Here is a 60948-nt window from a genome sequence, read left to right as displayed (position 1 = left end):
GAAACACAGGAGAAATGGGTCTTTCCCTACTCAAAGTGATGAGAGAGACTTGGCATGTTAGGAAAGAAGAAAGAACATTTCAAAGAACAAAAACAGGGATAAATACAAAGTATTTTTTTCATTTTGATTTTTCTATACTGTTTGATGATTGAAGCAAAAACTACAACATTGTCTAATATGGTTTTCAGTGTAAGTGGAGGAAATTTTAAAACAAATAAGAGAAGTTAGAGGGACTTAAAGAGACACCAGCAGACTGGAGGTAAGTGGTATATGTATAATGCAATACCCAGGCAACCACTAATCAACTATACAAAGAAGAGAATTTCAGACTCAAAAACAACAGTTTGCCCATTTTTCTCTACTTTCTAGCTGTGTGACTATAATTAAATACTTAACTGCTCTGTAAAATGAAGCTAATATTCATTTTGAATGAATCAGTTAATGTAAATTAACTAGAATTACAGCAATTATTTCAAATATTGCTTTTTCTTGGGTCTGACTATAAGCCCTGTCTTCCTAATCCATTCACTTTTGCTAGTTTAAATAAATACTTAAAATAGTCTTAAACTAGGGCATGTAAAAAAGTTCTGATCACAGTGACAGGTATATACCATGTGCTCAAGAAATTAAAGTCACAATTATTTATTTATAAATAAAGACGGTTGGCTTTTTCTTTAAAAAAAAAAAAAAGTGGCATTCCAATGCAGGATGGAGTCTCCTCGAGGTGGTGGACGGTATCAGACATGTGGCTACGTGAGGCCAGAGGGTAGCCTAGGTGGCAGGTCTTTTTAGACCTGCCCACACAGAGCGCTTCATTCCCTGTGAAGCCTTCATTTCTTCCCAGTCCAGTTTGATGTCTGGAACATCATATTCCGGCTCTGGATCTTCTCTCAAGGCCCCCTGTGGGGAGGCAACCACGATGGGCAGAGGGCCACATTCCTTCCGGAATTCCACAACATGGAGACTCTTCTTATCAGCCCGCTTCTGATGGGTTTCCTGAGCAGGACCAAATTGAGAACACCAGGTTAGATCTATGAGGTACCGCTGTAACTTAGAGCAGGAACTTCCATGAGCCAGAGAGAAGTCGGCAGTGAACACACTATCACTCAGGGGACTCAAATAGCATTTCAGTGGCTTCCAGGTAATGTACTTTGTGGCTAAAGTATAGTGACACCTCAGTGCCATCACCCTATCAGCCCTGGAATAAGGGCCTTGACCTCTGGTCTTGCCTTCTAAACACTCCCAACTTGGGCCTCACCAAGCACCTAGATCATGCAGAAAGAGAAGATGTTAAGGATCCCCAGGTATTTGGTCAGCACCAGACCGGGGAAGAAAACAACCTGTTTACTTGAACAAAAAAATTTGTAAGGGCAAAAAAGAAGAACCTAGAGATTACAAATGACTTAAAAGACATAGTAAAACTTATAATTTATTGAGCTTTTCTGCAATATCATTCAAATAAGTTGTGTAAAAAAATCTTTTTCAATCTGACAGGTGGAGACATTTCTATGCACACTGACTGGATATCTGGTGATTCTGAATTACTGGTAATTTTTAGGCATGATAATAGTGTTATGGGGTATTGTTTAATCCTTATCTTTTAGATAAATATTGAAATATTTATGAATAAAATAAAATGGTATTGAGATTTAGTTCAAAATAGTTGGAGCTGGAAGGGTGGCACTGAGAAACAAGGCTGGCCACAAGCTCTAACTACTTGATGAGAGGGCCAAGGGGTTCACTCCATTAGTTGGTCATGAACGTCTGTACCTCGGCAAATAAATCTACTCTATGCTTTATTGATAGTACATTAAAATACCTGATATGAAACAATCTTTGTTTCCAGACTTGATGACCACCTTGTACTATACTATTGGAAACTAGAATAAAGATGAGTTGTTTCATAAAAACAAATTGATTTAAATTGGTGTGTATTATAATCAATGGCATGTTGCTTAACTTGATGGCCTGATTTTCTTTTTGAGTGGTACATTAAATAACACCACTTTTTTACTGCTAATGTCATTTAGAATAATTGATACATGGTAATTACATCAGAAGATTCAAAATACTAGCCTAAAAATGAAAATATCATAAAAGAGCAAGTCTACTTGATTATAAATATGACTTGTCTAAAACCAATGTTTTTGTTACATTAGTTAAAACTCTAACATTGCAAATGGATTTAGAAGTGCTTTTGAAAGATGTTTTAGGTAGTACACACACACACACACACACACACACACACACACACACACTCCTGTTCAAAAAAGATCTTTTAACCAAAACTTTTTCTTTAATTTCTTACTTTAAACAGAGAGATGTAAAATCATTCCATGGAACATTTTCTTCAAAAACAACCAACACATTTTTTCAAAAAAACCGCATTCTCAAAATGCTGGGAAGTCTATAAAAGTCCTCAACAATGGAGGTCAAATCTTATAAATGGAGCCTCAAAACCAGCTGTCCTCTGCTTGTCCAGCTCTGCTGATGTCTATCAGCAGCCAGGGGCAGGCTGAGGTGGGATGGATGTGCACTCACAGGCCCTCTTCCCTGGTGGAGAGTGGAGTGACAGGAACCCATCCCACCAGGGAGCCATCCCATTGAGACTGAAAGGACAAGCTGAGCAGCAGCCAGGGCCCCCGTCGTGCAGAGAAATAACCTGGCGTATTAATGTCCATAGTTTCTACTAACTCAAGGTGTCTGTCTGAACTACCTGGGCAGATAACATGAAAACTGCTTCTGCACAAGATAGTTCTCCAGAGTGGAGACACCTTAGAGACTTGACTCTAGTCCCAGTTGAAAGAACTAAATTAGGAAATGAAATTTCTCTTTTTACTTTAGAGGAGTTTTAGAACAAGCATGTATTCTTTTAAGACACAGGTTGTAACTACTGGCTTTTAGGAATACTTAATTTGGAAACTTCAAAAGCTAATGAAGTATTTTTAAAAGTGATTTTTCATTTACTGACTCTTCAATTGAATTAGCTTGCCTGCAGAAGCCATAAATAACAAAGAATCCCTGAATCCTGAGGTGACTCCAGGAGAGTAACTCCAGAAGGCCCATAAGACATCATGGTCTTGAGGCACACAGCTGACATACAGACTAGAACTTCTGTCTCAAGGCTCGGGGAAGGATTACCTGGCTGGAGAGCCCATAGAAGAGGCCCCGGGTGAGGTTGAGCATATTGATGGACCCCGAGACCTTGGCGTACAAGTCTTTGATGCCAATGAGCCGGCAGATGGTGATGATGGCCCGGTGACAGCGGAGGCCGTAGCCTAGAAAAGGGGAAAAAAACTGGTCAAACACCAACTTACTCAGCTGCAATGCAGATGGTCGGTCACCCTCTGGCTTCACACAACTGATTCAGGGTCAGGAGACCCTGGCTGCATTCTGGTCTCGCCAGCTCCCAGGGTGCCTTTGACAACTTACTTGACTTTCATGGTGGCACTTATTTAAATTGAAAGTTTAATGGTTAAAGAAATAATGGACATATAAATTTCTTGAACACGTGGGCAAAATACAGGATTGTTATGAGGTTAACAGATGCCTGGAAGCACTCAGTGCCCACATCCATGCTGACCGAGGACAGAGGACACATGTACTCTCACCTCCCCGACTGTTCAGTGGTCCTAAGCAGGGATGTCTACTTCCTCCTCCTGGGAAAAAACCCTCTTTTGGTTTCAGTTATGTACTGTCTCCTGGATTTTCTCCTAAAAATTGGCCCATCCTTCTCACCTCCTTGCTGACCTCTCAACATTGGATGGTCTCCTCTCTAACCACGGGCCATACTGTGGTCTAACCTGTCATCCCTTCTCCAGGAAGAGCTTTCAAAACACCAAATACATCACTGCCCATTAAAAGCCCTGTACTTCCCACTGGAATAAAATGATGAATTCCATATTCTACAAAGCCCTCCTTGACCACACCTCTCAAAAATCTCATCTAAAGACACCACCATCCCCGGGGCTGACTTTCCACCTCAGGGACTGTGCTCCAGGTGTTTTCTTGGCCTGCCCTCCTTGCATGGCTCCTTCTCACTTTCAAAGTCTCCCTCCAATGCATCCTCCTCAGAGGCTTTCTTAGGCCATGCTTTCAGAGGCAGCATCCCTCTTCTGTCCCCTGCTGCTTTCCAGTAGCCTGATTGCTACTTTCAGGCACTTGGCAGAACTTGCTTATCTGATGTTTCCCCTGAAGTAGAATGGGAAGCTAGGATACTGTTTGTATTCTGCCTAGAGTTTAGATCAGTAATTGGCAAATGCAGGTAGCACTGAGGGAGAGACAAAAGTCCCAAGTTTAAACCCTAACACTTTGATTAGCCAGACATAAAACTCAGCACATACCAACCTGCTCCAAGACAGAACATCTACCCAGAAGCTAAACACTGTTGGCTTTCTAGTTTCTAATTTTTTATGGTAATATATTCATGTAAAAACTGTTTTTAGATATAAGTACATAACAGTGTCACCCAGAACTGTCCCTTCTACTTGATGAAGTCAACTAATTCACTATGATCTGGCTATGCCAGCTCATTCAAGAACCAGACATTTTAGAGAACAGTTAAACAAGGTCATTTGCTGTTCTTTGGCTGCCGTCATACATCCAAAGAATGTATGTCCACGTGTGAACAACACATGCACACACAGATGTCTGCTGATACATGGACATGTGGAGAGAGGGGCACCTGCAAGGGGGGTGCAAGGCAGATCTTTGGAAGGGTCTGGGAGGCAGATTGTACCCTGTCACTGCTCACTGGAAAACTCTGACACCCCCTCCCTGTGATAACTACTTAGCAGAGCTGGCGGTGAACTCCCAGAGAAGGCAGTTACTCTGCACAGCACCCGAAGCACACAAGACACTCCAGAGAGTAGCCTGTGCTTTGCACATGTACAGACATCCATTTAGTAGGGGTCACAGTCTTACGGTTTTTGACTATACATTGATTGTGAAGATTTTCAGGCAGGCACTGTGCCCAAAAAGTACGTGTGTAATGAAATTTAAAGGGGTGTGTGTGTGTGTTTTATGGGAAATGCACTGCAGTGCTCTGTGAGAAACTAAATACTATCCTGTGACCAAGGTAGAAGCAGCCACGGTTAAACAAGTCTGGGAAGGCTGCATTCTTAGCCCCTCTGGGAGCTGCACACTGCACAGTAGTGCACTAAGACTGCAAATGTTCAAAAACACACACAGCATCTTTCTGACTTCCCTTAATCCAGTTTTCCTGCTCAATGTTCTTTTTAGAATAACACCTTTCATAGCTCCTCATGGGAAAAATTGCTGCACAGGCACATCTTTCAGGAAATGATGTCTGTAATGTATTGTACTGCTTTAACTTCAAAATCAGAATATTTAACCCCAATGCATAGGTAAGGAATGCATTTAACAATCAGAAATCTGAAAAAGGCAGCTTTCATTAGAAAACAGGGAAGATTACAAAAAGGTAACTTGTGCAATTAAAATTGTAGCAATTTTTCAAAGGTTATTCAGAAATATGCAAGCCTTAGATACAACTTAAAACTTTCTCACAGATGAAGTTTTGAAGATATGATTGATTCTAGTAACATATTTTACGAGCATGTCCAATGTGTTATTTCAAAATATAATCAGTACAATAATATTTTTAGGGTTTATATATATAAATATATATATATTTCCCTCCCATACTAAGACTTTGAAATCTGGTATGTATTTGACACCTACAGCACATCTGAGTAGTACCATTTCAGAGCTCAACAGCAACAGTGACTGGGCAGGTCTGAACCTTGATGTTTTAAGTGTTCAAATCAATGCTGCTTCTAATAACAAAATATTTTTATCAAGTATATGATTTATTATGATTACTACATTTGATTCTTTTTTCTTGATTTACTTCTAAGCCATAGCTCTAGCAGAATTGTACTGGAAACTTTGCCATAAAAATTTTTAATATATTGCTTTTATTCCTGTGCCTAACTTTCTAAGATATATCAAATTATATAAAGCCACTGTATTCCACTCTGCATTCCAGAGTGCAGGTCAACAACCAGCTCCCAGAGGTTATTCAGTCAGTACTTGACAATGACAGTAAGTTACTGGAGCTGAATAAGCTATCAGAGCAGAACCAGCTGAGAGAGTTAATGAATTGTCTAGGAAGAACTAATATCCTTCCAAACTCAATCACTCACTGGGCTGTTTTTTTCTGTTCACAATGTGCTGTGACCAAGTAACCTGTAGTTAATTCTAGAGCATGCTTGTACTCAGAGGAAACTGGGTAGATAGACTTCCTTGCTTTTACTTCCCCGAGAGCCTCTGTCTTCTTAAATTTAACTTGGGCCTTTCCATTTTGGTGTTTTCAAAGTAAGTTCAAATAAAGTTGAGCCAAAATAGAGGACAAGATAGAATAATTATAATTTGTCTGCTTTATCTTCAACAAATTATCAGAGTTTTTTAGTTACCTCTGGGTTGTTTCTTCATCTTGATATGTGTCCTTTTAAACGTTAAAGAAATGTCATGGAATACTGGAGGGTAAAAATATAAACATAAGAAGGATTAGGTGTGTGCTTTAAGGTCCTTGCAAATATCACAAAGCAACTAATACCTCCCAAGAAGCCCACATACACCAAGGATGCGTGACAAAGTCTGACTTCACTCCTTACAACCTTCTCAGGAGAGAAAGTTTGTTTCGACATTTTACACATTCATTGATAAGAAAGTAGTAACAAGCAGAGTATCACAAAGATACTCAGAGACACACTGCCAAACATACTGAAACAAAATCCTGCAAATTTTAAAAGAAAGCTCACCACTCACTTGTATGGTCTTCGTATCGTTCTATATAATGCAAATAGTGAACTGCTTTGTTCTTTGCCTGTAAGAAGAAAAATACTTTCCTTAACTCTATTGTTGGGATTTATGTTTTCTCAATGATTTCAAAAAATACCTTTCACAAGCTATTTTATTATGAAAAGCTTCAAACTTTAACAAAAACTTCAGTAGTCTTCTAAAAGCTAAGGATTAAATTTGCAATATCATAACCAAAATAACATTACCACACCTGAAATACTTAACACTAATTCCTTAGTAGTTTTGAATTTTCTGCCAGTGTTTTCAAACTTTCTGAGTGTGCTCAGAACTCTGGTAAGCAATCAGAAATCTGACAAAAATGATGCCAAAAAATATAGGTATTGATGAAACTGCTTCTGGTGACATAAGTAATCTTTGACCGCAAGGCTTATGGGATGGTTCTTATTTTTTTTTTTTAATTTTCTTTTTTTTAAAGATTTGTTTATTTATTTACACAAGCACTGGGTACAGTCAGAAGTGCAGGAGGGTGAGAGAACTCACCAGAGCCAGAGCAGGGAGCAGAACAGGCAGAAGGACCGAAGTACACAGCTGAGGGGAGCAGTGGGCACAGCAGGAGAGGTCTGCGCGCCATGTGAGACCCTCGCCAGGGGCCGGGGAGCAAACCGGCGCTGCAGAGGCTGCAGGCAGCCTCGCAGCCCAGCGCTCAACCGCTCAACTGCTGCGCCAGCGGGGAGGCCCCTGGTTCTCTATTTTATTATTTAAAATGTTTCGTGGTTCCCATGGTGTCTAGCATATAACCTATTGATCCTTTACTCTCAACAAAGGAAAAATGTACATACTTTCCTAAAAGCATCCATCCGTTCTGTGGCTTTCCCAATGGCAAAACCTTTAAAAGAAAAAGCAAAATTAAGAAAAGGGGCACAAACTGACACATAATATTTTTCACCATATTTCAAGTTTCAGCTTCTACAGTATTCGACAGCATCCCATTTTTCTTCTGTCCACAGGAAACTTGCTATCCAAAACAGAATGACAAAGCTTAAGGCTACAGGGATTTACTTGATGTGTTTGAGGTACTTTGGAAGTACTACATTTGAATGCATTTCTGAAATCCAAGAGTAGACGTTAACATTACCTTCCATGACTCTCTAGATAAAACTAAACATATAGGGAGGAAGCACATGGACCATGGTGAGGACTATGGGAGTCTGGGTGGAGGGTGTGGTATGTGACATGCATCTCGGGCGTGCACCTATGGCTCTGAATCACGTACAGTGTCGGAAACCAATGTTTCCTCATAAATAACAAAAAAATATCATTTTTCTCACAGGAAAAGACAGTTAGAGGGGTGAACTATTCTTTCTTTCCCTTCTAAGGGATTTCTTGGGTTTGTCACAAGTTTTGTGAGCCCAAAACACGAAAAGGCTAAATCAGCAGAAGGGTGGCTAGCAGCAGGAAGCCCTGGACTCCACAGCCCTGCCCTGGCTCCCACCGCCCCGCAGGCATATTCACCTGCAGCGCCTCTGCCATTGCCCACGGCAACCAGGACACGGACTGATTTCTTTCTTCCCTCTTTTGCGGTCATATTGAAAACATTTCTTACCTAAAAGACAAAATGTTTCATAACTATCACCCCTTGGGGAAATCCTGGAGCAGGGAACTAGAGTGGCCGCTTCACACATAGGCACACGTGGCAGGAAGGCACATCAATGCCTTCGTCAACAGCAGACTTTCTCAAAGGAAACAGCTCTCTGGACTGTTTCTTTAGGTGTAGAATGGGAAGACTTTCTCTTCCTATTTCACAGGGTTCTTGAGAGGTCTGATTGAGATCACTTTAAAGGAATGTGAAACTACACAGCTCAATATACCCTAGTTTAGTGAGTGTAATGTGATAAAGAATGAGTTGGTTAAACTTTAACATAAGTAACTACACAAAACATAGCCCAATTCAGAGATTTTTAAAATACAGAAAACTGTGCCTCTTAGCAATGATACAGAAATAATTAGTGGAGCCTGGATCTCTATACTAAGGATTATGCTCAACTGAGAAGAAAATATTTGGAAATACCAAATAGTTGCACAGCAAATGCTTATTAGGAACTACAGGAAAACCTACATTTTGGGAGGGCATAGTTAAATGGCCAGGAACAATGAAGGAAAAGGAAGTGCTAGTCCACTGCCATGAATAATCTTACAGGAAATATCCAATATATAAGAATTCTTCAGAGGAATTAACTTCCAAAAGTTAATCCTTCTTTTGCTGAACCATATCAGCCTTCTCTCTGCTGAACCATATCAGCCTACACCTTCTCTTGCTCTTCCTTGCTTCTCTGGGAAATGGTCTGCATGGCTCTATTTCTCATTAGAGGGACAATCAACCCAGGCCAAAGATATAAAATACTTATAAACATTAATTTTAAACTTCAAATTCTATCTCACAATTGATACTGAAGAAATAATGTACATGTTCAACCACAAGGAGCCCAAGCAGAGATTATTCCACGGGTATTTAACACCAGATATGCCACTGGCTCCAAGGGGAGTTGCCCTAGGAGGAGAGTGACTGAAATTTACTTAATAGAAGTTGTGGTTTCAAGGGCCTGCAAGCAGCAGCCACTAGATCACTTCTCCCCCCAGGAGCTGGACATTCACTGCAACCCAAGCTTTCAATTCCTGCCGCAAGAATTGAATTGTGTGCCAAATACAGCTGTTTATAACTGAAGGATGGCTTGCTAAATCTACTTTGGCATTAGGAAGGAAGAAATTTAAATGTAATCTCCAAAGTCTGTTATCAACATACCACTCAAGACCCCTTGTCGGGACACCTCAATTGGTATCCCCCAAGAAGGGCAGCAGTCAGGAGAGTCAAGATCAAGTAGCTGAAATTAAAGTTCCATTATTTCCTTACCCAAATCAGCTGTCTCAGGAAAAGCCATGCATCAAAGGCTTTCGTCACAGTTCCTCTTAACCTGTCTTTACTCCACCCATGCCACCTCTCTAAATATTGAACCAACTATTTCATTCAGCATACTTACCTCAAGTATCCTCGTATCAAAATCCTCATATGTTTCTGTAAGGAGCAAAGAGGGATACAGATAAATGTGTCAATGTGATTAGTGTATAAATGCAATTTTCAATACAGGTACCATCACGGACTTTTAAGAGAAAGAATCTCAGAACTTCTGGGGTTACACCTGGTCTTTCACCATCACCAGAGACTGTTCCCACCATCTCCCTGACTGCATCCTCCTGCCCCTCCAGCTTGCACTCAGCAACTCCAAAGCGGCGCTCCTTGGAGCTCCCTGGCACCTCCAACTCTTGATCACCATTTTCTCCTTCCCTGTCACTCCTCTGGGTCTTCATAGGAGTGACACCATGACACCAGAGCCCATCATGTCCAGTAGACTTTGTGATGTCCTCAACTCCCTCACCCTTTTCTCTCCCTACCACACTATCTAGGCCTGAACCAATCACAGCAGTCTAGCTCCTCTGGGCCTGCTGGGTATTGCTAGAACAAAGTTAAATCATAGTACACACCTGGGTCATTGAAAATTCACAGTGTCCAACTCAATTGAGTTCTCCCTGCTACCTGGTAGCCTTTTATGTCCTTTCAGTTAGCTCTTTCTCTACTCACCACAGCAGCCAATTCAAACACTGTGCTCTCCTGGTGCCATGCTCCACAATGCCCACACACATTTCCTCTACCAACAATATGGACTCACCTCCATCTGTACCCCACCCTTTCTTCTGCCATTAATCCATTTATCTATACTCTGGACCTGGGTCCACTTATTTCTTCTCCCTTTCATATCCTCATCCTCCCAAGTGAAGCATTATCTAAAAGTTCTAAGCATGTTCACCTGAGTCTATCCATTTCAACCTCTCCTCTTTAATTCTCATGTAAGAAAGCAGCCAAATTCTCCAATATTTTTTCATCTACTCATTGACAAGGACAAATTGTTCCGATGATTTTTACTTCTTTACATATTCAGGGGGTGGGGTTTTGCTTTCTAATATGACCTGTTACCAATTTTTACTTTATGTGTGCTTTTATGAGGCTTAATGACAACTACCTGATTTATCTTTTGTCAATGAAACAGTACTCCCAGGCCAGGTTGCACCACAGGCGCCCCATGAACTATGCTTGAGAAAATGCAGTCTATAAATTGCTTATACACAGATCAGTAATGCACACCACATTAAGGTGCTCATGAGAAACCACATATTAAAAATGCCAGAACCCACTGCTTTGTATCCTGTTTGTAGAGTACTTCTTGGTTATGGGCCTCGGTTGTTCCATAAAATACAACTGAATTATAATGTGATATTATTTCAAAGATGTTCAAATACTTTCTTGAAAACAAGCAATCTAAACAGACAAGTAGTTAAAATCTATTAAAGGATTCTAGAACTACAAGGACCCTCTTTGTTAGAAAGGTCAGTAAAACCCAGGACTCTGCTACCTCCATCGGGACCAGGGTCAGGGGGGCCAAGACTGACGCCCCCCCATGTGTGTCCACTCCATCCTCGTTCTCGTTTAAACTTCATCTTCCTTTTCCGGTCCCACTCTTCTCTCTGCTGAATTATATCAGCCTCCACCTTCTCTTGCTCTTCCTTGCTTCTCTGGGAAATGGTCTGCATGGCTCCATTTCGCATAAGAGGGACATTCAACCCAGGCCATAGGAAGCCATGACGCCCTGAAGATTTAAAAACATACAAAATAAGAACATATAAAAAGCACTAATTTCTTTATTGTTAAAATGTCAGATGATGGGTAAATATATAATGACACTGCTGGTACGAGCTTTAACATTGCCAAGTCACTTGGCAATCACTTGGCACTACTAACAGCTAGTAATTCCACTTCATGGTATTATCTGTAGACACACTCACATCAGGTTCAAAACGTGTGTGCTTAACAAGGACGTCCACTGAAGTGTTATTTGTAAAGGCAAGGAAATTGGAAACAATCTAAATGTCCAACAGTATCGGAATGTTTATATGAACTGTGGCATATCTAATCCATGAAATATTCTGTACTGAATCAAAAGAATGAGGTAGCTCTATAAGAGATGATGTGGAATAATTTCCAAAACATATTACTAAGTGAAAAACAGTAAATCTTATAAGACAGTAGATAGCATAAGAAACAATTTAGTTTAAAAAAAAGAAAACATTTCTTTTAGGGTATTTAAGTACATAAAAGCATTTTTAAATGTTAGGAGGAAACGAACCAAAATGAGATCAGTGGTTTTGTTGGGGGAGGCAACAGGAATTGAGGGGACCAGAAAGGGCATCAAAGGGGACTTTAGGTTTCTCGACAGTCTTTGAATTTTTTATTGAGGTCTACACATATGAGAGTTAAAAGATTAAAATAAGGGCCTTCCTGGTGGTGCAAGGGGTTAAGACACAACCTATGAAGCTATTTGCAGCCACTGCAGCATGAGTTCAATCCCCAGCAAGGAAGTTACCCACATGGTGCAGCAGACCTCTCCTAACTTGCCCACTGCTTCCCTCAGCAGTGTATTTCAGTCAGTCTGCCTGTTCTGTTCCCCACTCTTTCTCTGGTGAATCCTCTCATCCCTCCCCCATCTCTGGCCTGTACCCCAGTTCTTGTATGCATAAATAAATCTTTTAAAAAAAAGATCAAAATTAGATAAAGCTAATTCATGGAGAAAAACATTCAAGCAGACATGCTAGATGGCTCTCACCAACAAAGGGATATGTCAGCAACCACAACACAGAAAGTCCATTTAAGTACACTCCACTATTTTCACTCTTCAAAAAACACAAGTATAAATAAGCATGCATCCCAGAGGTGGCAAACTAAAGTTCGACGGTCAACTATAGCCCACAACTCATTTTTTGGTGAATATGGTTTTATTGGAGCCCAGCTCTGCCCATCGATTAGGTATTGTCAATGACTGGTTTCGCGCAGCAGAAGCAGAGTTGAGTAGCTATAACAGAAACAAAGTGGCTTCCAAAGCTGAAAATATTTACTACCTGGCCCTCTGCAAATAAAGTTCACTAACTTTCTATTTACTATATATATTACTGAAGCATGAGTTTGTTGAGAACAGAGACTGTCACAGCAGATGCCCCTCAGAGCATTTGAAGGATTTTCCTCCCCCAGAGCCCCGGGGCAATAGGTAAGCCACTTGGTTGGATGCTAAAATGGCAGATCCAAATATTCATGAAAAATGTTCTGATTCTTCTAGTTTGCAAACTTTCTACCCAAATTTTGGAGGGGTGGCAGGGAGGAAAGCCTTAAAAATCACATTGACTTTTTTTTATAAATAAGTTTACCTTCTCCAATGATCTGACCCCTGTTCAAATCCTTTCTTCTCTTTTTCTTAGTTCTTTTGCCCCTTCCTTTTCTTGCTCCAGCACCGGTCTCTGCTAAAGCACCTTTCCACAGCTCATCTGCTGTCACTGTAATAAAACAGGATTTGGATTTTTTTAAATTTTCAAGCAATTATCTATTATGGTCTCCTGAATAAAAAAGTCCAGCTTCACTTGTATCACTGTGGTAATGAACGTAAAATTAAATCATTCTTTGTACATATCACATGCTCACATTTGGAAAAGTGTAGACAAGACTCTTCTACTTTTAAAGAACACGGCCTTCCTCTCTGAAAGATGGTTATCATTTAAATTCCAGTTACTTACCAGCAGGTTGTTTGCTAGGCATTTTATTAACTGTTACAGGTCTCTTTCCCCTTTTGCCTCACTGTAAGCACTGAGCTAACCAATAACTCTTCTTCCTAAATACATGCTGTTTAAACCAAACAAGAATCAACATTTCAGCCTGAACCCATAAATCATTTGAATCATTTGCTCTAATCTTCGGTAAATGCCTTAAGCATCTTCACAACGAGATGCCCAAAGCACCTTCAATTCTAATGAAAGTCCAATCAACCCACAGGGAAGACTGAGTGAGCAGGGATCTGACAGTACTCATCTGTGTATGCACGTATTTAAGTCATGCTTGTCTTCACTTCATGTGTAGACTCTGACATTGCTGACGTTTTCCATTTGTGAATTTCTAGGATACTAAAATCTTTTTCCATTACACATTTCAATCAGGATTTTCCCTTTTGTACTTGTAATATTCCCTTTGGAATATTCAGATTTCTTACTTTTGACAATTACCAATTTTCATTAGTATAGTTATATCATGTATTAGATTTAAATACCATCCTTCTAAGGACTTCCAGTCTTTCACAGTACCAAGCGATTTTATAATCACAGAGATTCTGTCCCATTAACAATTTATTTAATAAAGAATCAGAGCCAACAAATGGACTCGTCAGAAACCTAAGATAGATATAAAGGCCTGAAATACTAAACACATTCTAGACGATTCATAGGTATCTTCATTCTTCTTCTCTTATGAGCCCCTTAGGGTATAAAAGTTCTACCTGCTTGCTTCCTCAAGGGCCTGACCTTGATCCTCTGGGTAGATAACATAAAAACAGAAAAATGTTTTGGATTTATAATACATTTAAATGCTGTATAGCTATATAATATCCTGTTTTTAAAAATGTACACATTATTATAGCTGACCTTCATAAATAGTCATAAAAGTATTGATCATTTAAGGAAAGAAGAAAAATGAAAACATAAAAGCACTGCTTATTTTCCTATTCCATGAAATGGGAAATTTGTGGTCATCCTACGTACATTTGGTGAAGAAACTATAGGCTCTGCACTGCTGGCCCATGAGGTTACTGGGAGAAGAAATCCAGCACTGCGTCTGAAGTGCGCGGGCCAAGCTGGTGAAACAACGGTGGTCTCCGATTCCCTGCGATGACAAAGGGCCTGCAGGCAGATGGAATAAAACTACAGTCAGATGTTTCAAGGCCATGGAGAAACACTGCTAGCACCATATAATTCAGTCATTGCTAATAGAAAGAGGTCACTAAAAGGTGGTACTTGTATAAATCATTTTGAGAACAGTCTTTCTTAAAAACATAAAACAAAACTTTGGGCAGGTAATGAAATGCTCATCCTATTTACAGCAGTTCACCCACACAGGGATGCCAAGCTGCAATTACCACCTCAAGCTCAGGATATTCTGGGTTAATGGCGCCCTCTGCTGCTATAGTTGGACAATGTACCATCCAGAAGACCTGGACATGATCTGGTTAGCAGAGCAAGATGTAGAGCAATGGACCTACTGACTCAATGACTTATTCAATAAAACGTAAATACAAAGTGTTAGCTTTCATTTTTAATAAATTCAGGACTTCAGTGGGCATTCCAAATCCCATTTAAAAAAACACATTAGTTTATCATGTAACCTCAATCTTCCGCAGAATGTTGACTTGAACATAATTTAATTTTGAACGCTTAGTTTTACAATCTCTGATATATTTTAAGTATAAAACTCATTACCATCACATTTACAAATCTTAAACATTTATCAAACGACCAAAATGCTACTCATAGCTATAACATATTTAGCCTAAAAAGGACAAATTGCCTTTTTAAAATCATCTCTTTAAATCATCTCTTTAAATACATTGCTGCTTCTAGTTTGCTTGCACTGTTTGCTTTTTATTTATTTATTTATTTTGGTATTTTATACTGCTCCAATGCCAGAATCAATTTATTTTCTTCATTAAAATAACATACACAGGGTCTCCTTGGTGATGCAGGGGTTAAAGTCTCAGCGCTATCAAGCCATCTCCAGCCACTGCAGCATCAGTTCGATACCCCACCAGGGAGCTAACCCACATGGTGCAGGAGACCTCTCCTGTCTCACCCAGTGCTCCCCTCAGCAGTGTATTTCAGTAGATCTGCCTGTTCTGTTCCCCACTCTGTCTCTGGTGGATCCTCTCACCCCCCTGCAACTCTAGTCTACACCCCAGTTTTTGTATGCATAAATAAGTAAAAATAAATCTTTAAAAAAATAAATAATATACACAGAATGTACTGTTAATTCTGTTCCTTCAAATTTTGAATATATTTACTTACTGCTAAAAAGAAATGGGTAAAACGGTTTAAAAAAATAAAGCTATCAAGCACAAAAGAAAAGATAAAATGGATATTTCCCTGTGCAAGCCTAAGACAAACTTCTCAAGAAAAATGCTGCCCACACAACAGAGAATTTATCCAACAAAATCAAAACAAAAGCAGTCACAGATCCCCTTTTCTACCATCAGAGGTCACTTCACAGCAATAAACCTATTGGGGATAACAGACATACTCAGTTAGGTAAAAATGGGGCAATTAAACCATACAGAAGACAAAGTTTTGCCAAAAAGAGGGCGTGAAGTCCAGCATCAGTGCTCAGTTCAAGTCATGTGTTGGTCAAGGGGGATGAAAGTTTAGATTTACCATGCAGGAGAGATTTATTTTTTCTATGTGCCCTTGATAACCTGATTACATCTAGTTGTTTAGCAGCTTAGTACTGTGTTAAACTGTTGTTCCAAGAGTTGTTTTTTTCTCTTTTATTAAACCCAGTCAGATGTACAGAAGACAATGAGGCAGTAAAAAGTACCGCCTCCAACAGACAGAGGTGAAAGGTCACTAACAGCCACAGCCTTCCCTCTAGGGTTGGGGTCCACAACCGGCTGGCCTCCCTGTAGAGCATAAGATTTGTGTGGTACACCAGACTTGGCAGCCTTCAGGTCCAGGCTTCGATCCCAAATATTCTGATAGATTTTCTGTCAGTCTGAAGGGATGTGTCTTCTATGTCTCTCCCGTTTTTACACTTGCTTCAAGGAACAAAGTCATTTTCTCTGGCAAACTGTTTGGCTTCCTCATATGTAACATCTCTTTGTGCCTACAAATCAGCTTTATTTCCTGGACAGTGAGATTCCTTGCATGTGTCAACTGGCTGCTAACGTGGTTCTATGTACTTCTAGTGATACCACACACCCAAGTGCTCTCACAGCTCCTCTGTAGTAGCTTCCTGTGACAGCCTGACGTGCTGTGCCCCAAATTGCAGTTTGATTTTTTGGCCACCGACTTCAATTACTCTCGTGCCAAATTCAACATCAACTGTGTGAAGACAAACAGCCAAAAAATTTTTTCTGTGCACTGATGAAGCAAGACTTTTCCTACTCCCATGTCCCCAATAATAAACACATTGAAAGATGTAAGAGTAGTTGTATGATGCAGTTCGCCCTGGTGATACTGGGGGTTGCTGGTGATCAGGCAGCATTGTGGGGGTCAGATACATAAGAGGAGCAGGAGGGGGGTGCAGCAGCAGAGGAAGGTGCTTCAGCTGAGGCCCTAAGCAGGGAGTGGACTGACCCATAGAGCACTGGCCGAGGAAGTGCAGGCACCTGCAGCTCTCTAGGGATCTTCTTCAGAAAGGTCCAAGGTGGCAGCGCTGGATTTTGATTTTTCCAACATGAGTCAGTAGCAGCAAATGCTGTTACATTCTCACCGCCAGTTACAAATTATCACCTGACAACAATTATCAATTTGTTCCTTTTTTAATACTTATTAACTTCAGACTGTGAAGTCCCCAAGCCAAGAAGCAATCACCCTGGAGAAGGTCAAGTGTAGGAAGTCCCCTGTGTAGACCATGTCAATGAGTCTGTTCTCAAATGTTTCATTTCAATGTTTCGCAGTTTCGCCATGAATTTCTTCCTTCTAATTTACATAGTTACTGATGTGTTTGGAAGATTTCAGAAAAAGTATTGCTGTGTTTCTGACTACTTTGTTGCAGCTTCTAGAAAAATATACATATAGGTACTAAGAAAATGATGCAAGTTTTAAAAAACAAAGCAATTAATTCCAGGGAAAAGAAAGTGTAGGAGAAAGGTGAGGTAATGTTAGAATACTGCCTAGCTCTGCTGTGAAGAATAAATCTACAACCTTAATAATGAAAACACTGTCTGTACATTTGATCAAACTGTATTACAACTATGCTGGGAAAAAGCAGAGCCAATAGCGTGAGCTTAACTGCTCAGTGTTACCAGAGGAAAGAATATACACAGTCTACTTAAAAGTATCAGCAGAAGAAAGTTGAACACACTGAAAGTGTCACTGGAAGATGGAAGGGATAGCAAGGAAACGAGCTTTAAGACACAAACCTTTCAATCTTCCTTGGAAATATGGTATTTTAAGAAATAATACAACAATCTTCAAAGCAGGGACTACCACCCCCACTTTAGAGATGAGGAAACTGAGAGTCTGTGTGTCATTTGCCCAGGGTTGTCAAGGTAGAAAGTGGGGGAGCAAGGCACTGTGCAGTCACTCCACCATCAGCGCCCTCCCCTACAGGGCTTTCTGTAGGCTCCTGGCTGAGGGGTCAGCCAGGAGTGCTCCTCTTGGCCTTCCTCACAGAAGCCTTCTCCACATCAGCTCAGGGCAGGGACACTGCCTGGCCCACAGTTAAGGGCACAGCAAGTAGTGGATGAATAAATGAATGACCCAAACAAAACATGAATAAACAAAGGGGACAGACTCCTCAGCAGGACTACTCAAGCAAAGTGTAAAGGCATAGCCAGGCGGGGTTAACAAGATAAAGGGAGTGAGAATGAAGTAAATGCCCAGCAGCACACACCATTTCCAGACACTCCAGGACACAATGAGGTTTTAATTTGCCATAACCAGAGTCCATGTGGAAAAGGTGGGACTTAACTGACCACAGCACAATATGGCTTCCTTCCTTTCTGGAGAGTGACTGAAGAAAGGGCCCTGCACTATGTCTAGTGGAGCAGAGGCTTCTACAAAGACCCTGTGTTGCCAGGAGGCATCACTGTATCCATATAGCTCAGGACCCAGTCCTGCCGTGGACCGGCTGTGTGGCCTTGAGTAAGTCACTTAGCTCCTCACAGACTCATGTCATCATCTGTAAAATGGGAACAGCAACTCAGAAAAGCTGGTGTGAGGAATAAGCAGGACATGTTTGCAGCCTGACACACAAATTACTCAGTGACTCTTAGCTGTTACTTTTTTTAATTAATAAAGGGTTATTCGTTTATATCTTAAATTTCATATATATTTTTTTTTAATAGAGGCATGTTTTATTTATTTATTTATTTGTTTGTTTGTTTGTTTTTGTTTATACATGCACTGGGTACAGTCAGAAGTGCGGGAGGGTGAGAGAATTCACCAGAGCCAGAGCGGGGAGCAGAGCAGGCAGAAGGACCGAAGTACACTGCTGAGGGGAGCAGCGGGCGGCAGGAGAGGTCTGCGAGCCATGCGGGACCCTCCTCCGGTGGCCGGGGAGCAGCCGGGGATCGAACCGGCGCTGCAGAGGCTGCGGGCAGCTTCGCAACCCAGCGCTCAACCGCTGCGCCACTGGGGAGGCCCTCTTAAATTTCATATTGAAGTAACATTGATTTACATTATATAGGTTTCAGGTGTGCATCATTACACACCAACATCTGTACACAGGACATCACATTCACCACGAAGAGTCCATCCTTCACCATATAATTGATCCCTTTTATCTGATTTGCCCTTTTCTCACTTCCCCTGTCCCTTCTGATAGCTACTAACTTGGCCTTACAGTAAAAAGTTTATTATTGCTTTATTTACTGCATTCCTTTGTTTTCTGTCTTTGTGTACCACAAGGGAAATCATAGAGCATTTGACCTATTGTTTTTTAAAGCCTTGAAATATAAAAATTATAATCATAAAAAAGTTGAGGAATATTCTTCAGATGCTATTTATTCCCATTATAAGGAATGTACTTGGTTAATTTACATTTTTAAAAAATATTAGATCTTATAAAGAAAGGTAGGTAGATAAATGAATCTCACCATTGTTGAGAACAGGTTTCAACCCCAAAACAGAAGCTGCTGGAAAGGTGTGTAGGTAAAGCTGCCTGGACCATAAATGTCCTGTAAATAAAAACCAAGTTTTTAAAGATATGTTTTTACCAAAAAAAGGAGTATTTTTAACACCCCCAAAATATCAAGATCTAAAAATAAAAGAACCAAGTAAATGTGTAATTTCTGGACTCCGTGACCACCTGCCTAAGGAGGTGACATCATATCTCTTCATTCTTACATCCAACCAGTTACCACATTCTAAATTTTCCTTTAAAAATCAGTCTACCTGTCTGCCTCTCCTTTGTTCAGGCCCCACATCCCTTAGCCACACGATAACACCAGTCTCTAGAGAGGTCCCGCTGCTTTCAGTCTGTCCCCCCACACTCAACATCTGCTGTCAGACAGGCCTTGCTAAATTAACAGGACTGTTGAGGTCTGTTCTGATCTGTCAATACTTTGGCACCTTATTGCCTGCAGAACAAAACAAAACTCTTTAGCATAGCTTCCGGCTATGATCCCAACCAACCACATCATCTTGTCTCTCCTCTCTCCTCTCCCTCCACCCTGCCTCTCTCTGCCGGTGCCACATTGTAGTCAGTCTTAAACTGACTCTACTCTTTCATCCTTTTGTATCTCTGATACTTTCTCCAGATTTATCTGCAACATGACCTCTTGGGGAAGCTTCCTTGATTCCCAGGGTGCTCCTTCAGCACTCTGCTCTCTCCCTCCCCTGAAGCCCTGAAGCACCAGGCCGAAAGCACCATAGGTACCACTTCATATGCTACAGAGTTTTGGAACAGACTCTGACAGCTTTTGCCGGCAATGGATTTTTGAAAAGAATGACAAGACACAGCAGTAGAGAAAGAATAATCTTTCAACAAATGGTGCTGAGGCAACTGAAGATTCACATGCAAAAGATGGGAATTGAGCCCCTTTTCACACCATATGTAAAAATTAATTCCAAATGGATAACACCTAAGGTAAGAGAAAAAAACACAAAACTCTTTGAATAACTTCAGGCCAATCATCACAACTATGAATTTGGCCATGTTTTCATAGATATGACACTAAAAACATAAGCAAGAAAAACAAAAAGTAGATAAAGCAGACCATCAAAATTAAAATTTTGTCCTTTGAGACATCAAGAAAGTAAAAAGACAACAAACACATGGCAAAAAGTGTTTGCAAATCATCTACCTGAAGGTATTTATATCAAGACTGAATAAAGAACCCATAAAATTCATTAATAAATAGACTACACAATTTCACAACGGGCAAAATATTAAATAGAAAATATTTTTCCAAAGAGCATATACAAATAGCCAATAAGGACACAAGAGATGCTCAGTAGCCATCAGGGAAATGCAAATCAAAATCACAAGTGACACTGTTTCACATCCACTAGATGACTAAGATCAAAAGGACAGATAATAACAAATGTGGTAGCCAGAAGGTGGAGAAATTACGAATCTTCATGCACTGCTGGTGGCCAATGTAAAACGGTACAGCTACTTCAGAAAACAGTCTAGAGTTCATTAAAAAAGTTAAACATGGAATTACCATTTTAAACAGCATTTCCATTCCCAGGCATAACATAATTGATAAAAAAAAGTATGTACACACAAAACTCTGTATACAAATGTCTACAGCAAAATTAGGCATAACAGCCAAAAGGTAGAAACAAACCAAATTTTCATCAACTGACAAATGGATACACAAAATGTGGTTACATACACATACCAGAATATTCAGTCTTAAAAATAAGATACTGATGACACATGCTTTATATGCAAAGGAAGAATGCTGAATACCTTCTGCTGAATGAAAGAAGCCTGTCCCAAAAAACCATATATTATAGGACTGTTTATATGAAATTTCCCTAACATGCAAACTACAGAGGTAGAAAGTAGATGAGTCATTGGCTAGGGTTGGAGATAGTGGGAAGCTGGGGGTTTGATAGCTTAAGGGCCAATGCTTTGTTTACATGATGAAAATGTTCTAAACTTGACTGTAGTGATAACTGCAAAGGTCTGTAAATATACTATAAAATTTTTGAATATTTTTAAAGGGTGAATTGTACAGTGTGTTAACAAATAAAGCTGTTACAAAAATAAAAGTCACATGCCAGAAAAAGAAAAATAAACAAGCTCTGGAGTCAGGCTATATACCTGATGTCTTCCTAGCTAGTCTAACCTTGAACTTGTTTGGCACATTTGCATGCCGTAATTTCCTCATCTGTAAAACAGGAATAATAAAGCATTGTGAAGATGAAGTGAGGGAAAAACAAAAACAGGGTAAAATATTTCTTGGCATACAATAAAAGCTCATGAAAGAAAGGTACAAAACAAAAGCTAGGCTTTATCTGAATGGAACCTTGAAAAAGGTGGTAATAACAGATAAAAGTAGAAAAAACGTTTATGCCATATTTTCCCCTAAATGATTTCAGGTCAAGTTTCCTATCAAAATGAGAAATAAAGAATTTGTCGGGCTTTAGAGGTCTTCGGATTTCAGCATTACGAATGCTGGACTGTGGACTCACAGCAGAACAGAATTTACAGAAAAGGCAAAGTCAATCCTGTAACCGTCCCTTAGAGGCAAACACCTCACACAGGATGACAGCACACTGCCCATCCTCAGGCTCTAACACACCAAGAGGTGGGAAGAAAATAACTGCAGTTACTAAAGTCCTATACATCCCCCCCTTTTTAAAATATTTATTTATTATTTCAATTTTATATATTTGTACATCATTTTTCATTTTTGCACAATGCATGCATTTTCATCTTGGCCATAGTCCCCATACAATTCCTACCCCCCTTGTTTTGATCCTACTCCCTTCTCCCCCACCCCGCCGTAGTGTGTCTCTGGTTTACAGTTGCTTGATGATTTTGATTTTTACTTTATTATAATTAGTCTTTTTCCTGGTCCCTTATTTGGGTTTTCTAAATTCCTGCTATAAGTGAGACTATCGGATATTTTTCTTTTTCTTTCTGGCTTATTTCGCTGAGCATGATCCAAAGGCACTGAGCAGCCCGAAAAACACAATGACACTAATCCTATCCTCCCCCAGGTTGCCTCGGGGGCCGCCACCCGCCTCGAACCCTCTCACTGACATCACCGAATGAACTATGGATCGCGCCCGCAAGAAGGTGATGCTCGCTTGCTAGTTCCCCGGCCCACACGGCCGAGCACGCGCGAGCGGCTTGGTGAACTGGAAGTGACCCTGGCCGGCGACCAGCCCCCTCACTTCACCGTCCGCCCCCACCCAGAGAGGGCAAGGAAGTACCCAAGGTCACACAGCGGGTCCGTACAGCCCCGAGTGCGATCGCGGAGCCCACGCGCCGCTAGTTCTCGCTACTTTCCACCCATGCGTCTATAGGTCCCAGGCGAACCCCTGCATCCGCCCGGTCAGAGCCCCTGCACCGGGGTTCCCGGCTCTCACCCGCCGGCACGCCGCACAGCGCAGACAGACAGCCCGCGGCGCGCACCGCCGCCGCCATGGTGGGGCTCACGAGCGCCGGCCTCAGGGCAGCCTGCCGCACCGCCTGACGCGACAGCGCCTCGTGGAACGGCGCGCCTCGGCCCGCAGCTAAATTCCAGAGGTCAGGGAGCCGCGCCGCAGCGCAGGCCGGGGTGGGAGAGGGCTCGTACCCCCGGAGAGGGTAAGAGAAGTCCGGAGTGGCCGCGGACAGCAACACGGGGGTCCTCTCGCTAGGACCCAAGGGCGGGGCTTGGGCTGGCGACTGGGGTGGGCGGGGCTTGGGCTGGCGCTGGATGGGCGTGGCTTGGGCTGGCGGCTGGGGTGGGCGGGGCTGCCGGCTGCCCTCTACCTTCTGCCGGGAGGGGACCGCGCCGTCGTCCAGACAATCAAAGCGGCGCCCTCTTGGGCGGGTGACAGCTTCGCGTCGCCAGCAGGGACCCTCTCAACCACCAGCGCGGAGCTCGGACGACGAACACCGCAAGGGTCCAAGTGAAGATCCAGTGACGAATAAAACAGTATAGAGAAGTTGTTCAAATCCAACTCCAGCTTCTATCCCTTGACAATGTGTTCTCCATCTAATTTTGTTATTTTGAAAATTTCATCATGGAAAAAGCGAGATCAGACAATATGCGAACTTTTGAGATTGTTTCTTTTCACGCAGATGTCCATTTAAGTTTTTTGTTTGTTTGTATTTTCCTTTTTGCTTAACCATTCACACATTGTAAAATACTTAGTTTCCAGTGTGGGGCTATTATAAACAAAAATGATGTGAATATTCACATACTTTATCCTGAAATTTTAACTCGGTAAAATACATACATTGGCTATCTCAGCCGTATTTAAAGTGACTGTTGATTGTCACTGAGGATGTTCAAATTGTTGAGCTACAATCACCACCATCAAGCTCCACAACTCTTTTCATCTGGCAAAACTGTAACTGTATACCTATTAAACAGGAGCTCCCCAGCTCCTGGGACCTGTTAATAGGAGTCTATTATATTCTCATATAAGTAAAATCATACAATATTTCCCTTGGCATTATGTCCTCAAGTTTCGCCCACATGGAGCATGTCATAATTTCCTTCCTTTTTAAAGACTAAATAAAATGCCATTGTGTGTACACATCACATTTTGTTACTTCATCTGTGGACAATGGGGTTGCTTCTACCTTTTGGCTAATTTTGGATAATGCTGCATTGAACGTGGTGGTACCATTATCTTTTCAAGTCCTTGTTTTCAGCACTTTGGGGTGTTATGTGCAAGTTTTTGTGAGCATAAGTTTTCATTTCTCTGGGATAAATGCCAATGAGATGCTAAATTGTATGGTAACTATATGTACAGTTTTTTAAGAAACTTCTTGATCAGAAGGTCCAATGACAGTGCACATTACACAGGACCCTGGGTGGGATAGAGTCTGCTTTTATTCTGAGACCCACCCAAAACTATCAGCTATCTGGTCATTCAGTAAATAGGTCAGCGTGGCACATTTGACTAAGATGTATGTTGCCTCCAAGGCTGAAAAGGCCTATTAGGCATTGTGCATCTTTCTTAGTGATCCCTCTTAAGGGGCCAGATGCAACAACTTTTCTTTGTTTGGAAATATATCTTGACATGTCCAAAACACCAGGTCGTTATAAATTTCACTAGCATGGAAGGTCCGGATTTTTAAGGGATTCATTTTCTACTTTCTGGGATATAAGTATATTACCAATGTATCCAGAATAATTACCACATTCTGCTCACGAGATCCAATCAGCCTAACTGATGCCCATGCCAGTCTGATGGCCTATGGAAGAGAAATGCATACGACTTCCCTTCAGCCAAGATTGTGACACTGGGCTGGAGAGCTGGTATATATCCCTGAGGTAAGACCTGAAGGTACAATGCTGACTTTGGATCTGAAAGCATACTGCTTCAGATGGTCTTTACTAACAGGATTAGAAAAAACAGCAACCAGAGCAACAGTTGCATACCAGGTCCCAGAAGACGTGTTTATTTGTCCCAGCAATTAAACCACATCTGAAACAATTGCTGCCAATTGGGGTCCCCACCTGTCATTCACCAAGATCCATCTGTCTTAAGCAGAGACCAGTGGATGTTTTATACAGACTTAGTAGGAAGCATCTTTCAAGATCTTTCAAGTCCTTAACCCATCTCTGCAATCTCTTGGGGTCATTACAGTGCTTTTGTTTTATTATTTTGGTAAGTAGAAGTGATTCTAATGGCTTCCTCTTGGCCTTTCTTACTATAACAGCACTCACCCTAAGGTGATGGAGTTGTGTGGAGAGTCTGCCACTTATTGATTATATTTAACCCAGTTATGTATTCCATACTGGGGAAATAACCACAGCCTGGATTCTGGGATCTACTGGGCCCACTGTGAGACTGACTTGAACTTAAGGATTCAGTTCTTCTTCTAATGTCTACTTCTATAAGGTTTGAGGCTCATGCTACGGAAAACATGGAAGTGAAAGAAAATTCTCCATCTATCATTATACCACATAATTAACCTTAATCAAGATAAGGTTCTTAACTAAACCCTCAAGAGGTAATAAATCTCTCGAGGAATTCAAAGAGGCCATTATAAATTATCAGCACTTAACACCCCCATTCTGAAAAAGGTGAAATGTCTACCCTTTACTCAGATGATCTCTGGTGCCCCCATGATGACCTCCTTGGGGCGCCAGATGACTTCAAGTGGAATAATTTTCTATGAAACTACCCATCACAATGCAGACAAATTGGTTAATATCTTAATATTGGCAAATAAAGTATAAAAAGGCAGGTTTTATCAAGTTATTTTTAGGTCATGTGTCAACACAGTTCTTCAAAAATTCTAAGGTGAGACATGGTCAGGAACCAAATCCACAAGGGTCCTCAGACACCTTTAGATGGATTTTATCCAATTTCTACCCTTCATGAGCTTTTAATGTTTTAGATGTTATATGTATGTTTGAAGCATATATATATAAGCTGAAAAGCTACAGTCCTCACAGTCACTAAAAACAGCTTGATTTTGTGCTTCCAATCTGAGACAGACTGACTTTTATATAAAGTGATCAAGGCATACATTTTGCAAGAACCACTATAACAGAATTCCATGTGGTACCACCCCATACTCAAAAACCATGATGCCCGTACCATCCACAACTAGAAGACTGAAAGAACCAATGGTATCCATAACTTAAAATTAGCAAAACTGTCAGAATCCCTTTAGCTCCCTGGCTGAAGTTACTCCCAGAAGACATGACCAAAAGGTTCACTCGCGTGGGTATAATCAATTATCCCCCTAACAAATGGTATTTGGAAGGCCCATTTATTTAGGGACTTCACTTCCAAGACTAGACAAAATACTGCAAGGGAATAATAAACTATACCCATTCCTATTACAAAGGAGGTCTTCCTCCTTCCCACATCTTTCTAAACAGCCTCTTTATGTCTTCAACCATGAGATTTTGTCTATTACAAGAGGCATCAGAGAAAAATTGTTCTTGATCCTCATTGTATGGAAACTTACAGGTACACTTATCAACAAATACAACAATCTAATTCCAGGGAGTCAACTCTTGGGTATACAATTCACAATTAAAAAAAGAAAATCAAAATTGACACTACTGGCAGCCTAGTCCAAAAGACTTCAAACAGGATTCTCCAAGATACTCTAGAAGCATTTGAGCTTTAATACATACGGTGGATCAACATCCTTGGAATGAATAGATGACCCTGATAATGAATGACTTCTGCCTAAAGTGTCATACCAACCCCTGTGTCAACACACTGTTTTGTTTTTCATTTGCTGACTTCTTTTTCTTCCTGTCTGCATGAAGCCAGTGCAAACTGGGTCCCTGAACTTTGGTCTTGGCTTCCTCCTCTAGACTCTAAATACTTGAAACAATGTTCTAGTATAAGCTAATTCGCTTTAGTCAAGAATCCTCCAGTTCTTGCAACTCATAGTCCTTGTTTCTCTTTATAAGCTAAAGAACCAACATATGAACTCGAGACACAATAAGCTTAGAGATAAAAATTACAGGAAATAAAAACTGATACCAAAGACACACAAATGGATTTTGAAATAATAGAGAAGACAGGAAAATAATTTTAGCAGTAGGTTATATACCTATTTATGGCAGTTCCTTGAAAAACATGGAGTTCAATGTTTCTTTATGACACTATGAGAAAAAATATTCCATATGACATAGATAGAAATTAAGTTATTTGAGGATTTCCTTTCATTACATATCATTTCAATTTAAGCTCAATTAAAGGACATACTGAAATCATTAAGTGAGGACTTACTGTATTGGATTTTTTAATTGATTAGAGGTATTACATACCATAAAATTCACCCATTTATGTGCACAATGCAATGATTTTTAGTAAGTTTGCCACAATCCTCTTTTAGAATATTTCCTTCACCCTAGTAAGATTCTTCTAATATTGAAGTCACTCCCAGTTGTTACCACACTTGCTATTCCCAGTTCTAGGTAGCTATTAACCTACTTTGCCTCTTAAGATTTGCCTTTTCTGTACATTTCATATATTGGAACTAAACAATATGTGTCCCTGGCATCTGGCTATATCATTTACAATGTTTTTCAGGTTTTGCTTTTGTTTAATACCCATATATTAGTGACTATAATGTACAAAAATTTTTCATTTTATTTTTAAAAATCCAAATCTAGTAGCATAAAGATCTGATAAAAATTGTTTTTTGCTCAAACTGTCTTAGGGAAAGGTAAGACATGTTACAGAGAAAGAAGTTCATGGGGTTTTATACAGAGAAGGCCTTCAGTCTCTCAAGTCCCCAGCTATGGCTGTGAGCCAGGAGGAAGGAAGCCCAATTAGGCTGCAGGTCAGGACATGGAATTTAACTGAAGATAGCTTTCCTTAGCTCTAAAATACGGCTGGGCTAGATCATGGATGTTGCTCTGCCAGTCTTGGCCGCCTTCTCTTCACCCATACAAGATCACCCCCATTCCCTCAATAACAGGATAGGGAGGAAGAACATACTTCAGTTGTAAATGTAAGCACATCTGGTGAAAATCACCTGGCCAGGTGATTTCTCAGTTTCCTTTCTGCTCTAGATTCATAATGTCAGGTCTGCAAAGGAACTTTCCTCATTGGGGTGAAGCCTTATTGAATGTTGAGGTCTAAACTATTTTTTTTTTTTAATAAAAGAGACGGGGTCTCGCTATGTTGCCCAGGCTGGAGTGCAGTGGCTATTCACAGGCGCGATCCCACTACTGATCAGCACGGGAGTTTTGACCTGCTCCGTTTCCGACCTGGGCCGGTTCACCCCTCCTTAGGCAACCTGGTGGTCCCCTGCTCCCGGGAGGTCACCATATTGATGCCGAACTTAGTGCGGACACCCGATCGGCATAGCGCACTGCAGCCCAGAACTCCTGGGCTCAAGCGATCCTCCAGCCTCAGCCTCCCGAGTAGCTGGGACTACAGGCGCGCGCCACCACGCCCGGCGAGGTCTAAACTATATTAATGGGTGTTCCAGTTTTGTTAAATTTCAAGAATCACTCCAGTACAAATTCTCTGATGTAGAAATGGATGGACATCTATGAAGACTTTCCCACGTGCATTTCATCACCACCATTTCTGACTAGTAGAAATAATTTCACTGATATTAATAAAGGGAAGAGATTTGGCAGGGGGTTCTCCCACATTACCAAATCCACAAAAATTTCCTGAAGGATGAATTCTCTGATGCCTATTATAAACTCTCAGCTATTGGATAATGTGTGTACTCAAAATAAAACTTTTCCATTCGTTACATTCACTTGCTTCTCACTAAATGAATTACTAGTGTTCTGTAAGGGAGAAGGTGTAAGGTAAGCTCTTCTCTCTTTTGACATTGACAACGCTTCTCCTTAGTATATACCTTCTGATGTTGAGCAAGATGTGTCCTCTAACCTAGTCTTCCCACATACATTATAATATAGGATCTCTCCTCAATATATATTCTCCAGCAAAAAGCCTTCCTGTATTTGCTAAGTTCACAAAGCATTTTTTCCAGCATGACTTTTCTGATGTTTAAGAAGGGATGCAGTATGAGCAAAGCCTCTCCCACATTCGTTACATTTGTAGGGCTTTTCTCCTGTATGAAATCTATAATGTTGAGTGAGAGATGAACTCTGGCTGAAGGCTCGCCCACATTTATTACATTTGTAGGGTCTCTCTCCAGTATGAAATCTATAATGTACAATGAGAGATGAACTCTGGCTGAAGTTTCTCCCACATTCCCTGCATTCATAGGGCTTTTCTCCAGTATGAATTCTCTGGTGTTTAATAAGGGATGAAGTATGCCCAAAGGCTCTTCCACATTCATTACATTTGTAGGGTCTCTCTCCAGTATGAAATCTATAATGTAGAACAAGAGATGAACTCTGGCTGAAGGTTCTCCCACATTCACTGCATTCATAGGGCTTTTCTCCAGTATGAGTTCTCTGATGTTTAATAAGGGATGAAATATGACCAAAGGCTCTTCCACATTCCCTGCATTCATAGGGCTTTTCTCCAGTATGACATCTCTGATGGCGCCTAAGTTCTGATTGGAAATGAAAGGACTTCCCACATTCATTACACTTACATGACTTCTTCCCTGGATGGATTTTTTGACAATTACTTCTCCCTGAAGTCTGTCTGAATTCTGTATCACATTTATAGGATCCTTCACCTGTGGGAATACTGTGCTGGTTAATAGTGACAGATCTTAAATCTAAACTTCTTCCAAATTCCCTCCATTCATTATCCTCCTAAGCATGCTTGTAGACTCATGAGTAAGTGGTATTTCTTTTCAGATGTCTTTGCCATCTTTTCAGATCCATTTCTAACTAGTAAACAACACAACCACAGGTTATTGTTGTTGTTTTAAGGGACTTGTACCATCACTAATGTGTTTTTCCATTGATGATACCTGGAAAAAATATTTCTCTGGAAATTTTCTACTTAGCATTGACTCCATGACTTAAAGCATTCTTTCCCAGTGATGGTAGGGGTGCTGAGGTGAACATTCAACATTACCTATTCTATATAATGAAAGATAATGAAGTCCTATAATGGATGTAAAAGAATTAAGCTTTAAAATAATATCTAAGGGGCCTCCCTGGTGGTGCAAGGGATTAAGACGCAACCGATAAAGCTGAGAGAAGGGGTCTTCCTGGTGGAGCAGGGGTTAAATTCTCAGCACTATCAAGCTATTGTCAGCCACTGTGGCCATGAGTTCAATCCCAGATAAGGGAGCTGACCCACATGGCACAGCAGAGCTTTCCTGCCTTGCCCACTGCTCCCCTCAGCAGTGTATTTCAGTAGATATGCCTGTTCTGTGTCCCACTCTGTCTCTGGTGAATTCTCTCACCCTCCACACCTCTGGCCTGTACCCTAATTCTTGTATGCATAAATAAATATTTAAAAAAATAATATCTAAAAGAAATATACAGTTTCATTAAGAAAGGCAAATGTCTGAAAAGATTTTGGGGTTAAAAAGCAACAAGTAGGTGATTGGGAAAACTTGAAAGAATGATGTTTGGATTCCAGAACACAAAATAAGAGCAAAGATTGAAAAAACAAGAGGAGGGTAGGTAGATGGCCTCTACAAATCTTATATCAGCACATCAGTCTACACCACACATTATTGTGTATTATATACATACACATATAATATGTATTATATTACTATATATAATATAGAACAAGAGATAAACCGATAGGCAAAATAATTCTTCCCTACAATACCACTGTCCAAATCCCAGAACCTATAAATATTTCTTGGCATAGAAAAAGGGTCTATGCAGATGTGATTAACAGCACAGCACTTTAGATGAGGAAATTATGCTGGATTATTCAGATGGGCCCCATCTAATCACACTAATCCTTCAAATCAAAGAACATTTTTGGCTGGGTCAGAAAGACATAATGTGTGAGAACTCAACCAATTTTATGCATGAAAGTGGAAGAAGGACATCACGAGACAAGGAATGTTGCCATCTCTAAAAGCTGGGGCCACCTCTCCCATTACAGCTGGCAGAATCATGAGGACCTCACTGTTCACGAAAAGGAACTGGATCTGCCAGCTACTCAAATGACCAGGAAACAGATTTGCCCCTTGATACTCCAGAAAGGAATGTAGCTCTGATGAAATCTTGGTTTTAATCATGTGGACCCATACCAGACTTCTGACCTAGAATCAACTTGTAATGCTTTAAGCCATAAGTTTGGGAAATTTGTTTCAACAACAGAAAATTATACAATACAATAAAGATACTTCTGAAAAGGGAAATGACTGGCAATGTCTAACCAGTGTTCCCAGAGGGCAGATGCTGAGTCAAGAGGTCTTGTGTGGCTCCTGCAATCTGAATGCTTCACAAATTCCCCAAGAAATTCTGAAACACAATATTGTAGATATTGATCACAAGACTAGATCTAGATTCTGACCCTTCTTATTCAGGAAGAAAAGATAACCAAGAAAATGAGAGTACAGACAATATCAGTATCTCACTATCTTCTATTCTAGGCTCCTATGAACAGGCCCAGACAATGCTCTCAGGACTTGAGTGCTGCTTTCTGATCCTCAGCTCTGGCCTGAGGCTCTGAACCCTGCCTCAGAGAAAGAAACAGGCACAGACTGAAAACTGCCTCCACTATGCTTCAGCTACACATGGCAGTCAGGAGAGCTTTGAGTCCAGAGTTCTGCTCCAATTCTGGATCAGAGATCCTTGTGGACCCTTCCAGGTACTCTCAAGTACTCCTGGAATAAACAGTATCAAAGAGATGCTGCACTAAAATAGTGTTTGTTCCTGGAAACACCTCTGTTGCGGTTCAGTTTCATCATTTTGCAGTTTTCCTCACCTCTTCCTAATATCATATCTGTCCTTGTCTGTAACCCTTTAATTTCCAAGCTTCCCAACTGTTCTTCTGTTTGATCATCTGCTAACTCCCTGAATCCTGATGATATAGGAGCACCTGACCATTCATGACTTAAGCCCCAGATAACACTGACTGTGTGATATATAGTGGACCTGCAGGGAGAAGGGTACCAAAGGAAGAGTAAATGCTAGAGAAGAAAACGAACATCTCTTATTCTAATGCCTAAGATAATTATAAAGCCTATGAATATTAAAAATAGTAGGCAAGAGCTCCTGGCAAGCAACTTCACCTTTCAAAGAGAGCCCAAGGGTTCACAGCAATTTCCCACCAGTGCTGGTTGTTATTACCTGTGATATTACTGAGATCTCACTCATATCACTCACCTGAGTGGGCACCTTTTGAGATTTTCCCCTCTAACACACAGGGCTCTTCCCCTTCCTCTAGTTGGCAGATCACATATGGTTTGGTTACTGGAAGCCCTGATGGTACAGAAAGAAAAGGATAATGACCATGTATGTTAGAAGCTAAGCTGCTGGACCTTGGTCTTTAGGTGGGAGAAATATAGGTTAGGTTAGCCTCCAAAGAATATGTAATGAGTAATATCAGGTACAGAATCATAACATTTCTCATTCCAAATGTTCTGAGCAGGACTTTCCCTAGAAATGAGGAACAGAAGGACTCTTATTTCCATGCCTCCAAGAGAATATGAATATCTGAATCCAGAACCTAAAGACAAAACTGAGCCAACTGGCAGAGAAGCATCTCAGTTTTGAGACCCAAGAAAACAAGTATGGCCTAGTGCACAGGCTTTGGGCTTTAGAGCAGTTGTACTTACCCAAGGAGGCCAGATTCTTGAAGTTTTCCAGCATGACCTCCCTGTACAGGTCCTTCTGTGCAAGGTCCAACTGCCCCCATTCCCATGGGGTGAATTGGACAGCCACATCCTTAAATGTTATCATGTCCTGAAAGGCAAAAGACTGTGATGCAGCCTCAGGGTACACACTCATGCCTTGAGGAGAAAAATTTTGGATATCTAAGAACCTGGGGTTGTGCAAAAAGAGACTCTAAGAATTCCTAGCTGTCACAATTCCCAGTTTTGTTTTGTTTTTTCATGTCAAAGTATTATTTTAAGGTGTTCCAGGAATTTCTCCCCAAATTCAATGGAAAGGCCTGTCTGTGCCACCTCATCTGCCATTACACACATGCTTAGGGTGAATGGGGTTCATCCTGAGCACCAGAGTGTCCTCACCACTGTGGGCGTAACACTCCTCCAAGGCCAGGTCTCTTTCCTATTACTTGCTGCTCATCCTAGTGTCCAGTACAGAAACAACCCAGAGCACATGAGAAGTGTGCACAGAGCAGCGAGGAGACGGCAAGGACAGGGAAGCCAGCATCCACCTTGATGGGTGCAGCCTGCACAGCAGGAGTTGGGGTCAGGTCCCCTCAGGAACAAGGAGTCTCCAGAGAAAGAGGCAAAGATAGCCACAGCTCAGGCATTGGAGGAAAATTCAGGGAATTCCAACTCACCTGGAGCCTGGTTTGCAGCAACAAACTGGTTGTTCCCTTTTCTCCTGGGCATGTCCCTGGAAGAAGAACAGAGAAGGGGGAACTAGGCTAATCCTTATGGTGTTTATAGCTCCCAGGCCCCCCAGATGGAGATCCCTACACAACCATGAGAATCACCTCCATGCTTTGGGGACAGAGGGAGCTCAGGGGCAGCCTCTAACTGCACACATCACAGACAAAACCCCTGCACTGCCACCCCATCTGTCCAGGGCACAGTGGGCTGTGAAATGTAACCACAAGGTGGCCACTCCCTTGGACAGTAAACCCTGCACTTCCAAAATGTAGGTCCTCTCCTAGGCTTTTGAAAGCATAAACACAGAGAAGACCTTCAAGGAACTTAAAGTCCAGCCTGCAGGGATAAGACAGGTTAACAGTACAAAACAAGGCCCAGTAAACCACAAGGAGGGACAGAAAACTTTCAGGGGAAAAAATATTCACCTTCCCTTGTCCTTGGCAATGCAGGCTAGTCCAGCTCTTCCTGAGAAGCTGGCCTCCCTGTTCCCAAGCACCCTTATGTCTCTGTGGCATATTGTGAGAGACCCTCTATTATAGGACTTGTAAACATTGACATTTGAAAACAAAACTACTCCCACGAGGGCCAGAGACATGGTTAAGGCCAACAACAAAGCAAACAAGTGGGAGGTGGCAGAGTACAGTGGAGCCGGCACTTCTCAACCCAATGTGCAATGGATGCCTGAGGGTCCTGTTACATGGACTGTGGCTCAGGGCATGTGGGGAAGGGCCCAAGAATCTGCATTCCCAGAGCTTCCAGGTGCTGCCAGGGCTGCTGGCCTACAGACCACACTGAGTAGCAAGCACCTAAGGGGGAAGGAGAAGGTGTGGGCGTCCCAAAGATTTGACCCAGTTCTGCCAGTGGCCAGGTCTGTGACCTTGGGCTTTTATGAAGAATGAAAAGTCAAATTAAAATGTCTGCCTGGTGAAGAGCTGCACATTCTAACTTAGAAAAGAGTAGCTTAAGACCTCCTGGGTCACCTGGATTGCACTGTCCCCAACAACAAGGGGGTGGGGTTAGGTAGGAGGCTAGAAGGGCTGGAAGAGTCTTATTACATAATAAAGTGGTAAAGGACATGGGTGGCAAGGCTCCAAGGATCCCCACTAAGCCCTGCTCCTCACAGGTGTTTGCTCTTCCCCTGCCACAGCAGCAAGAGATCCTCTCCTGCCCTGCGCCCTCGCCTCTTGCAAGGCATGTCTTTGGGACCTGTCCTCCTGGCCATCCCTTCCACCTCCACTTTGGTCTCAGGATGCTGGGACTTCATGCCCCTGGGCCAGGGAAGGTAGTTGCAGACTCTGCCTCTCCAGTGGGATCCCCAGGCCTCTCTCTAGGGTCCTCTTCCTCCTAGAGTCCCAACTAACTCCCCAGGAGGGATTCTGGCCCTCTGCACCCTTGAGAGCAAACCTGATGCTGTGGAGTCCATAGCTGGGGCTAAAGGGTGACGTCCTTTCACTAGGTCCAAATCTCAGTCCTTCAGCACAGACCCTGAGGTCTTCTGGCCTCCTGAGGGTTCAGGAAGCGGGGAGCAAGCTGGGTGACAGGGGCATTCCCACTCTGGTCGCGATGTCCAGCCGCACAGAAAGGCCAAAGCAGGGCTGTCATACCATGCATGAGCCCCGCGCGAGCGGAGAGCGCGGGTGCCCTTCCCGGGGCTTCTGTCCCACTGGAGCGCGCGCTCTCCACGCCCGCAGCGAGCACCGCCAGGAGGCAGGGCCGCGGCCACTCCCGCCACCCCGATGCCCAGCGCTCCTCCGCCTGGAGAGCCTTAAGGGGGCACGGACGGACCCTGCTATTCTGTCCCCAGTTCCAGGTGATCACAGCCTCTCGCAGGCGGGCAGTGGCGGGACACTCCCACCTCTGCAAGGACTTCAGGGGCGGTGCCCAGCGCAGTCTTGCGATCCCGGGTTGCCAAACTATCGAGGGTCAGCGACACCCACTCCCAACCCGTTTCAGCCCCCACCCACCCCTATCCCCACCCAGGCACTTCGCGAGCCTGCGCAGATTGGCCTCCCGGTCAGTGGCGGAGTCGTCAGGGGCGGGTCTTCCGGCGCCGAAAGAGCAGCGGCTCGGTCCTGCGAGATTGGCTGCTGCTTCGCGGTAACATCCAGCTGAGTAGAGTTTCACCCTATACCCTGATGGGCTGAGAACTGAAACTAACTACCATCTTGAGGTGCGATTTTTAAAATCTGGGTCCCATACGATGGTTTGGGGCTTTCCGATTGAAGTCCCTGGACATTTGTTAAAAAGAGAAGCCAGGATCGAACCCCTGAATCTGTCAAATAAGTGTTTCCAGGAGCCTCCAGGCATGTGCTTCTTAGAAGGCACCCAAGAGATACTGACTGAGGGCTCACTCCTAGCTACTGACTGCTATTCTTTTTTCTTTCTCTCTCTCTTTTTTTAAAAAGATTTATTTATTTATGCATACAAGAGCTGGGGTTCAGGCCAGAGATGCCGGGGGTGAGAGGATCCAGCAGAGACAGAGTGGGAAGCAGAACAGACTGATTGACTGTAGTACACTGCTGAGGGGAGCAGCAGGTGAGACAGGAGAGGTCTGCTGTGCCGAGTGGGTTGCTCCCTGGCCGGCCAGGGATCGAACTCTTGCTGCAGAGGCTGCAGATTGCTTCATAGTGTGGTGCTTAACCCCTTGCGCCACAAGGGAGGCCCCTGACTATTCTATGGCTGTTTCTGCTCCACTTTTCTCCCTGTCACCCTGATTTAGTTCAGCCGGGATGATTCAGACTTTGTCCTGTTCCAGAAATGGATGTCATTTAGGAACTAAAACAAACGGGGAAATGGCTGAATATTAAAACGATAGTTCTCTGGAGGCAGTCCTCAACCAAAGAAGAGACCTGAAAGATTGGTTTACAGATGGTACTTTGGACTTTGGGGAGAAGTAACCCATTATATCAGGGTAAAAAGTCCGTTTTCCTGTCTTTCTTTCAGCCTGGTTCACTTACACCACTTAGCATCTTGGCGCTGATGGCCACCATGGCAGAGCAAGTGCCCAGCAAGTAAGTCCTCTTCCTCCCAAAACCCGGATAGATAGAGGGGTGACTTCCCTGGGAAGCATGGTTGGTACAGTTTTTGTTCTTTTCTTGCTCTCGAACCAAAGCATGAGAAGATGGACAAATGAGAAACAATGTTGATCTCATTGGTGGCACAAGGTAACTACGTAGAAATGGAACTTCTTCAGAGGAACTAGTGGGACACTGCCTGTCCCTGATACCTTTCCTTTTGACATTGGCCTACTAGTGTCTGTAATTTTCAGTTGACATCAGATCACTTCATTCTCATATCCAACCAGTTACCATGCTCTAAATTTTCTTTAAAAACCAGCCTACCTGTCCACCTCTCCTTTGTTCTAGGCCTCCACATCCCTTAGCCACACAGTAACACCATTCTCTTGAGAGGTTCCACTGCTTCTGGTCTGTTCCCCCTTGCACTCAATGTCTGCTTTTAGACAGGCCTTGCTAAGATAATCAGGACTGCTCATATCACAGCCCTGATCTATCCCATATGTCCTTAAATGGTAAGGTGTATTCTAGTCCCATTTTTAAAAAGATTTATTTATTTATGCATACAAGAGCTGGGGTACAGGCCAGAGATGCGGGGGGGTCAGAGAATTCACCAGAGGCAGTGGGGAACAGAACAGGCAGATTGACTGAAGTACACTGCTGAGGGGAGCTGCGCGAGTCAGGTGAGGTCTGCTGTGCCATGTGGGCTGCTCCCTGGCCGGCTGGGGATCGAACTTGTACTGCAGAGGCTGTGGATTTCTTCATGGTGCAGTGCTTAACCCCTTGCACCACCAGGGAGGCCCTTTATTCCCATTTTTAAGAGTTTTTTCCATTTATTAATGTGGTAAAGTACAATGATCAATTTTTATATGTTGAACCATCATTGCATCCCTAAAATAAATCCCACTTGGTCATGTTTGATCATTTTAATGCATTGTTGATTTTTTTTAAGATTTACTTTTATTTATTTATGCATAAAAGAACTGGGGTGTAGGCCAGATGTGGAGGGGGGGTGAGAGGATTCACCAGAGACAGAGTGGGGAGCAGAACAGGCAGATCTACTGATATACACTGCTGAGGGGAGCAGCGGGTGAGGTAGGAGAGGTCTGCTGCGCCATGTGGGTTAGCTCCCTGGCCAGAGTCAAACTCATGCTGCAATGACTGGCTATAGCTTGATAGCACTGAGACTTTAACTCCTGCACCCCAAGGGAGGCCCTTGCTAGGATTTTTTTTTGAGGACTTTTGCATCTCTGTTCATCAGGGATGTATTGTTCTATAGATTTCTTTATTTGTTGTTGTTAGGGGAAATACATAATTTCAACATAGTAAATAAACATGACAGAATAAAGACACTATGGGAATTTTCTTTTTATCATTTTAATAAATACATATGAATAAAAATACATTCTTTTGCAGAGACTGCCTCTCCTCCTCCAAATTCAGGGAAGCCCTGTGGCCACTGCTGATGTGGCTGCAATGTCCATGATCTGTACTCCTGGACTGTAACCATCCCCAACCAGCACAGTTCATAGTGGCTGTCCCTTGGCTTAAGCAGTGCAGAGACAATAACCCTGCTCACTGGAGCAACCAACAAAAACATATTTTGCATGCACTGGGATCTCCAGTTCTTCCAGAATGATGGTATATGGCTGCTTCTGGTCTTTGCTTTTCCACATAGATTTTAGAATTAATATGATATGAACTAAGACCCAGCAACTAACTTAGAAAATAACTGTTACAGAAAAGGACACAAAGAAGTAACAGATGAGAAAAAAAAATGGTGTAGCAATAGTTAGTGGGTCTATGTACTTGATTTCAAAAACCTTTTCTTGTATATTTTTATACCATAAAATTCACCCATTTATGTGTACAATGGAGTGACTTTTAGTAAGTTTGTCAAATTTCTCAACCATCACCACAATCCTCTTTTAGAACATTCCTACACCCCAATAATATTCTTGTAACATTTGCAGCTACTCCCAGTTGTTAACCACAGTTACTACTCCCAGCACCAGGCAAGCACTAATATATTTTTATCTCTGTAGATTTGCCTTTTCTGTACATTTCATATAAATTTCATATATACATGTCCCTGGTTTCTGGCTATATTATCTATAATAATGTTTTTTCAGGTTTTGCTTTTATTTATAATACCCCTATTTTCATGCTTCTAAATGTTTTTCATTTTTCTTTAAAAAATCCAAATCCAGTAGCATAAAGATCTAATAAAAATTGTTTTTTGCTCAAACTTAAAAATACCACCCATTGCCTCTTAGGGAAAGGTAAGAATTGTTACAGAGAAACAAGTTCATGGGGTTTTTATACAGAGAAAGCCTTCAGTCTCTTAATCCCCCAACTACAGCTGTGAGCCAGGAGGAAAGAGCCCCATCCCAGCTAGGTCTGCAGGCAAGGGCACTTTCTGAAGATGTTTCCTTAGCTCTGAAATATGGTTGGCTTGGATCACTAGTGTTTCTCCATCATTCTCAGCCTCAGCTCTTCACCCATACAAGAACACCCCCCACTTCATCAGTAACAGAATAGGGAGAAAAAACAAGTACAGTTATAAAAATTCAACTGCCTGATAGAAAATCACCTGACCAGATGGTTTCTTAGTTTCTTTTCTTCTCTAGATTCATGACTCTCAAGAGTGAAAAAAAACTTTACTCGCACTCACTAAAGTCCCAGGTTTCTCTTTGGGATGAAGCCTCATTGTATGCTGCAATACAAATTATACAGGTGGAATTTTCCAGTTTCACTAAATTTCAGAAGTCACACTCATACAAATTCTCTGATGTGCAAGTAGGTGGGACATCCAGGAAGACTTTCCCACATGCATTACATTGCCAAGGCTTCTAAATAGTACAGTGAGATTGCTGATGTTTATAAAAGGAGGAAGTTTGGTTGGGGACTCTCATATATTCACCATATTCACAGAAATTTTCTATGGGAGGAATTCTAGTGCCTAATAAGGGATAGCTCTGACTCAATGTCTTCCCACATTTAGTGTTTTAAAAGGTTTTTTTTTGATATTTGTTCTTGATGCTTAGTAAGAGAAGAAGTGTTACTAAGAGCTTAATGCCACACTATCAAGAGAGTTTCTGCAGTGTGATTTTTTTTTTTTTGGACCATCATGTGGCTAAATGTTGTTATACTCCTTACATTGATAAAGGTTCTCCACTACTGTATTAGTTGTCTTATATGAATTATGTGTGTCCTCTTACTAAAGAATTTTCAAATTCATTACAGTCACCAAGTTTCTCACAAGGACAAATCCCTAGTGTCTGATAGGGAGGAAGTATGAGGGATGGCTCATCCTCTTTATTGACAATGATAGCACATATCTTTAGTAAATACTCTGTAGTGCTGAACAAAATGTGTCCTCCAACCTAGGCTTCCTGCATACTTTACACGTATATGGGCTCTGCTTGGTATATATATTCTGAAGGTTTAGTGATATATGTACTTCAGCAGAAAGCCTTCCTGCATTTGCTGAGTTCACAGAGCATTTTTTCCAGCATGACTTTTCTGATGTTTAAGAAGGGATGCAGTATGAGCAAAGCCTCTCCCACATTCGTTACATTTGTAGGGTTTCTCTCCTGTATGAAATCTATAATGTTGAGTGAGAGATGAACTCTGGCTGAAGGCTCGCCCACATTTATTACATTTGTAGGGTCTCTCTCCAGTATGAAATCTATAATGTACAATGAGAGATGAACTCTGGCTGAAGTTTCTCCCACATTCCCTGCATTCATAGGGCTTTTCTCCAGTATGAGTTCTCTGGTGTTTAATAAGGGATGAAGTATGCCCAAAGGCTCTTCCACATTCGTTACATTTGTAGGGTCTCTCTCCAGTATGAAATCTATAATGTAGAACAAGAGATGAACTCTGGCTGAAGGTTCTCCCACATTCGCTGCATTCATAGGGCTTTTCTCCAGTATGAATTCTCTGATGTTTGATAAGGGATGAAATCTGACCAAAGGCTCTTCCACATTCCCTGCATTCATACGGCTTTTCTCCTGTATGAGTTCTCTGGTGTTTAATTAGGGATGAAGTATGCCCAAAGGCTCTTCCACATTCGTTACATTTGTAGGGTTTCTCTCCAGTATGAAATCTGTAATGTAGAATAAGAGATGAACTCTGGCTGAAGGCTCTTCCACATTTGCTGCATTCATAGGGTTTTTCTCCAGTATGAGTTCTCTGATGTTTAATAAGGGATGAAATATCACCAAAGGCTCTTCCACATTCACTACATTCATAGGGCTTTTCTCTACTGTGACATCTCTGATGGTGCTTAAGTTCTGACTGAAAATGGAAGGACTTTCCACATACACTACATTTGTAAGATTTCTTCTCTGGATATATAATCTGAAAGTTCTTTCCCCTTGAAGTCTGCTTGAATTCTGTGTCGCATAAGTAGGATACTTCTCCTGTGGGAAGAAAGAGTTGGTTAACGAAGACCAATGTTAAGTCTGTCTCCAGATTCACCCCATTCATGATCTTTCCTAATAGTAGCAGTAGATTTGAAATGATATTTCATTCAGATAGCTCTCCTTTTTTTTTTTTTGATGCATCTCTAATCATCATAGCCATAAGCTGTTAGCTTAGAAGGTCACATTTCATCTCTAATATTTTTTTACACTGATGCTATCTGGAATAGTTCTTTTCTGGAAATATCCTGAATTAGCATTGATTTTTTTTTTTTTTTTTTTTTTTTGGTGATAGGTCTTCTTTCCCAGGCTGGGGGTGAAAAAGGCATTCTATAATTACCTGTTCAATGTACCGAAAGGAAGTGACATCCTATAAGGAATGTAAGATAAAGTTAAAAAAAATAAAAGTACAGTTTTATTCAAGAATGACATATGTCTAAAGAGGTTTTAGAGGTAAAAAGTGACAAGGAGATAGTTGAAGACTAAGATAGCAAAAAGAACAGTATTTGGATTCCAGGGCATAAGATAATAGTAAAAATAGTAAAGATGAGTGGTAAGCAGATGACCACCACAAATCTTCTTTCAGCACTCTAGTTCACACCATACATTATTGTGTATTATATACATATATATACAATGTGCATTATATTACTATATATATAATGTGATAGGTAGAATAATTCTTTCCTAAGATATCAATGTCTGATTTTACCTAGGCATGACAAAAGGGGGTCTGCAGATATGATTACTAGCAAAGCCCCTGAGGTGAGGAGATGTCCTGTATTATTCAGATGGTCCTATCTAATCACATTAATACTTCAAATCAGAGAACATTTCCTGGCTGGGTCAGAAAGAGGATTCAACCATGTTCTGTCCTGGAAGGTGGAAGAAGGCCACCATTATACAAGAAATGTGGTCATCTCTAGAAGCTGAGAATACCCCTCCCATTGCAGCAAGCAAGATAATGAGGACCTCACTATTAGAATAAAAGCAACTTGATCCGGAAACAGATTCTCCCCTGAATACTCCAGAAAAGAAGGCAGTTTTGAAGAAATATTGGTTTTAGTCATGTGGACCCATACCAGACTTCTGACCTAGAATCAACTTGTAATGCTTTAAGCCATAGGTTTGGGAAATTTGTTTCAACAACAGAAAATTATACAATACAGTAAAGATACTTCTGAAGAGGGGAATGACTGGCAATGCCTAACCAGTGTTCCCAGAGGTCAGATGCTGAGTCAAGAGGTCTTGTGTGGCTCTTGTCATCTGAATGCCTCACAAGTTCCCCAGGAAATACTAAAACACAATCGTGTTTGTAGATATTATAGATACTGATCATGAGACTAGATCTAGATTCAGACCTTTGCTCTCATTCAGGAAGAAAAGATAACCAAGAAAATGTTAGTACAGACAAGATCAGTTTCTCACTCTCTGTCTTCTAGTTTAGGCTCCTATCATCACGCCCAGTCAGTGCGCTCAAAATTTGAGCACTGCTTTCTGATCCTCAGCTCTGGCCTGAGGCTCTGAACCCTGTCTCAGAGAAAGAAACAGGCACAGACTGAAAACTGCCTCCACTATGCTTGAGCTACACATGGCAGTCAGGAGAGCTTTGAGCACAGAATTCTGCTCCAGTTCTGGATCAGAGATCCTTGTGGACCCTTCCAGGTACTCTCAAGTCTCCTGGAATAAATAGTATCAAAGAGATGCTAGACTAAAATAGTGTTTGTTCCTGGAACCACCTCTGTTGAGGTTCAGTTTCATCATTTTGCAGTTTCCTCACTTCTTCTTAATATCATATCTGTCCTTGTCTGTAACCCTTTAATTTCTAGGCTTCCCAACTGTTCTTCTGTTTGATCATTTGCTAACTCCCTGAATCCTGATAATATAGGACTTAGGTCCCATATAACACTGACTGTGTGGTATCTAGTGATGCTGCATGGAGGAGTGAGCAAAGAAGGGTAGAAAAGGACGAGTAAATTCTAGAGAAGAAAATTAACATCTCTATTCTGATGCCCAAGATATTTACAAAAGCCTATGAGTATTCAAAATACTGGACAAGAGCTCCTGGCAAGTGACCCCACCTTTTCAAAGGAGAGCCCCCTGCACAAGGGTTCAAGGCAACTTCTCGCCCACTGATGGCTGGCAGTGATGTTACTGATGTCTCACTCATATCACTTACCTGAGTGGGCACCTTTTGAGATTTCTCCCTCCAACACACAGGGCTCTTCCCCTTCTTCCAGCTGGCAAATCACATATGGTTTGGACACTGGAAGCCCTGGTGGTACAGAAAGAAAAGGATTGTGACTACATATATTAGAGATTAAGAGTTTGGTCCTCCTTGGTTTTCATGGTAGAGAAATACTGTAGGTGTGCTTAGCCCCCAAAGAATATGTAATGTGAACTATCAAGAACAGAGTCCTGAAACTTCTCATCCAATTTGTATGGAGCAAAACTTATAGAAATGAGGAGCAGAAACACCCTTATTTCTGAGCCTCCAAGAGAATGTAAATATCTGATTCCAGAACCTAAGAACAAAACTCAGCCTATAGGCCCAGAAACCTCTAGCTTTTACATAGCATGGCAATAAAGATGGCCTGATTGGGAGGCTTTGGACTTGAAGCAGTTGAACTTACCCAGGGAGACCAGGTTCTTGAAGTTTTCCAGCATGACCTCCCTGTACAGGTCTTTCTGAGCAGGGTTCAGCTGTCCCCACTCCCACTGGGTAAATTCCACAGTCACATCCTTGAATGTCACCATGTCCTGAAACACAGAAGACAGTCTTGCAGTCTCAGTGAACACACTCATAGTGCTGGGTGGAAACATGGACAGGTGTCCTAACAGAACTTTGAGTTGTTCAAAAGGGATTCTGAGTGGTCCTAGATATCCCAATGCCCAGTTTTGGGTTTTATTATGTCAAAAATATTTTAATGTACTCCAAGAACTGTATCATCCTTGCTACTTTGTATCCCTGCCAGCACCCATTAATGTCAGAATATAATTAGGGTTTTGGGAAAATCTTGCCTACAGTAGACACACGCCAATTTGGGGCCTATAAATGGAACCATTTCCTCAGTCATCAAGTGGTTTTACTCTTTAGGTTCAATTTGACATAAGAGACAAATATTCCTTTCATTCCCAAATGCATACTTCTAATTATTTTTAAAACTAGTGACCTATAACTTTAATGACAATTTATCCCCATATCCATTTGTCAGCTCACAGCTTAGCAAATGTAACCAAGTGGTCTCATAGTGAATCAATAAGTCCTTTGTGAGTTTGATTAGAGTGGATCCTTCCCCCCAAATTCTAATCATGTTTTTCACTCCTGATTGTACAAAGTGAGAGTCCAATCCTGAATCCAGTTCGTCACAAAGTGCAACTATTTGGTTGACTCTTCTGGCACTATCCTGTCACCCTCTATAATAGGAATTAGAAGACCTGCTATTTGACTTCTATTGTAATCCATATGCTATCAATTGTAAGGCAAAGAAGTGAAGACAATATAAATTCATGTTACTCTCCCTTCAAAGTATTTAAAAATCAATTCCCACATAGACATTAATGATTCCATGGTATAAATCAAAGTAACAACTTTACATTAATATATGTTAGTCCAAAATCATCAAATGAGGAAGATTCACTCCCATAGTAATGTTTGTAACAGATTATATTATTGTTCAAATAGTCACTGGTCCTCCCTATAGGATGGAACTTCTTGCCCCAGAGACCCAGGTGTAGTCAAATAATCTGCTTTCCCAAATGGAAAGAAAGGAAGAGACATGAGCTACAAAAGAAAAAAGCTTTCAGAGATTTTCTCTCTGCTTTGAAAACAGTAAATGATCCCAGGTGAGGATTTCCCTTTTTCTCCATAGTTTGCCTGTATGGCAATTTGGGCAAAAAATAAACTTTTGTTGATGTAAGTCTCTGAGAGTTTGCTGTTGTTATTATAATAAACTAGTCTAAAGTGACTAAAATCTAGTTCTCAAATGGGACTATCCAATAAGAAAAAGCCTAAAACATATGACATTGGCTTCAAGGCCAGGCATTGCTGAAACCTATATAACCTATGTAACTTGGTAATTTTACTGTTTGGTAAAATTGTCATCTACAATAACTTGAAAGATAAAGAACATAAGCATGAGTTTCTGGTTTTATGAGAAAATTCTGGAAATACAACATTAGTAGTCTAAATTAGTTGTTACAGGTTTCATTTGCCAAAGTATATTAAAAGGAAAAACAATAATCTCAAAGTTTGCTAATTTGCAGAATAAAAATGCTGGGTAAGAAAAAGTGTCCAGAAATCCCTGGATTTGCAGGGTTGGAAATTTAACCAATTCTCATTTCCAACTGGCCAAAGACAACATAAATAATGCCTTTTAATGCCTTTTAAAACATAAATAAACCTTTTGACCAAGGATGATTTAAACTCAGCTACTTGCAAGGACCAAGTCACAAATATGGTTGTCAAACCTTTTGTTTAAACCTCTGAATGATTCCCAGTAAATCGCTTCAGTGTGACCAAATTGCTCGGAGTGACTAATATATGGTTTTGCAAAGAAATTCCAAAAGCTCTACAATTAAGCCTAAAGAGAAGGGCATATTTCAAAAAGAACTGTGGGGGGCCTCCCTGGTGGCACAGGCAGTTGAGTGCAGTGGTGTAAAGCTGTCCACAGCCTCTGCAATGCTGATTCGATCCCCGCCGGCCTCAGAGCAACCCACATGGCAGCAACCCACATGGCGAGCACACCTCTCCTGTCTTGCCCACTGCTCCCCTCAGCAGTGTATTTCATCAGTCTGCCTGTTCTGTTCCATGCTCTGTCTCTGATGAATCCTCTCACCCTCCCATGCATCTGGCCTGTACCCCAGTTCTTGTACAAATAAAATAAATCTTTAAAAAAAAAAAAAGAACTATGGCTAAACTGTTGACACATGGAGCTGACAGAAGCAAACATATTAAAAGCTTTTATGTTTGAGTTATATTCAACGCTCATGACTTGAAACAATCCTTGGGTCATCAGCCTCTAAAGAAGAATGAAAGAGTTGTTCAGCACTCAGGAGAGCTTAATCTCCAGTATCATAGTCATATGTGACCACAAATACCACAAAAGGAAGGAATTTTTGGAGGGCAAATACCAGAGTCAAGGAGAACATGACTGGGACCTCCATCCAGGGAACAGAACCTCTACATTGCCAAGACTTTCCCCATTCCAGAGTCAGCGGTCCTCCTTAAGTATGCCCAGTGAGATTCCATAATTGTTGTGGACCTGGGACTGCTGGGGTCCTCCTAAGCTCCCCTTCCTACATAGGGGAGCTCTTTGTGGCTACTCTGTCCCTATTTTTCCATCATAAGTTGGATATAGGGATTCAGGCAATTTGTGTTTTGTTTAGAACGTTCAGATATGATTTGAAACTATTGCATCACCCAGGACTTTGATCCTGACTGTTGACTGGATGGGGCTTTTGCATTCATTCTCTTGGGGAGAGATTTCACTTGCAGGATGGAGAAAAGTAATCATCTGTCGGTAAGAAAACACACAGTGGCACCCTATTTATTCAAAAGTGTCACTGCTGCTCCTTTTGGGCCCCTTACTATAGGACTTTTATATTTCCCACCTCACTGGCATTAGACATGGTTACACGCCCTACTTCTACCAACAGGTAGTGAACAGAAGTGACATGTGCCACATCAGAGCAGAATCTTGAAGAGTCATCTAGTCCTGACACTGCACTTTCAACTGTCACAAGAACAGCACATTACAGACCAGAGTTGATCCTTCAGCCTGAATCTCAGAGCAAAGAGGGGGTGGAGCAGTCACAGTCAGTCCACTACAGATATAAAACACAAACAACACGCTCTTATCACTGTGAGCCACCAAGTCTGGAAGCTGTTGTTCCCACACCATAACTAGACCAAGCATGCTGATAACTTCCGAGTAGTATGTAGCAAGGTCAAAGAGATGTAAACTCTATTACTATCCTAATTTGGGGAGAATTCCTATGTATGTATTCCCCTGTTGGTTCGAAACTTTAAATATTAAAGTCTGTCATCATGCTTGAATCCCACTAACCTACTGGATTGGATATTAGGAAACTATGCAGGCTGGAATGTTAGGAAACTAGTAGTCTAAATTGGTTGTTATAGGTTTCATTTGCCAAAGTATATTAAAAGGAAAAAAATAACCTCAAAGTTTACTAATTTGCAGAATAAAAGTGCTGGGTAGAAAAAGTGTCCAGAAATCCAGACTGTATGTTAGGAAACTATGTAGGTTGCCCCTTCACATCCAGCCCACACAGCCAAAAATGAACCCACCTCTGCCATCATTTCCCCCATCATCCCATAGCAACCAAAGGTGACAGGATTAAATGCAAGAAAATTGCAACAAACATGTGAGGTAGTTGTATTATTGAATGGCTAACACCTTAGAATCAAACAACCTAGCTTTGAAACTGGGCTCCCCCACCTTATTAGCTAATCATGAACTGGTGATTTTATCTCTCTTGCCTCGGTTTCCTCAGTTTACCACTCTATATAACTGTCATTCTTCAAATAGGGATGTTGTAAAGAGTCTGCATATATAAATTGTTTGGAACAATTTGATACATATCTGGTTCTAAATAAGTAATAATAGTATTTTATTAGTTTTATCATTATCATTAACAAGACTATGACACTCATTTCATAGTTGGTAAAACCAGTGATAAAAGATGGTAGGGGACTTTCTATAGTCATGTGGACAGGAAGTACTGGGGTAAAAATATCTTCTCCCTAATAAGGAAAGATAACAGACAGGGAGCTAAACTCATAAGAACTCCTCACCTGTCCAGACCCTCAGCATTTCCTTGCCCCCTTTTCTCCACTAGCCTCACCAACCACTCAAACAGACTGATTATTGTTCTCCCAAAATTCAATGCAAAAGCCTGTCTGTGCCACCTCATCTGCCATTAAATCACGCACATGCTTAGGGTGAATGGGGTTCATCCTGGGCAAGAGAGTGTCCTCACCACTGTGGGCGTAACACTCCTCCAAGGCCAGGTCTCTCTCCTATTACTTGCTGCTCATCCTAGTGTCCAGTACAGAAACAACCCAGAGCACATGAGAAGTGTGCACAGAGCAGCGAGGAGACGGCAAGGACAGGGAAGCCAGCATCCACCTTGATGGGTGCAGCCTGCACAGCAGGAGTTGGGGTCAGGTCCCCTCAGGAACAAGGAGTCTCCAGAGAAAGAGGCAAAGATAGCCACAGCTCAGGCATTGGAGGAAAATTCAGGGAATTCCAACTCACCTGGAGCCTGGTTTGCAGCAACAAACTGGCTGTTCCCTTTTCTCCTGGGCATGTCCCTGGAAGAAGAACAGAGAAGGGGGAACTAAGCTAATCTTTATGGTGTTTATAGCTCCCAGGCCCCCCAGCTGGAGATCCCTACACAACCATGAGAATCACCTCCATGCTTTGGGGACAGAGGGAGCTCAGGGGCAGCCTCTAACTGCACACATCACAGACAAAACCCCTGCACTGCCACCCCATCTGTCCAGGGCACAGTGGGCTGTGAAATGTAACCACAAGGTGGCCACTCCCTTGGACAGTAAACCCTGCACTTCCAAAATGTAGGTCCTCTCCTAGGCTTTTGAAAGCATAAACACAGAGAAGACCTTCAAGGAACTTAAAGTCCAGCCTGCAGGGATAAGACAGGTTAACAGTACAAAACAAGGCCCAGTAAACCACAAGGAGGGACAGAAAACTTTCAGGGGAAAAAATATTCACCTTCCCTTGTCCTTGGCAATGCAGCCTAGTCCAGCTCTTCCTGAGAAGCTGGCCTCCCTGTTCCCAAGCACCCTTATGTCTCTGTGGCATATTGTGAGAGACCCTCTATTATAGGACTTGTAAACATTGACATTTGAAAACAAAACTACTCCCACGAGGGCCAGAGACATGGTTAAGGCCAACAACAAAGCAAACAAGTGGGAGGTGGCAGAGTACAGTGGAGCCGGCACTTCTCAACCCAATGTGCAATGGATGCCTGAGGGTCCTGTTACATGGACTGTGGCTCAGGGCATGTGGGGAAGGGCCCAAGAATCTGCATTCCCAGAGCTTCCAGGTGCTGCCAGGGCTGCTGGCCTACAGACCACACTGAGTAGCAAGCACCTAAGGGGGAAGGAGAAGGTGTGGGCGTCCCAAAGATTTGACCCAGTTCTGCCAGTGGCCAGGTCTGTGACCTTGGGCTTTTATGAAGAATGAAAAGTCAAATTAAAATGTCTGCCTGGTGAAGAGCTGCACATTCTAACTTAGAAAAGAGTAGCTTAAAACCTCCTGGGTCACCTGGATTGCACTGTCCCCAACAACAAGGGGGTGGGGTTAGGTAGGAGGCTAGAAGGGCTGGAAGAGTCTTATTACATAATAAAGTGGTAAAGGACATGGGTGGCAAGGCTCCAAGGATCCCCACTAAGCCCTGCTCCTCACAGGTGTTTGCTCTTCCCCTGCCACAGCAGCAAGAGATCCTCTCCTGCCCTGCGCCCTCGCCTCTTGCAAGGCATGTCTTTGGGACCTGTCCTCCTGGCCATCCCTTCCACCTCCACTTTGGTCTCAGGATGCTGGGACTTCATGCCCCTGGGCCAGGGAAGGTAGTTGCAGACTCTGCCTCTCCAGTGGGATCCCCAGGCCTCTCTCTAGGGTCCTCTTCCTCCTAGAGTCCCAACTAACTCCCCAGGAGGGATTCTGGCCCTCTGCACCCTTGAGAGCAAACCTGATGCTGTGGAGTCCATAGCTGGGGCTAAAGGGTGACGTCCTTTCACTAGGTCCAAATCTCAGTCCTTCAGCACAGACCCTGAGGTCTTCTGGCCTCCTGAGGGTTCAGGAAGCGGGGAGCAAGCTGGGTGACAGGGGCATTCCCACTCTGGTCGCGATGTCCAGCCGCACAGAAAGGCCAAAGCAGGGCTGTCATACCATGCATGAGCCCCGCGCGAGCGGAGAGCGCGGGTGCCCTTCCCGGGGCTTCTGTCCCACTGGAGCGCGCGCTCTCCACGCCCGCAGCGAGCACCGCCAGGAGGCAGGGCCGCGGCCACTCCCGCCACCCCGATGCCCAGCGCTCCTCCGCCTGGAGAGCCTTAAGGGGGCACGGACGGACCCTGCTATTCTGTCCCCAGTTCCAGGTGATCACAGCCTCTCGCAGGCGGGCAGTGGCGGGACACTCCCACCTCTGCAAGGATGACAGGGGCGGTGCCCAGCGCAAGCTTGCGACCCTCGAGTTGCTGAAACCACAGTGTGCAGCGACCCCCACCCTCTGTCCAACTGCGCCTGCAGAAGAGGGTCCTGAGCCTGCGCAGACAAACCTCCGCAAGGTCGATTGGAAGAGCGTCCGAGGGCGGGTCCTCGGAATGGAATGAGCAGCGCCTGCGCCCTGGCGAGCTTGGCGCTGCGCTGCACTGCGGTTTCGTCTACAGTTTTGCGGTTTCGTCTACAGTTTTGCCGTTTCCAGAGTGTCGTATGCTATCCCTCAGCTTAAAGCCCTAAGATACAGCCATGTCATCATGAGAATCAGTAGTCATTCCTTTCTGAGTCCAGCTGTCCTTTAAGAAGCTTGTCAAAAGGTCGTGCTATACAGCACATCCATTGCATCCTAATTACCAAAAACACATGATCACATCTGTTGCAGGGAAATACAGTCTTTATTCTCGTTGCCTGAATAAAATTCTGTTACTACAACAGATGGAGAGAAAGATCAGTAAGAGATACAAGATTTAGGAACAATATTGATAAACTGTCATTTATCCAGAGAAAGAGCATAGAAAGATCCTCTGTCTAAATCAAATTGCCCTAAGGAAAAGGCTTACTGTAATTTAGAAAGCCAAAGGAATTTTAAAAAACTGTAAGAAACACAAATGTGAATAATTGGTTGGTAATTTTGTTGGCAGGACTGGAGCAGTTTTATATAAGTGCTCTGTGTACTTTATCAGACAGAACCTCCTTAATGTTAGGGCACAACCAGCCCACTTTTTCCATTTACCTAGATACTCATTTAGGATGGACTACAGATGCCTCATTGGTTGCCATTTGTGGGGTGGAGGGGAAAGATAATCAAGAAAACAAAAACATCAAAAAGCCAATCTGACCTGGATTCAGACCTATGGATCAGAAGTACTACAGTTTTCAGCTATAGTGTGAAATTGTGCCTGAATATTTCTTACACACACACCCCTTCTCCTCCTTCTGATGACACACATGTGCCTCAGGAAAAGGAGTTCCTAGTAGAAAATAAAGAATATTACTACTAAGTGGCCAAACCCCTTTGGTAGGGGCCCAGCTTCACCTTCCCCACAGACTGAGTGGTAAGACTCAAAACACATCACTAAGGATCATGATATTCTGCTAAGGTGACACCTCTGAAAATGCAACATGGTATAAAGGAATGGTGCTTTCTTCAGAAAGACAGGAGACAGTCATATACATACATACATGTCAGGGAGAGAAAGAGAAATGCACAGAGGGCCTCCCTGGTGGCGCAAGGGGTTAGGCACAGCACTATGAAGCTGTCCACAACCTCTGCAGCATGAGTTCGATCCCCGACCCACTAGGGAGCTACCCACATGGCACAGCAGACCTCTCCTACCTGGCCTGCTGCTCCCCTCAGCAGTGTATTTCAGTAGATCTGCCTGTTCTGCTGCACACTCTGTCTCTGGTGAATCCTCTCACCCCCCACACTTCTGGCCTGTGCCCCAGTTCTTGTATGCATGAATAAATAAATCTTTTTAAAAAAGAAATGCAGAGAAAGAAAGAAGTTGAATTGGAGGGATGTAGATCTGCACAGAGCATCAGGTAGCAGTAACAAAGAAAAGAGATGCTCAGAAATGTAAAGTCAAAGGGTGTCCAAGAAGAGGGGCCTTAGAACTGTAAGAGGTGGCCTGGGAGGAGAAGATTGGTGGTGGTAGCAACCTGCAGCAGATCAGGAGGTAAAAACAGGCAAGCAGAACAACAAGGCAAAAAAGTGATTTAAAGAGACACTCTGCAAAGCTAAGAGCCTGTATTGTCTGATTACAAGTGAACCCTCTTTCTATACCCCATTCCCTACCCCAACTCTCCCATAGAGAAACACTTGTAAAAGGGGAAGGCTGGCCCTCCCCTGGTGGCACAGCATTTAAGCGCTGGGCTGCGAAGCAGCCCGCAGCCTCTGCAGTGCCCGCTCTATCCTGCCCGCAGCCTCCGCAGCACTGGTTCAATCCCCGGCTGCCGATGAGGGTCTCACATGGCACACAGACCTCTCCTGCCGTGCCCGCTGCTCCCCTCAGCAGTATATTTCGCCAGTTTGTCTGTTCTGCTCCCCGCTCTGGCCCTGGTGAATTCTCTCACCCTCCCGCCCTTCTGACTGTACCCAGTGCTTGTATAAATAAATAAAAATCTTAAAAAAAAAAAGGTGGGGGGAGGAAGGCTAAAAATCTAAGGTTGCTATGTACCTTCCCCTTGAACCTGGGCAAATTTGTGACTGCTCAGCCAATAGAGTACAGCAGAAGTGACCCTATTGAATTTTCAGGTTAGATCATAAAAGTTCAGGTGACTTTTGTCTTGTTCACTAGGACACTTTCTTGGATTCCTGAGCTGCTATGTAAGAAACTTGATTACTCTGAGACAACCAAGCTGGGATGAAGTCTAAGCACAAAGAGAGGCCATGTGTAGGGAGGACTCAGATTTAACTCCCAGTTAAACCCAGCCATGGGTGCCAGTTCTAGTACCAGGCACAGGAGTAAAGAAACCATTTGACTCCTCTCACTTGAAGATCAGAGACAAGCCATCCCTAGTTGGTGGGCCTAGAACACATCTGTTTTATTCTAAATAAGATGGGTATGTGTTGTTTCTAGACTGCTCATCATCCACATGCCCTTCCCATCTCTTGAAAAAAATCAGATAAAATTCTCTTAATCTTTCCAGCAACATGGCAAATTGGATACCTTGAATGAGTTTCCTAAATGAAACAGCTAAAAATGCTGAAAATTTATAAAACATCTTTATAAAAACACTGATGGCTAGGCAAAAAAGTGAGAAATTTGCAAATATTTTTAAAAATAAGTGAAATTCAGAATCCTAAATGAGCAGCAAACCTGATTTTCACACTGCTAAGAGTTAGGGAATTGAAACTTCCAGACTGACAGCTAACTGGAGCACTAGAGATAACATGTAAGGCCTGTCCAAAGTGGGGGATTCTAGACAGAAACTCATGTAGGATGGCAACATTTCTGTTCTCAACATAAGGCTAAAGAGTAATAAAAACTACCATAAGAAGGGACCAGTAAGAAAAAATGCCCATCATTGACATCAGGACTTGAAAGTCCTAATCTAGGAAGGCTCAAACCCCATAGGGCAGTAACAAAGTCGGACTCAAATCTGCTTCCACATTATCAGTCCCTAAATCTTATTCACTAGCCACTCATCTTGCTACTAGGTCACTGCACTTTTATCCTACAGTCTATACTTTTGCAGGTGCTATTCTCTCCCTTAGATTTTACTTTCCTTTAAGAAAGTACTTGTCTTCGAGTGTACCAGTCATAGGAAACCTTTTTCAACTTTCCAAAGTATATAGTTAATTGCTTCCTCTGTTGTACTTCTTGGACGTGGCATTCTAATAATAGAACATTCTGTAATGATTTTACAGTAAGTTCGTTTGGGGACAATAACTGTCTTACTTATATTTCTAACAATACCTTGTCGATGGTAGTCAATTTAATTTGGTTTTTTGTTTGTTTGTTTTTGAGTGAAAGTCTAGGCTTGTTCCTGAAGTAGAATTTTATCACATTCTTTATGTAAACTCCAGTCTCCCGTGAAGTTTTAATTCAGAGGCGCTTGGCTTTTGGTGCACATTAAAATCACCTAAAGATATTTTCAACCTCGCTCCTCAGACTGGGCCCCAAGCATTAGTATCTAAACTTCAAGTGTTTCTGGCGTGCAGCCAAGGGCTGACAATCCCTGCGATGTTTCCAACCAGGGCTTTTCCAACAGAACCCAGCAAGGGAGGCTGGCGTGCTTTCAAACTGTCAGCAGTCGGGCCGGATTCCCGATTTAATACACAAAATAGCAAATTCGGGCTTACGCCCTGTCGTCTGAACCAAACTGCGTCTCTCCGGCTCAAATTTCAGAACCAAAAATCCTGAAAGTGAGCAAGCGAAGCAGAAACCCGTTCCTTCTGACCCGCAGAAGACTGGACGTGGTGCTGCGACGGTGAAAACCCCGGGTAGGGGACGGGCCTCAAGGACCGGAGACAGCTTTCCGCCAGACGGACGACCCGCCATCGGAGGACTGGGAGGACGTCACATCACACCGAGGCAGTATATCTAGGATGACCACACGCCTCCCTAGAAGCCACGACTGCTCCCTCTCACCGCCAACGCGACCTACTGGAGACCCCAACCCGATCGAGAGTCCCTTCTAACAAGCGGACGCTTGCGTCGCTATTGGACGTCATAGTAAAGCGCCCTGACCGCGCAGACTTCTGGGACCTGGAGTCCGAGCATAGGCCGACCATTGATTGGGAGCGCGGACGTCAGAACCCTCTACGCAGGCGCAGTGCTTTCCCACCCGAAGAGGCGCCGTCTTCCTGGGTCCCGAGCACAGTGCGCCGGAGGTGAGGGGTGTGGGTGTGTGTCTTCTAGGAGCGCAGCGAGCGCAGCGGCCGAGAGAAGGGGACACTGAGAACCTAGGGGAGGTGCTGTGGGAGTAGAACGGGGTGACGCAGGCTGAGCCAACCTGCAGTGTGTAGACAGTGTGCGGTGACGTTCTGGCTGGGAGAGAGACGTGCAGACGGAAAGTTGTTCTCCCCACCCCGAGAATGCGTGTGTTCCGTGGGGGTGTGGGCAGTCTTTCTGGTGGTCTTTCGGTGTGCACACACTATATAGCAAATCCCAGCTTCCAGGTTGGAAGTTCGGAGCCTTCTTCTGCTTCCCCCGTTCCTTCTTTCCACAAAGGATGCTTAATACGGAATTTACACTGAATCGAGAGTGCCATCCCCTCCAGTCGCTCACCCTTTCCCAGAAAGCGCCTCCGGTTGTCTCGTTTACCTCCCTCCCCACGTAGGCCTCCACTCGAGGTCTTTATGGAGGAGGTAGGATTTGATGTGGAAAACACAAACACATACATACACACACACACACACACACACACGAAAGAAGTGGAAAAGCGTTCTGCAGATTTGAGGCGGGGAGATGGTTTTTACTGGAGTGTAGTGTGAAGGAATAGTGGGAGACAACGTGGAGAAAAGCCATGCCGCGGGCCATGCCTTGGAGGATCAGGACACGGGCAGGGTCATGCCTTGGAGGGTCAGAACAAGACACAGGCAGGGTGGATTGGATAGGTCTGATCCCGGAATAGTATTTTGAGACAATATTCTAGAGGTCACATCCAGGACTAGAAGGAGGAGGGCTCTGGGGCAGGGTGCCAGGTAGGAATGTGTGATAATGGTAGAAGTCCTGAAGCAAGTGGTTATGGACCTGAATTATAAAGGTGTCAGTAATAGGGAAGGGTACAAATGACATTGCAAAGAAAAGTGAAAAGAACTGGTGACTACATTTGGGATGAAAGCGAAAGAGATAAGAATTCAAATTTGGGGCACCACAGACAATAGATAGAACATCTGATAGAAATGTAAAGCCAAAGAGAAGAGTTGGAGTGGGAAATTGCCTAGGAGATGATGATCTTGAGGTGCTGCCAGAATGCCTAATTCAAAATTTGCAGTCATTTGGAAATGCAAGATGAGTTCAGAAGAGAGATAGAGGACAAGCCTTTGAGAACCGTACTCTGAGAGGTGGAAAATTGAGCTCCTGGTGTGGATGGACTTTCTGAGGGCTAGCAAGAACAGAGTACAAAGACAGCCTTGATGGCATCCATATTTCTAGGGCAAAACAAGGGAACATCACAGAGAAATGCAATTTTAGTGGTAGGAAGAAAATTAGACTAATGTAGTGAGTGCCTTATCAGCTAGAGGAAGCAGAGACTTGCCCCAACAGCCAAAAGCTAAAGAGGAAAGAACCATTGAAATTAGAGACCCAAAATGCATTGGTAATTTTCAAGCTTGCAGTTTCAGGTGTAAAGGGTGGCAAGAGCAGAATAATGGATTCTAGAAGAGTGGGGGTGATGGTGTGGAGTCAACAGGTACATAGTACTCATCCAAGAAGTTTGATCATGAAAGGAAAACCTAAATGAGAATGATTTTATTACAGACAGATTCAACAAGGACAGTTTTACATAGAAGAGGATTGTATCTATTTGAAGATAGGGGAAGAAGCTATTGGAGAAATGGGAGATGCTAGAAAAAGAAAGACTGGTTAATGTTGGGAGCAGATTTTGGGAGGGAACAATAGGGGGAAAGTAGGACACTGATGCAATACACTGAAGTAAAATCCTGCAGACAGAGATACCTCTGTTTTGTTGACCTCACACCCCTTGCTGCCTAGTGCATAACAAGTGGTTAGACGTATTTTTGAATGTTGGAGTGAATAGGTTGGATGAATAGGTTGATGGATAAATAGGATGAACAGTAAGAAGGAAAGGAACATTCATTTATTGAACAGACTGTAAGATAGATGCTTTATACTAACCGTCTCATTTCCTATTTATAATGATTTCATGAAGTAGGAATTAAACTGTTAGCTTAAGTAACTTTCCCAAGCCTCCACAGTTAATAATTTCAGGCCTATGGAATGCTTTCTACCACCCAGTTCTGCCTCCCTTGGCTCTTGCAATACTTCAGTTTGGTGAAAGTGTCCTGCTGAAATTGAATGAAGTTTTGGAATAGCTATCTCTGCAGCTGAGATGGGAGTAGTAAAAACTTTCTAGGCAAGTCTTCGTTTGAAGAGGTAGAATAAGAATCTGAAGAGCATTTTCTTTAGAAATAGTTTAAGATCCAAGAATAATAGAAAAAGAGAAAACAAACGTGGAGGTGACCCTTTGCTGGCTGTGACTCCTGTGTATTTGATGGGTTTGAGGAGTCTTGAGTGACATTAAGAGCTAACTAAAGCAGCAGCTGGTGGATCTCATGGGGAGTAGTCTACTCTGCAGGGAGCCCAGGGTGATGAACACCTTGGGAGTGTCCCTGGTTGTTTAATGGCTGGGGAGCTATTGTGCTCACCACCATTTGTAATTTGTTTAACACTCAATTTATTAAAGTCATTATGTAATAAACGAAACTGTAAGCATTTAAACATCGAGCATTTTCAACTACAACTCCAGCTGATTGTTCAAAAACCTCAGATGCTTTATACAACATACACAAATACTTTGATTCCAAAGTTAATACTAATCTTACACATTTACACCACCAACAATACAGTGTAATTTATATTTTCATTATTTCTGCCTTCCTAGGATTATGATATAATTTTTAGCTAATGTTCACATTCATTTACAATATTATTCTAAATATTTTACACATACTGTACTATTTAAACTTTACAATCAGGTACTTTCATAATCTAGTTTTTCAGATGAGCAAACAGGTTAACATTGAGAAACTTGCCTGAGGCTGCACAGGTAGGAGAGGCAGAACTGGAATATGATTTCAGGCATTCTTCCAGAGCCTGTACTCTGATGACTATACTCTCCTGTATCTCTAAATACTAATTTTGACATCTTCCTAGGGCACAAGAGTAATATTTGAGACCCTCCTCTGGAGGAAAAGAATACTGTTTCAGGCTACTCAAATTGCAGACTCTGGTTATCAGCATGACATGATAATATGTATTCATTTTCATTGATGTATGGATCTCTGCCTCCTCTCTTCCTGAGGTCCTGGTTCATTTTTATAGTTACAATAAGCATGATTTTCCAGTGAGTTTTTTTAAGTTTTTGCTTTTCATAAAGTTTTAATTTTTGCGAACTGGTGTTTATCCTTAAAGTAATGTTATTTTAAAGTTTTGCTTGGCCTGTGTTAACCTGTGTGAATATATCAATATATTGATTATAGTCTTTTTGGCATTTTTGAAAACTTAACAGCACCGTATTCATATCTTTTAATTAATAAAGCCAGCTGGTGCGCTGTCTCATAAGGGAGGAGGGATGAAGTCTATGTGGTCACTTTCCTTTTTAGCATCTGAGGTTGGTTCATTATTAGGATGCATGTTCTTTCTACCTGGCCCAGTGCTGTTTTGCCCTTCCTGTTTTGGGTACATGTTTCCTGCTGCTGGGGCTATTTGGCTCACCCCCCAGGTTTCTTTCTTCATCTTTTATGGATGGCTACAAGTATATATCCTAATGATAATCTGTTTATGAACACTCACACATTTAATCGAAAAATATCTACTTATTTATATAACTAAATACTTAAACATTGCCTTCTTATATTTCAAACATTTTATAAAATACTCCATATTTACTTTACTATTTTGAGTATGAAACTGACAGTCTTTTCAATATTCAGAGACACATTTTTACAAATGGCTTTTGGAAGCCAGATACATTCAATTTTTCCTATCCAAAGATGTGGGAATAGCTCAAATTCTAAATATCCCAAACTATTTGTTAGCTTTCCTTCCAAACCCACTTTTCTGTTGCTCATCTCCACGAATGGCACCATTGTCCACACCACTGCTCAGATCAGTAACCTTATCCTTGCCTCTGAATGGCCTTCAGCTTCCGCTTCCACTCAGTCTATTGTCTGTTTTTAATGTCCTGATAGTAGTTTCCCTTCTCTCCATTTCTGCTACCTCTACTTTTGTTTAGCTCTTTATCATTTCTTGATAATTAATTGTGATCGTCTTCTTACTGGTCTACTCACCTCCATTCTTGCCCTCCTCTAGTTCCATTTTTGCCACAGCTACCTAGAGTCTGTGGCCACTTCTGTCCCTAAGATGACCCCAAACTTGGATATTTGCTAGAAGGGTTCAGGACTCAACCTATAATTGCACTCATACCTAAGATGATGACAGCAACCTTACAGGAATACACAGCCAGAACATAAGGGGAAGAGACAATGGAGTCTGGAGGAATCCATGTGCTGTCTCCCTCATGCTGTTTCCCTCCCATGTGGAATTACACAGCACTCCCCCGCCCCCAGCAATGAGATGCAGCAACGTATGTGTGATGTTTCAGCCCAAAGAAGCTCATTAAAGACTCAGAACCCAAGATTTTTGTTGTGGTGGTGGTCTGGACACAGACACCTTCTACCTAACAAACCAAAAATCTAGACCCGCTAGCAAGAAGGCAGGTATTCAGCCTATACCAAATTGCCTGCACATGTAATTTATATATCATGCACCAACCTTATGTCTTACTGAACTAGAATATCCTCCCCAAATGAAAATTCCCAGCCTCCAGCCAAGTAGTCTCAGGTCTGCTATAATAATGTAACTATTATATTCTCAGCCATTCTAGAGCTTGCTTTCTTTTTCACTTAGTAATTTATCTCTTACTAACATGATGCTCTAGTTCATTTAATCCATGTATAATATTCTACATATACATATATATATATACAAAAAAAATCATACTTTATCCTGTTGATGAACATGTAAGTCAATTGCAGCTTATCACTAGTAATCTTTTCCCTGGTGATTTGTAATGTCACATCTGTTATATATCAGGGTTCCCAATATGCTTGAATATATTTTGGATTTTCTATTCTAGTCCATTGGTTTTTATCTCTGTGACTATCTTTTCATGAAAATAAATCACTAGAGCATAGATTAAAAACTGCCAGACAGACCTGGGTTCAAATTCTCAGCCTCTTACAAAAGTCCAAAGGTCCCTAATCTAAAATAGTACCTACTCGTTGATTTATGAAAATAGAATTAAATTACCCTTATAAAAAGTATTTGGCACAGTGCCTGGTAAATAGAAAATGCTCAATAAATGCTAGTTTATTAATATGTTTAATGGTATTCCACTGTATGAATGAACTGAACTGTAAGTTATTTAATGAATAATTTAATAAATGAATTAGTTAATGAAATTTCCTGTTTTAGAAATAGGGTAATTCAAATTTTCACCTGTATTACTCTACAGGTGAAATGACGATATGTGTACCATGTCTAGGAAGTTTCCTCCCTTAGTGTTCTATCTAGATGTTAGTGACTATTACACAGATCTGATGACTGCACTCCCATACTTGAGTCCTCTCAGCCCCCCATGCCAATGGAAAAGGGACCATACAAGCTCTCCTTGATCTGACTAACCTTATCTTTTCCCTCATCACTGCTCAGAACCTAGATATCCTCCATTGTAAACTAATTACAGTCATTAACCCTTCTTGTGTAAAGATCTGCATCCTTGTTTTTGGAATAGTTGTTTTTCTTGCTTAGACTCTTCCGCCTTCTCCCCCAAATCAAATTTCATAGTAGATCCCATTCCTGCCAACTTGCAGTTTTCCTCCCTCCCTCTTGTCTGGGTTAAGCAACCCTCTGATGGGCTCACATAGTTTGCTATGCTTTTTATAGCCTTTATCCATCCTGCAGTGAAGTATTATTTTGGCTACTTGCTCGGCCTATGTACTAGGCTGTAAGCTTTTGGAGGACAAGGACAATGTCATACAGTTTTTGTGCCTGTATAAGTAATTGGTGCTGAATAAATGTTGGTTGGTTACATGGGCGCGAATAATAAGGACCGGTGAACGTAGACCCTTGCCTACCCAAGTGTAATGAGCCACGAGCACACCTTTTCCTCCTTCCCAGGGGCCACTCTCTCCTGTCTCACTAATGAGTGCTAGAAATGCTTGATTTAATGAAATTTTCTCTTGATTCTTGATTGTAAGAAACTGAGGTGTGCTCAGCTAACTCAAATAAAGGGAGTTTAGTGATATGGATTCACACAAAACCTAACAGGGTTAGAATCTCTTGGAAATCAAGAATGAATGAGACTAGTCTACCTGCACAGGCCAGGATCAGGACCCCAGACCAGGAACTCTTGGGTCTTTGCTTCAGTGCTTCACCACTGATGTGACTAGGCTATCCTTCTCCTGCCTGCATCTAGTCTCTCTGTTATATCCTCTTCTCTACCTCCTACCTCCCACATACTCATGGTTTCTGCTTCCTGGTGATTTTGGCTCCCCTGATCCTCATAACAACTCTGTCCCTCGTGATGCCCTTTCA

The 60948-nt window shown here is 42.2% G+C and overlaps 1 protein-coding gene across 1 annotated transcript; it reads right to left on the bottom strand.

The window, feature by feature from the left end:
• Positions 1–736: 736 nt before the first annotated feature.
• Positions 737–14521, bottom strand: MRPS5 (mitochondrial ribosomal protein S5). The gene is made up of 10 exons (XM_084235276.1): positions 14467–14521; positions 13090–13215; positions 11247–11480; positions 9819–9853; positions 8296–8386; positions 7623–7669; positions 6790–6847; positions 6435–6497; positions 3142–3278; positions 737–996 (listed from the first exon to the last, which is right to left on the bottom strand). The coding sequence occupies exons 1-10, from the start codon at positions 14504–14506 to the stop codon at positions 772–774; spliced, it is 1056 nt and encodes a 351-aa protein (XP_084091402.1). The 5' UTR covers positions 14507–14521; the 3' UTR covers positions 737–771.
• Between the last annotated feature and the right edge of the window lie 46427 nt (positions 14522–60948).

Source organism: Talpa europaea (assembly GCF_964194135.1).
Source record: "Talpa europaea genome assembly, chromosome: 6".
In the NCBI taxonomy this organism is placed as follows: domain Eukaryota; kingdom Metazoa; phylum Chordata; class Mammalia; order Eulipotyphla; family Talpidae; genus Talpa; species Talpa europaea.
This window is presented reverse-complemented; position numbering and strand designations above follow the sequence as displayed.

What these genes read in the sequence shown, in the direction of transcription:
- MRPS5 (XM_084235276.1), bottom strand. Translation starts at nt 14,506, where the DNA reads ATGGGCCAGCAGTGCAGAGCCTATAGTTTCTTCACCAAAT. An exon ending in CTATAGTTTCTTCACCAAAT is followed by an intron (nt 13,216 to 14,466) that starts GTACGTAGGATG and finishes GTTTTATTACAG; the next exon opens with TGACAGCAGATGAGCTGTGG. An exon ending in CAATGGCAGAGGCGCTGCAG is followed by an intron (nt 7,670 to 8,295) that starts GTGAATATGCCT and finishes TTTCTTTTAAAG; the next exon opens with GTTTTGCCATTGGGAAAGCC.